At 42.9% G+C, this 72,089-nt stretch overlaps 2 protein-coding genes across 5 annotated transcripts in view; one reads left to right on the plus strand and one right to left on the minus strand.

Moving 5' to 3' along the window:
- The window catches only part of LOC147633920 (vacuolar protein sorting-associated protein 51 homolog), a 121,917-nt gene extending 98,517 nt beyond the window's left edge, over positions 1 to 23,400 (plus strand). For 3 of the 4 annotated variants that reach the window (XM_086804986.1, XM_086804988.1, XM_086804990.1), the window contains 5 exons: positions 21,601 to 21,672; positions 21,757 to 21,807; positions 21,898 to 22,131; positions 22,213 to 22,389; positions 22,466 to 23,400. In XM_086804986.1, the coding sequence (XP_086661112.1) occupies positions 21,601 to 21,672; positions 21,757 to 21,807; positions 21,898 to 22,131; positions 22,213 to 22,389; positions 22,466 to 22,582 (651 nt within the window). In that variant the 3' untranslated portion in view covers positions 22,583 to 23,400. The remainder of the gene's footprint in view (positions 1 to 21,600; positions 21,673 to 21,756; positions 21,808 to 21,897; positions 22,132 to 22,212; positions 22,390 to 22,465) is intronic. The other variant, XM_086804987.1, reaches the window with a different exon arrangement.
- Positions 23,401 to 52,824: 29,424 nt separating this feature from the next.
- LOC147633922 (uncharacterized) lies at positions 52,825 to 54,032 on the minus strand. The gene is made up of 5 exons (XM_086805605.1): positions 53,952 to 54,032; positions 53,814 to 53,864; positions 53,362 to 53,627; positions 53,151 to 53,272; positions 52,825 to 53,029 (listed from the first exon to the last, which is right to left on the minus strand). The coding sequence occupies exons 1-5, from the start codon at positions 54,030 to 54,032 to the stop codon at positions 52,875 to 52,877; spliced, it is 675 nt and encodes a 224-aa protein (XP_086661731.1). The 3' UTR covers positions 52,825 to 52,874.
- Positions 54,033 to 72,089: the final 18,057 nt, after the last annotated feature.

Genomic DNA, 72,089 nt, shown 5'->3' on the forward strand with positions numbered 1-72,089 from the left:
TCCTGGTCCTCAGTCGCTGCAGGGGTCTCCTCCTGAAGGGGAGCAAAGCTGTTCCTCACGGGAACCCAGTGAGGCTGAGACTGTGGCTGCTGCTGCAGCGGTCTCTGGGCATGCTGCTGTGGCTGTCTCCCTCGGCGGCGCCCCTGTCCAGGCTGCCACTCCGAGGTCTCTGTGGCCTGAGCAGGTGTCCCGGAGGCAGCCTGCCGAGCCGAATCTGTGGGCGGGCCATCAGTAGCCTGCTGCTGTGGTGGTGAGGGTCGGGGTCTCCTGCGAGGGCAGGCCTTGGCCAGATGACCGACCTGCCTGCAAATGAAGCACTGGTTCGGGAGCCCCGAGAACTCCACTCTCTGATCTATCCACCCCCCCCCTATCCTAGGTAGCTGAATGACCTTAGGAAGGGAGGAGATGTCAGATACCAACACTCTGACCGAAGGTAGCCCAGCTGCTCTGGCCACCACTGAAGCTGCTGAGGGGCCCGTCTCAAGAACCGAGCCCACCAATGCTCCGAGCCTGGAGAGGAGCGGAAGATACTCCCGGCGGAGACCAGGGAAACAAACTGTAATATGGAAGAGGCGCTCTCCCTGCTCCGCCGCAGCTGGGTCAAATCCATGCTGCCAAGGCCTGAAGAAAGCCCGAGCACCCCTGATGTCTAGAGGACTCATGGCAAGAACCTTGGCAACGCTCTGGGCGGCCTCGAACTCGATCTGATAATGTCCCCGGCCCAAGAGCTGTACATCCAGGATCTTGCCCACATCTGCTAGAACGCGGGCCTGAAGAAGATCCCTGATCTCCCCTCTGCTGGGGCGAGTGCCGACTATACGGCAGATGGTGGAATGAGCCTGGAGGCGTTCCACCTCTGCGGTGAGGCTCGCTTCCTCTTCCGGCGAAAGAGAAAGCCTGATGGGGATGTCCTCGGGGGCGGGCGAGGGGGCTGCGGATGAGTCCCTCTGAGGCGAGGCGGGAGGAGTCTCCATCAGAGTCTGAAGCTCAGGCGAATGCGAGGCGAAAACGGGAAACCTGCAAGAAACGGGGCTGCACACGAAGAGGCGGAAGACCGGAAGAAGAGGAAAAAAAAACAAAAACCCCCCTGGGGGTGAAGAAAGGCACGAAAGAGCAGGGAGGGGGCGAAAAAACCCCAAGGAGAAGCCCTGGGGGGGGCGGCAGCAACGAGAAGGGGGGGGGGGGGGGGGGGGGGGGGGGCACTGCTGAGAGGAGGCGGGCGCGAGCAGGCGGAGAGGGGGGGGACGAATCAGGCGAAAAAGGGGAGGGAGGGCGAATAGGCGAAGAGGGAGGGGGGGGGGGTGAGTCGGCGCGAAGAGGCTAGGAGGGGGGGGGGATGAGATGGCGAGAAGGGGGGAGGCGCAGCAGCAGCGAGGAGGGGGGGGCGCAAGCAGGCAAGACCGCGAGTAGAAGGGGGGGGGGGCGCAACGGCGAGTAGAAGGGGGGGGAGCAAGAAACGAAGGCGGCGGCGATGGGCGAGCAGCGCAGGGGGGCGAAGGCGGGAGCTTCAGCGAGCTTGGAGTCCTTCTACCGACTCCAGCCATATACTGTTGTACTCACTGTCACTTTTGTACTCCCCCATATTCATGTATTCATGTATCCATGTACTCATGTACCCCATTTTGACCAGTAGCATTAGCTTCCCACTCTCCCTAGTTGCTGCTTCCGGATGCCCCCCCTACTGATGTATTGTGGGGCTAGATACTTAGTTCTTTCTTTTCTTTTCCAGACAGTGTATCAGATGTCACATGGTTGTAACTTTGGTCTCATAGGTCACTTTGGCCTTTTGAAGACGTTAATATAACATTTCATTTCATTTCATTTCTCCCTCGCCTCCGCAGTCTCAATGGTACCGTGTGAGCTCCTCAGCCTCTGGACTCCATCTCAGCGATGGTGAGGGCCCGCTGTGTCAAAGAAATCATGGGTGATTCTGTCCCCTCCCTGAGTCCAAAAGGAGGCCCTGACATGGTATCGATACTCCATCGTCCTCTCCTCAATCGATCCAATCTTTGTGCGGGTTGCCTCCAACTGAGACTCCACCCATGGACTGTTTGGGGTCTGCTCCTGTAGGCGCTGGAGGGACTCGGGAGGCTGGGCCCCTGTGGAGACTCCTCTCTGCTCTCCGAACTTGGTGAGTCGGTCCTGAGCTACGCTCTGTAAAAGGGTGCTAATCTCCTGAAGTCCATAGTCGAGCGTGGCCTCTCCCGGTCTAAAAATGAGGGACTCCCAAACCTTTTTTGACTCTTCTAGTGATCTCAGGGTCGTGGTCCAAGCTGTCAAGGATTCAAACACTCTACTGATGTCTTGGTGTCCAAGCATCCTCCAGGAGAAGTACTACTGGTGAATGATTTGACAATGTGGTGCCTGCGAGAATACCAACCAAACCACCTCTGCTACCAGCCCACTCATCCACATAAAATCTGTCAATGCACGAGAGGTCTGGTCCCTGCATCCTCTGGTCTGATTTGGAGAAGCAAAGGCTTCTTGGCGTTTGGCCAAACTTTGGTAAGTGCCAAGGATCCTGTCCTCTCAGGGAGAGAACCAGCTCCTCCCAGGTCGTGTACTCACTCCCAGTGATTGTATCCAAGCCTCCTCCCTGCTTGTCCTGTGGGTCCTCCAACATGTTAAAATCTCCACTTGTGCACCGAGAATCAGCCTGGGGAAGAGCCTATCTCACCTAGGCCCATAACTCAGTCCACCCCGCTACCCTATTGGGTGCATAAATGTTGAGGAAACCCACGCAATCCTCCCCAACCCTGACTATAATCCACTGCGTCCTCCCCTGAACAATGATGCGTGAATCCAGCACTGATGGAAGCATCTTCTCACCAACTGAAATGCACACCCCTCCCTCAAGGCCAAAAGCTGAGGACCATAAGGTATGGCTGTGTCCACACTAATTTTTCCTGCATTTTCAGGTACGCCCTGTCGAAAGTTGATGTTCCTATAGGAACAAAAGATCAATTGGGCCTCCTACACAGGCTTTTTGAAGCTCATGAAGTACTCATCTGCGGTGGTAGTTGCCCCCCCCCTATCCTGTGAACTTTCCAAGAGACGATCTGCATAACTAAGGATGGGGGGGTGTAGGACGTCCTCAGGACACCCTCTCCACGTAGGGTCTTCAGGGTCGGTTTGGAGGGGGAATTATCATAGTCTGCGGGCCAAGTGATCCCCGATCCTGAATGGGAGCTGAATTAGGGTTTCATGTGGGAGACATACACAGAGAGAAGAAGAGAGAGAGAGAGAGAGAGTTGTGGAGATAAGTCAACTCACCAAGTGAGACTGTGTGACTCCCCTATCACACATGTATATTGCACTAGTACACATAGTGCACTTAGTACATTAAAAGTACTAAGTGTACTATGTACTATAACTTATGGGCTTGTACACACTATAAGGGTGGGCATAATGCCTTTACCCCAACAACCTCCCACTTAAAGGCAAGGTGCCCTTAAATGAAGGAAAAGAAAAAATCAGCATGTACATGATAATATACAAGGCCATATCAAGGCTGAAACTGGCCTCATCCAATGCCCTTCAAGTGTCTGCAATGAGCAAACCGCTCTGGAGGCAAACTCTTTGTCAACAGATCAGCCGGGTTGTCATCCGTATGAATCTTAACAAGCTGAATTTGCTTGTTCTCTATCACCTCTCTGATGAAGTGATACTTCACATCCACATGCTTCGTCTTTGCATGAAAGACAGGGTTCTTTGCCAAGTGGATGGCACTCTGACTGTCGCAATGCAACAATGGAATATCCCCTGTATAACCCAAATCAACCACTAACTGAGATAGCCATAATGCCTCCTTGCAAGCCTCTGTGGCTGCAATATACTCGGCCTCTGTAGCAGATAAGGCAGTGCACTTCTGCATCCTGGATATCCATGACACAGCACCTCCTGTGAATGTAAACACATAACCGGTAGTAGACTTCCGATTATTTGGATGACCGGCATAATCCGAATCCGTATAACCATGCACTAATGCATCCTGTTTGCCAAAGCAAATGCACATATCCTGTGTGCCCTTCAGGTATCTCATGACACCTTTCACTGCTTCCCAATGCTTCTTGCCAGGGTTGGCCATGTATCTAGAAACCACTTCCACTGCAAATGCAATGTCCGGCCTAGTAGCAACCATGGCATACATGAGACTGCCACAAGCTGAAGCATACGGAATCTTGGCCATATCAGCCCTGTCTCTATCTGACTGTGGGCTGTCCATAGCACTGAGTTTCACATATGGAGGCAAAGGAGTACTAGTCTTCTTCCCCCCGTCCATATTGAACCTCTGCAAAACTTTGCCAATGTATTCCTTCTGAGACAAATACAACACATGCTGATTTCTGTCCCGAAGTATCCGCATACCCAAAATGTGATTTGCATCACCCAAATCCTTCATATCAAAGGTCTGATGCAGCCTCTTCTTCAAGGCATCCATCTCTTTACGAGATTTCCCGGCAATCAACATATCATCAACATACAAGATGAGGATCAATAGACTGCCATCCAAAGCTTTCTTGGTGTATAAGCAGTGATCTATGTCACTTCTCCTGAAATTTTGGGATTTCATGAATGTATCAAATTTATGATACCATTCCCTTGGTGCCTGTTTGAGCCCATAAAGACTCTTTTTCAGCTTGCATACAAGCTTCTCCTTTCCATTCACTGCATAACCCTCTGGCTGTTGCATATATATCTCCTCATGGAGATCACCGTGAAGAGAAGCAGTCTTCACATCCATTTGAATCAAATCCAGATCATCATGAGCAACCAAAGCCAACACAGCTCTAAGTGTGGTCATTTTGACCACTGGAGAGAAGATCTCATCAAAGTCCACACCATATTCCTGCTTGAAGCCCTTAGCCACTAACCTGGCTTTGTATCTTGGCTTTGCATCTGGTGCAACTTTGAGCCTGTAAACCCATTTGCATGGCAAAACCTTCTTGCCTGCAGGCAAATGCACCAACTTCCATGTTCCATTTTTGTGCAGAGAATCCATCTCTGACTTCATGGCACGCTCCCAAAGAGCCTTTTCTGCCCTCTGTAAAGCCTCCTTATAACATGAGGGCTCCCCACAGTCAGTGAGCATCAAGTAGTCAACCCCTGGAACAAACCTGTCAGGGGCTTTGGAGGGTCTTGTGGACCTCCATACCCAATGACCATCATTTGCAGGTTGCTGTCCAGCCTGCATATCACCTATTGGTGGCTCCTGTTCCATGCCATAAGGCTGAAAAATCATGCCCGGTATCTCCTCTAACTGTGGGATATCCATAGGGATATCTTCTGCCATCTCTGGCTGTCCATTTGGACCATTTTCAGCACCATTTAAGGGCTGGTTTTGCTGCTGTAATGGCTGATTTACAGCCCTTGGTTGTTGTCCATGATGTCCATCATCATCAAAGATGACTCTGCTAGGCTCCTGTTGCCTTGCAGGCTCCTTATACATGCATGTTTCATCAAAAATGACATCATTACTGCGTATAATCTTTCTATTCACGGGATCCCAAAGTCTATACCCCATTTCACCTTTGTCACCATATCCTAGGAATATGCATTTGTGAGACTTAGGATCAAGTTTGGTGCGCATTTCCCTGCGTATGTGCACGTACGCAACGCAACCAAACACTCTCAAGTGCTTGTATGACGGAGGCTTCCCTGTCCATACTTCCTCTGGCACTTTCCCACCAAGCCTCGTGTTAGGTGACCTGTTTATAAGATGAACGGCTGTCATAACAGCTTCAGTCCAAAAACCATGAGGTAACGCAGCATGTGACAACATAGAACGGACCTTCTCCTGAATGGTCCTGTTCATCCTCTGTGCTGTTCCGTTTTGTGGAGGATCATAAGGAGTAGAAAGCTCCCTCTTGATGCCTTTAGCATCACAAAAGTCCTGAAACTGTTTGGACATATACTCTCCACCATTGTCGGAACGCAAAGCCTTCAGTGTTTTGCCAGTTTGGTTCTCAACAAGAGCAACAAACTTCTCAAACACTGAGAATGTATCACTCTTTAAACGAAGAGGATAAACCCACACCTTGCGTGTGGCATCATCTATAAAAGACACAAAGTATTTTGCCCCTCCCAAAGAAAGCTGAGGCATCTCACATACACCTGTATGCACAAGCTCTAACTGAGCATCTTTCTATCCAAGAGCTTTCTTGTGGGGGCACTGGAGTTGCATGCCATATATACAATGCTCACAAAACTGAAAACGTGAAAACTTTAGAGAAGGCAAGTAACCCAAACGAGACAATTGCTCCATTCCTTTGACACCCATGTGTCCCAACCGGCTATGCCACATAGAGATTTCCGGCAGCTCGGTTGCATTTACATTAGCATGGTGACAAACACCTGCATGCATGAAGTAAAGAGTGTCTACCTTAGAGCCTCTGGCAACAACCAGTGAGCCCTTCCTAATTGTCACAAATCCCTATATTCTAGGGACATGCGGATGCGTGTCAGGCCTAGAAACATGCGGATGCATGCATGTATTATACCTGGGCATGTGTATGGATCATATGAGTGGATGCATATGAGTCCAAGGACATGGCAGGACATTTGTGGACTTTCGGGCGGTGCCCGTGTGGATTCCGGCCATGCACACATGGTGTGTTATGATGGCAGGCGGAATATTTTCAAGTACAAGAATGATGATAGGTGGTTCTCCAAGTTTACATGTGCACAATGCATAAATGATGCATGCCATAACTTTATTTTACTTTGTGTGACATTGTCTTGCTGCCTGGACAATGCTTGTTATTTTGGCTTGTGAAGTCCGAGGGACCGGGGACGCCCGGGCACCTTGTGGACACGTGTGTGCACTCCTGTTTGGGCCTAAAACTGTGGGCTTATGGGTTTTGCAGGTGGTAAGTGCGTCCACACTCAATTTACAGCTTATTTCATTTATTACTAAAGTTTATTGGTTTGCAGGTACACACTCATTAATAAGTGGCCGGACAACTTATAATGCGTTCGCATTTGGTTGGACCAAAATTAATGAAGTCCGGACAGCTTATGGCCATTTCCCATTTGGTTGGACCTAAACTTATACAAACAGGACAAATGGAACACTATGGGCTGGACACCTTATGGGGACACTTGTTAGCCATTATGTGTACCCACCAAGCCCCTTAGGTGGCACTGGAGAAAAGGCGCCTCCTTCAAGAGGCCTTTTGGGCTGTTTTATTCATAACTCAACACATTGGAGAGCTGGTTGGAGCTTTGGGAGTTGCTACAGGGCTGGTTGCTTGCTTCCCGGACTCACACAAGCTTGGATAACGATCCCCACACTCTTCTAAAGGGCTGGTTGGTAAATTTCAGACTTGTAATTTCTGGTTATTGCGAGTTTTGGGCTGGTTACAGGTGTCCAAAGTCAACTTGGACAGTACAGGACAGCTCTAGGGACCTCCCTAGGGCTGTAGGACCCTTTACAGGTGGAATTCTCGCGATAGAAAGTTGCTGTTTTGGACTGGTTATTGCACAAAACAGGCCGGACAGCAATGGAATATGTGAGCATGGATGTGTCTCAAGGTTTCCTGGTATAACAGGTGCTTAGGGCAAGCATTGGGGACACTTGCTCGCGGAGAACACAGGTTTCTGGATCAGTTTCTCGCGTGGAAACAGGGCCTAAAGATCCATTTACATCTTGTGCAGGGCGGAGTACCTGTGAGGATTGTGATACTCTTGTGCAGGGCGGATGTACCTGTGAAGAGGCTTATGCAGGGCGGATGTACCTGTGTGTAGGGCGGATGTACCTACAGATTCTCTTGTTTGAGATGTATTCATACATGATGTATTTGGAAGAATCAGGTGCAGGCTGGTGATGAATCCCCAGGCACCCATAATCTTGTACTTTGCAGACTCTTTTGGTAATATAACCTAAAGGGGGGGGTCAGCCTATCATCGGCCCCTTTATGTGGTGTACTGTCATTTTCAGCTTTGTGGTTGTAATGCTCAATTGTTAAGTGCTCAGAATGTTGTTCACATTTATACGATTCCAATACACGCGTCCGCCTCCCGTTACATTGGTATCAGAGCTCAGTTTTTTCCCCTCATTGGAAAACGGTCTGAGGCTTGGAATCATAAGTGGTGACCTGATTTGAGTGTCATGGACAGCCACATTTCTGACAGTGTGGAGAACACACAGGACCGTGAATTTCATGGTACAAGGGATGCAAGAGATGCTGCAGGCAATGATGTCTATGGAGATGCAGGTACTCATGACACTATGCATTCTGATTTGGAATCTTTGAGGCGTCAAGTGCGACGCTATAGGGCTGAAACCGAAGAGCTTAGGTCATTGAAAAATGACCCGGATGTACAAAGGGTGTTGGCTGCGAAGGCAAAGGCTTCGGTCCATGAAGTCACTTTTGAAGCAATTGCAAAGGAAATGGATGTTGAGAAACCCCGAGAGCTTGCACTTGCATACCTAATGGTTAAGGGTGATGTATACACTAAAGCAGATGGTAGTTTGGCTTTCAAGAAGCCACCCCTCATGGCTGCCCGTGGTGATGCACAGGATGCACAACAAGCAGAAAGAGCACAGCAAGTGCCAAATGCTGAAAGGACAAGAGTCCCTGGTGCTAGGCTTGATGCAGGTCAAGAGAAGAGTAAGGATGAGGGATCCTCTACTCATTCCCGCTTTGCTCCAAGTAGACATATCCGTTCTCGTGTTGAGCTTTCCACTCATTTGGAGAGTGTGGCTCAAGAGAGAACGAAGAGGGATCGTGAATCTTCATCGCGGCATCATCATCATGCAGATGAACAGGATGTACATAGGGATGCATATAGAAGGAAGAGGCCTCGAGAGTTCAAGTCCGGTGACAAGGATGTAAAGTTTGAAAACTTTCAGGGACGGATGGACTCTACCAAAGCACTTGCTTTCATTAGACAGTTTGAGATAGCTTTTTGCAATGAAGACTTTTCGGAAAAGTCTATGCTCAGGCATGTGGGAATGCATCTCAAGGATACGGCAAGTGATTGGTGGCTTGCAAAAATACTTGATGGAAGTGCTGCCCCAACTTGGTCTTCTTTCAAAATTCAGTTTTATGATCAATTCTTACCACCAAACTTTGCAAAGGATGTACGCAAGGAGTGGGATTGGCTGTCCCAAGATGAGGGAGAGTCCGTTGCTTCATACATAGCAAAGTTTTGGAAAGTCCTTCTCAAGGTTACTCCCTTCATGAAGATTGGAGAGGACGAGAAGAAGAGAAAGTTCGAATCGGGGCTCCATCACATCATCCAACAAAGCTTGGGAGTGTACCCAAATAAGACCATACAAGAGCTTATACACTCAGCCATGATTGCGAGAACTTGCACATAAAAGCACCCACAAATAAGCCATTTGCAGGTCAAAACAAGAGCAAATTCAGGGCTGGTTATGACCAGAAAAAGGGTGGACAGCCACCTAAGAATGCTCCCAAAGATGGCCGAGATGCAAAGGATGACTCCGAAAAGAAGCCGGGGGGTAAACGCCACAATTTTCGCTCTCAAAACAGCAATTGGAAGAGTACAGGAAGGCTGGAAAATGCTTTAAGTGTGGCAGTAAAGATCATATATATCCTAAATGCCCACAGAATCCTAAGAATGCTGAGCCTAATGTGGAAAAGCCTCTTGTGAATGTTGTACCCGATGTGCAGGGTAATACATGGCATGAGCCCAAGAGTAGAGTCATATGCAAGGCTTGGGGCAAATTGAAGGATCAGCCCGCTTTGTTTCTTTTTGATGATGCTTCCACAGATAACTTTATATCCGTACAGATGGCTGCCGCCATAGGTCTCAATGTGGAAGACATGGGAATGCAAATGAATGCAGATGCCGCCTTTGAGGGCAAACAGGTTGATGTAACTCTGGTCATTGGTAAACTCCGTGTACAAATACAGGACTATCTCGACTATGAGAGCTTTCTAGTGGCTCCTCTTACAGGTTGTGATGTTTTATTGGGGATGCCCTGGCATCACCGTTTAGAGCCTGTTAAGGCTTACAAAGAGAAGAAAATCAGCTTTGTACATAGAGGCCGTGAGCACTCTATAGATGCTGGTACTACTGGAAGTACCATACCTCTTGTAAGCCATGTACAAATTAATAAGGCAATAAAGAAATCAGCTTGTTCTTACTTGGTTTTTGTACGTGATACCATTGAACATTCTAGTGTTGATGTTAGTACATTAGATCAAGACAAGCTTAACTTTTTGAATGAGTTCAAAGATTGTTTTGCAAATGCTTTGCCAGCAAGGTTGCCACCAGAGAGGCCGGAAGATCATTGTATAGATCTAATTCCCGGTAGCTCTCCACCTAATAGGCCACCATACAGGGTGAGTGCTAGTCAACAAGAAGAGATTATGGCACAGGTGAATGAACTTTTGGAAAAGGGTTTGATTCGGCCTAGTTCCTCGCCATATTGCTCGCCGGTACTTCTTGTTCAAAAGAAGGATGGTACTTACAGGATGTGTGTTGATTACCGTGCCCTCAATAAGATAACCATCAAGAATCGGTTTCCGATTCCCCGCATTGATGACATCTTGGACAAGCTTGAAGGTTCGGCATGTTTCAGCTGAATAGACCTCAAGAGTGGGTATCATCAAGTGAGAGTGGCACCTCAAGATATACACAAGACTGCATTCAGGACAGCTTTTGGTCTTTATGAGTTTTTGGTGGTGCCTTTTGGTCTTACAAATGCACCCGCTACCTTCAACAGGATGATGGACAGGGTGTTCAGAAAGCATAGAAAGTTCACAGGTATATTCTTTGATGACATTATTGTATTCTCAAAGAATGAAGCCCAACATCGTGAGCACTTGGCTATTGTGTTTAAAGAGCTTAAGGAAAATCAGCTCTACATAAATGCAAAAAAGAGTGAATTCTTTCTCCCAGAAATTCACTATCTTGGTCACATTGTATCAAAGGATGGTGTGCGCATGGATCCTGCAAAGATACAAGCCATGCAAGAATGGCCAGAGCTGAAATCAGTCCATGAAGTGAGGAGCTTCCTTGGTTTATGTGCTTACTACAGGAGGTTCGTCAAGCATTTTGCTTTCATTGCCACTCCGTTACATGACTTAACCAAGAAGAAAGCAATCTTTAAATGGACACAAGAAGAGAGAGATGCCTTTCAAAAGTTGAAGAGTGCAATCATCTCGGGACCGGTACTCATTATTCCGGATTTGCACAAACCTTTTGTTGTGGAATGTGATGCAAGTGGGGACTGCATAGGGGCTGTTTTGAACCAAGAAGGACATGCCATTGCCTATGAGAGCAGACGCTTGCAACATGCAGAGCTTCACTTACAGGTTTATGAGAAGGAGTTGTTGGCTGTAATTCATGCCCTTACTATTTGGAAACACTATCTTTTAGGGGCTGATTTTATGGTCAAAACTGATCATCAAAGTTTGAGATACTTTTTGACTCAAAGTAAGCTCTCAGAGAAGCATATGAGAAGGGTAAATTTCCTCTCAATGTTTCATTTTCAGATTTTACATACTCCAGGGAAAAAGAATGTGGTGGCGGATGCCTTATCTAGACGACCACAGGTTCATGCTATTACAGTTGCATACCATGAGGACTTATCGGATATGCGTGATACTTATCATTTGGATGAGGATTTTGCACATGTATGGGCTGATTTGCAGGAGGGTATTGTTGTCCCATCTTATGTCATAAGAGATGGATATCTCATGATGCAAAATCGTATGTGTGTGGTAAAGAACCTTCGCCATAAGGTTATGGATGAGTGTCATGCTCCTCCATATGCAGGTCATAGAGGCATTTTGGCCACAGCACAAGCTTTGGAGAAGTATTTCTTTTGGCCACATATTCGCAAGGATATTGAAGCATATGTACGTGAATGTATGGTGTGTCAAAAGGTCAAGTTTGACAGATATAAAACACCTGGATTGCTTCAGCCTTTGCCTATACCAAATGAACCATGGGAAAGCATTGCTATGGATTCCATTATGGATTTGCCAAGGACGCCACAGGGAAATGATGCTATTTGGACCATCATTGACAGGTTTAGCAAGCAGGCACATTTCATTCCCGTGCGCAAGACAATAAAGCCAGATCATATGGCTAGGATGTTTTTGGCACAGATATTCAAACACCATGGCATGCCTAAATCTATTGTGGGGGATAGAGATCCTAGAACCACAAGCTTATTTTGGCGCGCATTGTTTGACAATATGGGTACAAAGCTGAACTTCTCATCAGCTTACCATCCACAGACAGATGGGCAAAGTGAAATAGCAAATTCAGCCGTCCTCGACTTGCTGAAATCTTATGTATCCGACCGCAAATCGGATTGGGAGAAGTATTTACCACTTGTGGAGTTTGCCTACAACAATACGTTACATACTTCTACGGGCAAGGCGCCCTTTGAGATTATCTATGGCAAGGTGGTACTACCACCCATCCTTCGTACAAAGGATGAAATTTTTGCAGCAGATGAGTATGTCAGAGACTTGGATACTGCATTTGCACAGGTACGGACAGCCATAGAGAGGTCTCAAACCAAGAATAAAAAGGCAGCTGATAAGCATAGAAGGGATGTACAATTCAAACAAGGTGATTGGGTCTTGCTGAAATTTGAAAAGGCACGCCTTCGGAAGAGGCCAGGAAAAGAGGGAAAGTACCCTAAACTTTCCAACAGGTACTATGGACCTTTTCAGATCTTCAAGAAGATCAACGATGTTGCATTTCGGCTTGTACTCCCAGATCATTGGAACATGCATAATGCTTTTCATGTGAGCCTATTGAGGCCTTATGTGGGACCGACACCGTTTGAGCCGGTTTTGGAAGACCCACCCGAGGTGGATGAGCTGGAAGAGATTCTTCAACCTGAACAGATTGTTTTTCACAAGGAACGAAAGCTTGCGGGAGGCAAACTTGTTCGTAGGTACCTTGTGAAGTTCAAGAATTATTCAGCTTTGGATGCGAAATGGATGGATGAGGCCTACTTCGAGGATTACCCAGATCTTTTGAAGGCCTATCTGGAGGCTTTTCAGTTGCGGTCAACTGATTAGAAGCCGGGGGGATGTCACAAATCCCTATATTCTAGGGACATGCGGATGCATGTCAGGCCTAGAAACATGCGGATGCATGTATGTATTATACCTGGGCATGTGTATGGATCATATGAGTGGATGCATATGAGTCCAAGGACATGGCAGGACATTTGTGGACTTTCGGGCGGTGCCCGTGTGGATTCCGGCCATGCACACATGGTGTGTTATGATGGCAGGCGGAATATTTTCAAGTACAAGAATGATGATAGGTGGTTCTCCAAGTTTACATGTGCACAATGCATAAATGATGCATGCCATAACTTTATTTTACTTTGTGTGACATTGTCTTGCTGCCTGGACAATGCTTGTTATTTTGGCTTGTGAAGTCCGAGGGACCGGGGACGCCCGGGCACCTTGTGGACACGTGTGTGCACTCCTGTTTGGGCCTAAAACTGTGGGCTTATGGGTTTTGCAGGTGGTAAGTGCGTCCACACTCAATTTACAGCTTATTTCATTTATTACTAAAGTTTATTGGTTTGCAGGTACACACTCATTAATAAGTGGCCGGACAACTTATAATGCGTTCGCATTTGGTTGGACCAAAATTAATGAAGTCCGGACAACTTATGGCCATTTCCCATTTGGTTGGACCTAAACTTATACAAACAGGACAAATGGAACACTATGGACTGGACACCTTATGGGGACACTTGTCAGCCATTATGTGTACCCACCAAGCCCCTTAGGTGGCACTGGAGAAAGGCGCCTCCTTCAAGAGGCCTTTTGGGCTGTTTTATTCATAACTCAACACATTGGAGAGCTGGTTGGAGCTTTGGGAGTTGCTACAGGGCTGGTTGCTTGCTTCCTGGACTCACACAAGCTTGGATAACGATCCCCACACTCTTCTAAAGGGCTGGTTGGTAAATTTCAGACCTGTAATTTCTGGTTATTGCGAGTTTTGGGCTGGTTACAGGTGTCCAAAGTCAACTTGGACAGTACAGGACAGCTCTAGGGACCTCCCTAGGGCTGTAGGACCCTTTACAGGTGGAATTCTCGCGATAGAAAGTTGCTGTTTTGGACTGGTTATTGCACAAAACAGGCCGGACAGCAATGGAATATGTGAGCATGGATGTGTCTCAAGGTTTCCTGGTATAACAGGTGCTTAGGGCAAGCATTGGGGACACTTGCTCGCGGAGAACACAGGTTTCTGGATCAGTTTCTCGTGTGGAAACAGGGCCTAAAGATCCATTTACATCTTGTGCAGGGCGGAGTACCTGTGAGGATTGTGATACTCTTGTGCAGGGCGGATGTACCTGTGAAGAGGCTTATGCAGGGCGGATGTACCTGTGTGTAGGGCGGATGTACCTACAGATTCTCTTGTTTGAGATGTATTCATACATGATGTATTTGGAAGAATCAGGTGCAGGCTGGTGGTGAATCCCCAGGCACCCATAATCTTGTACTTTGCAGACTCTTTTGGTAATATAACCTAAAGGGGGGGGGTCAGCCTATCATCGGCCCCTTTATGTGGTGTACTGTCCTGTGACATGAAAGGAGGTACCTAAATCAATGATCCATGAGTGCATACCATGACCATCTCCTGTAAGAAGTGAACGGGCATCAAGTGAAGACGTGAATAGGACCTCATCCTCACTGTTACCTGCATGTGACACATTGATTTCTTCAATCTTGACTCCAGTTTTGCCCTTTGGCTTTACATCTTTGGCTTCATCTTTGTCTTTGTCTTTGTCTTTTCCCTTTTCCTTTTGATCATTTTTCCATTTGTAGCATTGCTTTTTAATGTGTCCCTTCTTGCCACAATAATGGCATTCCAAGTCCTTTTTTGGAGCGGGACTTGCTCCTTCCCCGTTCTTGGCTTTTACCCCTTTGCTGGGATCTCCCATGTGCATTCATTGCATTGGACTTTCCAACAGAGTTGTTTTTCCTGTTCATCTCTTCTTGAAGAAGAGCACCCTCAACATCTGCATATGACAGCATAGCATTCGAATTGCTAGTGGCTGTCCTGAATGTGTCCCAACTCTCTGGCAAAGTGCATAAGAGAAAGGTGGCTTTGAACTCATCGTCCATTGCCAACTTTTGATTTATAACTTGGCTGACAATACCATTAAACTCATTTAGATGGGCTGTCATAGATGCCCCTTCCTTCATTTGAAGACCTATGAGTTTCTTCAACCAATACACTTTGCTTGAGGCACTTTGCTGGGCATACAAGTCCCGCAATCTCTGCCACATTCCCCAAGCTGACTTCTCTTCACGAATGCTGAAAAGTAAAGAGTCTGACACAGACAACATGATAGTAGATCTTGCCAGCTCATCCATATCTTTCCACTCTTCAGCAGTAAGAGAAGCGGGCATTACACCCCTTTCTTTGATAGGCTTGTGCTGCTTCTTCTGGAGCAACACATTATAGCACTGGGTTTGCCAAATATTATAGTTATGTGAGCCTTCAAGCTTCTTGATGTGAAGCAATGAAGAGCTCTCACCTGTGGTTGCCATAGCAATATGCAACCTGTCAATGCCTGACTCCCTGCAAAATGTGCAAACACTGCACCAAAAGCACACAAAGTGCTCACAGTTGTTCTCCCAAGCTTTATCTCCCACTGCGGAAGCACAAATGCAACTCTACTCCCACTTTATGTGATGAAATCACCAAAATCTGGTTGCTGCAGATTTAGGACAGCACCTTAAATGTGCTCTGTTGCCCTTCCAAAGTACTGTACAGCAGTACTAAGTGCTCACCAATGATGTACCAAACCTGTACCGGCAAGTACAGCAGCTGAAATTGAGCCTTTTGGTCACTCAAATCAATGTGCAGCCATGCCAAAACTTGTACAAAGCTGTACCAAATCTGTACCAGCAGGTACAGTAGCAATAAATGCTCTCTCGACTTTTACAGTCCCGAACACTGCATACAACAGTCCCGAACAGAAATTGGGCAAAAGCCCGTTGACTGCAAGTTGATTTCTGAGGATTCAAGGCATAAAAGTCTTGCCTGCTGCTTTGCCAAGCTCAACAAGCATAAAATCTTGAAAAGCCCCTTGATTTAAGATCAATTGCTGATCATACATGGTACATTAGCGCACATGAAGGCATCCAGAGTGTTCACAGTGCTTCCCCCTGGCCACATATACATCCAGTACATAAAAGCCCCTTGATTTACAGGCACATTGAGTGCTTGACAGGCATCAACACATTGCCCAAAGCATCAAATGCGAGTGCCTGCATGCAAATCAACCCAATCGGTACAAAAGCCCCTTGATTTGCACTGCAATTTGCTGCAATTTTGCCCGAATGTGCGATTTCTCACATCATACAGCATGTATGAATGCTTAATTGCACAATTACATCAAAAGCCCCAAATTTTGACATCCAATTTCCTGCAAATTGATCCTGATTGTGACCAATGTCACCCAATTTTGCCAATTTTGCTCAAAAATTGAGCAATTCGGCACCTGTACCTGCTCAATTGATTGAATTGATAAGAAATTCCCAAAATTGAAGGCAAATACCTCTTAATTTTTTGATTTTCTACAATTTGCAGGCTGAATTTTGTTGTTGCAGGAGGGGGGGGGGGCACGTCTGATGCTGATGCTGTTGTTGCTGCAAAAGGGTGGTGCACGTGTGTTGATGCTGATGCGCCTGCTCGTTGCTGTGCGTGTACGGATGGCTGGCTGCTGCTGCTATGAAGCGCTGGCTGCGCCTGGTTGGCTGGGCAGCCCTCTGCGCTGCCTGGTTGGGCAGCGTGGCTGCTGCTGGGCAGCCCACGTCTTCTGACTGCCTACGCCCAGCTGCAGTTGATGGTCGACGGCAATAACTTTTGCGCTTGGCGACCGATTCAACGCAGGGAGCGTTGGATACGTGGAACGGCGGGACTGCTTTGCTGAAGGTGACCAAGATGCAGGCGCAAGCGACGGGAGGTAGGCGCACGGAAAACATTCGACTTTTCCAGCTGCGCGCGAAAACTCCTCAAGGCGGTCCTCAAGCTCCTCAACGCTGTCCCGGCTCGCTCACAGACTCTCCGTAGCCTGTCGGCTCTTCACGACTGCCCCAGCCCTAGACCACTCTTGAGTTCTGCTACTCCCGCTGCTGACCAACGTCCACGGCGGTTTGCTTTTCCTTTCGTTGGTCCCTTGCCTCTTGGCCAACCACTGGTGAGTCTTACGCAGCGCATAAGCGCCATGGTGCAGTGCTGCTGGTTACCATCAAAGGCTCGCTTGTGGCATCTACGCAAGTTGGTCGTGAGCCTGACGATCCCAGCAAATAGGAGTGAAAGCTACAGGCAATGCGGGCTGCTGGAGAAGCAGTAGCTTCAGCGACTATGAAAAGGCTCTGATACCAGTTGAATGGGAGCTGAATTAGGGTTTCATGTGGGAGACATACACAGAGAGAAGAAGAGAGAGAGAGAGAGAGAGAGAGAGAGAGAGTTGTGGGGATAAGTCAACTCACCAAGTGAGAGTGTGTGACTCCCCTATCACACATGTATATTGCACTAGTACACATAGTGCACTTAGTACATTAAAAGTACTAAGTGTACTATGTACTATAACTTATGGGCTTGTACACACTATAAGGGTGGGCATAATGCCTTTACCCCAACAGATCGTGTCCTCCATAGGGCTCCACTCTGCTTTGGCTCTGCGGTACGCCTACACTGTGCTCCATCTATCGTAATAAAGGAAGCGGAGGAAGGGCCTCAAGGGGACAATGACTGCCACGTGGAGGAACACACAATATCATCTCCAAGCTTGGGACGTCAATGCCTCCATCTTGACATCGGAGGCAGGAGCTTCCTAACTCCATGTGGGCCAGGGCCCAAAAGTGGGTGACGATGTCGACTAGACGGCTATCCCCCAGGTGCTGAGCTAGGACGATGGCCTGGGAGTAAATGACAAAGGAGGCAGACTCGCAACCCCACTCCATGCTGGTGGCGATGCTGAGAGGGAAAGAGAGGACCACCGCTCCATTGCTTCGTGTATGGTGGAAGACCACACAAAGGCGGAGTGATGCCATGATCTCCGAGAACTCGCAGGCCTCAACAGGAAGGCATGTGAGGAGGCCATAGTCAACATGCGCCCCCATGATTTGGGGGGGCTATCGGCTCCGGAACCTTGGAGGACAAGCCAAGCTTTGTAGGAATCTCCTGGCCCCTGGGCAGCACGGGGTCCACCATGTTGTCCATCTCCTCGTCGGGAACTAAATGCTCATAATAGTTGCCAGTGGGCACCGTTACCTTAGGGGGGGCACCTGCATGGTGATCAGGCCCGCGATGCTCTTGGGGAGGCAGGCGGCGGACCGCCTGCCCATCGGGTAGGGCCCTCCTCCTGTTGTGAGCCTGGGTTGCAGGGGTCGGCTGGATAAGAACCTGTCCTGGCCTCTGGTCCTGATTCCCTTGCTCTTACCTGTCGTGCCTATTGAGGCCTCGGGTGGAGGTTGGGTGGTCACCCTGGTCGGGGAGACAATGCAGACTCTGATGGATGGGATGCCCGCTGTCGTGGCCACCACAGATGCGGCTGTTTGCAGGACCTCCAAAACCTGCCCTATCGATTGTCCAATCGATCGAATCAATGGGTAATACTCCTTCCGGAGGCTGGGGAAGCTGACCGTCAAGGGGAAGCGAGATACACTTGCAAAGCAAAGGGTCGGATGCAGGGTCGAAACCATGGTACGATCGGAATGCCTGAGTGCTGTGAATCGCGGCGGGGCTCTGCTGCATCACATGATCAGCCGCTGCGGGCGAATCAAACTCACATGAGATTAGTAGCCAAGCCCAAGAAAATGGATACCGGTGATTTTTCCGGGCTTGTCGATGAGGGCTGCTTGGAGCGAATTCTGGATTTCTCCACGCACAGGGTGGCTCCCTATGATCTTGCAGACCAATAAAGAAGCCACTGTGAGGGAAGATACTGTTGAAGCTAAGAGCTAGAGGTTCGCCTACGAAAATAGGCAAGGGACAGCGGCCTCGGCCGGGGATGACGGAGCGGCTGCCATGGAGTCCTCCTGGAAGGTGAAGACTAGAAGTGCCTACTCTTGCTGATGAAGAACAACCCGAGAGCAAAATCTTGCGAGGATGACAAAAGGAGAGGAGCAGCAGGAGGTGACGGCGAAACGATGGGAAAAAGGGCTAGGAGAGGCGTTGGCGGCTGAGGGAGGGTGGAAAGGTGGCGAAACTGGAGCGCCTGAATGAGCAAGAGGTGGGAGGGGAAGGAGGTGGTGGGATGCGTGCGGTGCAGCTAGAAGGGGTGGAGGTCAGTGCAAAGGAGATGGTGGAAGTGAAGATGGAGGGAGGAGGTGGGGATAGGTGTATAGGAGGAGGAAGGCGGGGGGCTGAGCACAGTAGGGAGGCGACAGCGAGAAGCAAAGGCTATGGAGGAGGAAGGGCGAAAGAGGGGAGGGGGGGGGTGGCGATGGCGATGGCGATGGCAAGGGAGAAGGGTGAAGTGCGGCACAGTCAGGGGCGAAGGAGCACGAGGCAGGTCGGGGGGGTGGGGAGAGAGATCCGGATCTCTATCTTCTTTTTGTTTCCGGGAACTGATCTTCTTTTTATTATACAACTTCTTTGATCTTCCAGTGATGAATCATCCTCTCATGCACCCAGTCATGTGTTCAGTTAATAAACTAGCCATCAAGCTTAGTCATGTCTCCTAATTTTTGCAGTCAAGAAGTTACTCTGGAAAAATCAAGTTCATCATGAGCCAATACGTGCAGGCTGAACTTCATGTTTCCTTGTCATGTATTCAGTCAGCCATTCGTGTGCGGGCTGAACCACATGTTTTTTTGCGCATATGTTTTCTTGTCATGACATGATGAGTCAAGCGTGTGCAGATTGATTCTCATGCATCCTTGTCTTGTGTGAGAAAGACATCATCCAACCAAGATGTCACATGAGGTGGTACTTAGTCATCAACTAAGGCCAGCTTCTTTGATATTGAAACTTTGGTATTTCATTCTTGGGACACTTGTGCTGCTATGTCATGGTTTGTGTATTCTTGTCTAGCTTCAGCTCAAGTGAGTGACTTACCTTGAGGTAAAGAAATACCCAGCATGTCTAAAATGCCCTTGAGGGAATGATTTGTGAAGGCTCTAGGAGAGCTCAGTTTCCTTTAATGTCTTCTAATATTCGTGTCATTCATGTCTTGTCTTGTCATGTAATTATATCATTAAGTTGTTAGCGTTGGGACAATTGAGCAACCAATGATCTTTCTTTGCAGACAATCACACCATGAGGTTAGCTATCACCTCATGTGCGCTCTCGGTCACCATAAGCGTGGCATAATTATGTCAGAGTGTGTGAGAATATTATGGGAGAGTTTCGGAGATCATGGTTATCTACTTCTAGTCATGCTATGAACTTATGATGTAATCTTGTCATTGGATAGAGCGCGTCAAGTACTTCATTATGATACTGAACATGCTATGCGTCGAGCAAGCATGTGAGGTCATAATGTGGAGTCAACATGCCATGCTGACAAGCCATGCCAATGTTCCACATCAACAGTTATATGCCGTCATGTTGCAAGCAGTCATTCCAACAAATGCCTCTAGGATAGGGACACAAGTCAAATAACCCTCTGACGAGTCAAAAGGATGAGCATCTCTAGTTCAGGGTCAAAAAGTACATTGACCTAACACTTAGTAGTGCAAATGTCTCTTTTTTGTCTCATTTGTCTTATGCACTACTTAAATTGGCACACCACTAACATTTTTTGGTGGAATTACAGGTGCTTTTGCTATCTTGCCGACTGTAACCGTGCATTTTCCTTTCCACCTTTGGCCCATGTTTTACTTCAAAACAGGAAGCATTGTGTGGGCTGTTGAAAGGAGATAGTTTCATATGTGACTGATGTTTGTGCAATCTAGAAAAATATGACCTTCTGAGTTGCCCATTGTTCACATGTGACATGCCAAAGGAGATTCCCATTATGTTACATGGCTTTCACTTTTGGGCAAATTTTGTTCACTCTTAGGAGAAGTTGACATCACTTAAACAAGTGACTTGGAGGTTGGAGTGTCCATTCCAAATGATGTAGTCATAATCACTCATATGCCAGGTTTGCGTTGTCCTAGCACAAGTGGGTGCTTTCTCATCACTCTAATTTTTGGCATCGATTGGGACAGGGGTTTGTACTTCCATATTTGGAAACATGCACACAAATGCACATGCACAGGCATATTCTCAAGCTCGTGCTCGATCAGTCTGACGGTATTTCTCTTTGTTTTGTCTTGTCCCTGTTGAGTCTCTCATGCACATCCATGCACATGCACTTACTCTGCTGCACATATGTATACAACGCACCACACACTAAGCACACACTCCACATCCACACACCCACACATGTAGACATGCAAGTACATGCATGCATACATGTGTGCACACACTCATTACAAGATGCAAAGGTGGACATTCATTTTAAAAGTAGGTTGTGTCTAGGCATACGGATGTTTGAGATGTTAGATCGTTTCCTGTTTTAATGCCAACCTCGTACTGATAAGTGGCTGTTGTTTTGTATGCCTGTGCAAATGTGAAGTTCACGGGGTTTTAGATAGTTCATCATATGATAATGTACCTTTTTCTTTGCAGTACATATCCATGCGGTCCAAGAAGCTTTCCATGTTGATCAAGAAAAGTGTGACAACCCCTAATTGGCTCAAGGTGAAGTAACAATGCTTGAATCTTTTGGTTTCTTCATGTCTGGTATGGAGAATGTTTCTTAAGCTGGATGCTTTCTTCTCACAGTACAAGGAGCCACGGGAGGTACGCATGTTTGTAGACTTGCTTCTACAGGAGGTAAGTTGGATAATATGGAAGTATTCAAGCTTGCATTTTGTGGAGTTTTAAACCCACTCAAGTTCTGAGTTCCAAGTAATGTGTTTCTAGGTTGACACCATGAGCACAGAGGTGAAGCAAGTGCTCGAACCTGGGACTGTGCGAACACATCGGCGATCTGATAGCACAGGAAGTGCCAGTTCTTCAAGAAGCAATCCATTACGCGAAGACAGGAACAGTAGGACAAGCATCTCTCAAAGGGCCAGGAGTCGTTTGCTGGAAAGAGATGTTGCCAAGCTATTTAAGCAGAAAGTTGAGATTTTCACGAAGTTAGAGTATACACAGGTTTGATGTCGCTGCTAAGCAACCCCCTTGGTGGTCGAAAGGAAAAGAGGAGACTTCTAAAAGCTTTTGATGGCTGTGCAGATATCGGTCATCTCTGCTGTGATCAAGATGTGCCTAAAGAGCTTCCAAGAGTATGTCCGGCTTGAGACTTTTAGCAGAAGTGGGTTTCAGCAGATACAGGTGGATACTCAGTATTTGCGGGATCCTTTGCGTGAGGTGGTGGATGATGAAGCCATTGTCCACTTCCTGCTGGATGAGGTGAGAAGACAGTAAATACTTGCTCTGCATCATAGTCCAGAAACTTTTATTGCTGAAACTTCCTCTTGTTTTGCAGGTGTGTTCTGCTGCAGCAGAGCGCTGTCTTGATGCTATCCCTCTTGAACCAGCTATACTAGATAAGCTTATACAAGCAAAGAAAGCCAAAAGAGCAGAGAGTACTGGGAAATCCTAGTTTTGGTTCTGTCCTCTTTTCAGAACACTGGAGCCCTCAGAAAGATCACCTTGTACCCAATGTGGAGCATTCTACTGCTGCTAGATCATTGTGGAAGATTTTATTCCCATTGTATGGTTGCAGTGGCAGCTGCTAAAAACATTCTCCACGTTCACCAGATGGATGTTTGCTTGCCTTGTCCATGGCCTGCATTATTTGATATATATGAAAAACATGAACATGCCTACAGTTTTACCTTCCTCAAGCTTCTAGAGACATGGTGTAATGATATTTACCTAGTGCTTATCAGTTCAAACATACAAGCGTGCAGATAAAAGATCATGATGTTTTTGAGGTGGACCCAATTCGAAATTTGAAGGCCAAGTTACATTTAATGAGATCAGCTCAGTGAGTGGAAGGTGCTGTAAGACGAACTTGCTTCTATGCTTGCTTACGTTGTATGGATAAATTTCAAGAAGCGTGCACCGATTGCAGAAGGTTTTCCTATCCTATATAATAGAGTGATGCAACTTAAGCAGCTGATCCTTTTCCCCAATACCTGAAAAGGATAATGGACCATGGCCTTCATTCAGATTCCCACACTTTTGCTAACCGCAGCTTGCTTAAACTTCTCTTCAAATAACTGAGCCATAGGGATTAGCCGCTCAAGAAAGCAGTGGCATGTTGACCCTCTGCCTGATATTGTGAACCACGGGTCTTGGTGCTTATGGTTGTATGGTGGATGTCTTTCAGATATCTTCATTGGGATCCTGGTAAGTGGGAGTGGATTGATGCAATCAATTTTATGAAGAGTAAGCCTTTTTTCAGCTACACTGTCCGTAATACTAGGCTCCCCCCTACTTGGGCAGATTCAGAGGACGAGTACTCTTATGCTGCACTAGGAAAGCTATAACATCACCCCACTGATTCAAAAGAGATTTTGGCAGACTTTGGCACTCACTTGTTTTGGTTATTCTTACATGGTGTCATATTGAGGAGAGAGATTATTTATGTTACTAGGGGCTCTATTGCTTGGCTCACTCAGTCTGGTCCACAAATATTTTTTGAGGGCAGGGTTTAGGACACTGCCATAATGATGTATGCAGCGGTGTGACCCAACGCTGCATGCTACAAGAAATTCCTTATACCCATTATAGACCACCTCTACAGAGGATTGATGCTACTTCGCGAATATCACAACTTGGTAGATTTGGAAAGCCAGATGCACAGAGGCTATTGAGGGCACTCAGATATACGACATTCTGTGCATTTGTACTATGTGGGGAGATATTATGCACACTTTTATGGCCACATGGGCTCATATAAAGGGACCTTCTAGATCTGTGCATGTGAAGTGCACTGTTTTCATAAGGGAGTGGTGTCAAGGGATCTTTTTCTCAACAATCTCCATGAGACTCTCTTGGCACCTTTGTGCCCCACATTGGTTGAGATCAACCTACATTTTGGGATGAGGTTTTGTTTTACTTCGGCTTCATTTTGTAAGGTTTATTCATACTGCCCTCCCCCCCCCCCCCAAAAAAAAAGAAAGAAAAGAAAAGAAAAGAAATCTTTTCAAATGCACTTAAAGCCTGGTTTTCTATAAATAAGATGATCAGGTCCATATCATTGAATTCTTAGGTTGATGATAAAGAAGCCATCATAATAGTGAAGGTAAAGACATCCGTTTCAAGTAAATGGCCATTGATTTAGTATCTAAGTAAATGGCCAAAGTGAATTTCTAGCAATAACAAAATGTACTAAAAAAAACATTGATGATAAGAAAGTTGCATGTTAAAAAATTCAATTGATATGTAAAAATGGAATTTTAATATATGAAACTCAAGTTTCCATTGAATTTTCTTCCAAACCTACTTAAAGCTCTCTTGGACCTTCTTGTACACAAATAATAAATTGATGTTTAAAAATACATTTGCAATTTGTGAAACTCAAGTTTTCAAATTCTCTTCAAAAACTACTTTAAGCTCTCCGTGGTCTTCTTGCACACAATTGTTGGTATTTTAATCCAATTTGGTTAAACATAATTGTTTTCAATCAAACTTTTCCTAACGTAAATTGTTTGTTGTATGCACATCTCCATTTGCCACAATATCACCATGCTTCATAAATTGCCCACAATCCAATGTAAATAACATTAAGTTTGCTTTGATATTTGCACCCACCTAGAAAAGAAACGCAATATAGAAAAACAACGATTAAAATAAAGAGATAGACACACAACTAATTGGACTATCGAGTTTCTACAACCAATGTATTCTTTTAATACAAGCTCGACAAATCCTTGAATAGAGCCTATGTTGTAATACCCTGTAAGAAAATGCAACTTTAACACTAACACAAATAACAAGATCTTCACAAATCCTTATCCACAATGGTTAATATTACTCTAATCGTGTGGGTACACCTTTTTTTGCCATATCTTTTTGTATTTGCGCTAATAGAATTTGGGATACCACTAAGCTTACAACTTGTATAATATTGGTTGATCCATAATTATTGAGCTTGTGACATGTGCAATGCCATTAGCTATACATAGCTTGAGAAATCATCTCATTCTAGTTTTGGGCTCTTGGACAACATTACTTTGGGAAGCCATGCATTGTAAATATGAGGCATGTATATAACCTAGTTTTGGCTAATGATGAGAATACACATAATCCCATTTTCATAATTGAGTCCAGTCTTGTGCTTTTGTGGTGAGAGTTGCATGCTTACTCACTTTTTCTTTGTTGCTTGCTAGTGGATTATGGGGGTGAGTGTATTGAGTGTTGTTGCTTGCCAGTGGATTATGGGGGTGAGTGTATTGAGTGTTGTTGCTTGCAAGTAGATTGTGTGGGGGAGTGTATTGTGTATTGTTGCTCGCTCTCCTCTTCTTCCCATCCATCTCTATCTCCATTTCCATTCTTGTACTCACGATTGGCATAGAGGTTAGGATATAGCTTTCCATAGCTCTCTTTGACACCAATAGTGGAGGCTAGGTTAAGGACCCTTGCTTCTCCACAAGAGAGGGTGACACCAATGGAGGCAAGGTTGATGACCCTTGCTTCTCCATAAGAAAGGGTTGTTCTCTTGTGAACGGGTGAGGGGTAGAAACTGGCCATGACCCTTGCATTTCCTCACTTCTTCTCCCTCATGCAAGGCACAAGTGTGGCTAACATCTTTGGTGCCACTGTTGGCAAGGTGACCTACAGTTAACCACTTCATAGGTTAACATGGTTTCACCCACATGACCTACCATAAAGACACTTTGCTATCTTACTTGCTCGAACGGGTACTTACCTTTTTTAAGACGACACTGGAATATAAAAAGTGGCCTTATCCTATGTTTAATGTCAAATAGAGAAAGTCTACGAACTCCATGTACATAGTTGCTTAAGACTAGTAATAGAGATTGGATCATTTTTAAGTTTGGCCGGCCTAGTGGGAAAACTAGTCATTTGTGTTGACATGTATGTTATATGGGGAGTGGTATGTGAATACTAAGACCTATTGGAGCACTTTTTACTCTTTTTAGGAGAGGTTTTTTCCCTCGAGCTCTTGTACATGTGAACAGGCCCTTATTTCACTTATGGGGTTCACATATTATTGTACTTTTTTACATAATCTACAACATCGCTTTGTGTGCCTCTCCTTGTATGCATTCTCTAAAGTTTCCATAGGCATCCTGAGAGAGTGACATTTTGAATTGATTTTGTTCGATTTTGGGTTTTTTACACAATAACAGCATCATTTGGTGTGCAGACAGTGCCACCTGATAGCATCTTTGAGTTCATCTTCAAAAACAGCTTCAACAACATCGTCAACATTATCATTAGTTTCTACATTTCTGCTAAGTATCATTTCCACAGTCTACACTTGACACTCCACAATTTTTCATACACTTTGTAGGTTTACATCGTCATTCAGTGATCTACTGGTAGCCATTTCTGCATTCCTGTTAAGTATCATTTCCACACTCCACTCCGTAAATTTTCATACACTTTGTAGGTTTCCATTGGCATTAGTGATTTATTGATAGCCATTTCGGTACCTGTAGAGGTAGTTAGGATATTTGCATTCTATGTCAGAGATTCGATATTTGCATGCTGTGTTAGATAAGTTATTTGCACAGGCAGAATGGCAATGACGTATTTTGGATGTTTTTGCGAGGATAAGCTTGATAGGACCAACTACCCATTGTGGTCCTATATGATACATCATCTAGGTATTTGGGGAATCATTACAAGAGAAGAAGAATCCCAATGTCTGCAGTGTAGTAGCTTACTCTTTCTACTTCTAGAGGAGGTGTTACAGCTGCTTCAGTTATACAAGCACTTGCACCTCCTACTACATTTAGAGATGATGGGATTCTAGAGATGTACAAGCACATGCCCTCATTGCGCTCTCAATGAAGAGGAGTATCATACCGCACATCCGTTCATGTGTCACTACTGAGTTGCGTGGGATGCCCTTGCATTACTATATTAGGTGCACAATGAGGCTCGTGTGTGATGGCCTACTTGAAAAAGCAACTCGACCTTTTGCATATGGATAAGACCTTTGAGAATAGCTTGCAAACATTAATGAGATCATTCCAGAGTGTTCTCCTGTCACTACCATCCTCAATGCATTGCCTAGCACCTATCAGGTCTTTGCTACTACACTTCGGTTGCTCATCAAAGGCAATGCATGCCTTTTCTTTTGATGAGCTAGTGTCTTTGCTTCTACAAGAGGAGAAATCTTGGACAAACGGGTTGGGAATGACGGTTGGTGATCGTGATTTTTTCGCTCAAGGCAAAGGCAAAGACAAGGCATCCTAGGTTACAAGGCCAACTGCCTCTTCTAGCATGGTGCATATGATTCACATACAGTGTCTAGTACATCCATTGTGATAGAAGCGAAGCTTTTGCATTCTCGGCTTGGTCACCTAAACTTTTCTAGACTGCTATACCTATGAAGGCATGCTATGGTCTCCGCATTGCCAGCACTTGATGCACCTAAACATGTATGTGAGGGTTGCATTTTAGGCAAAATGCATCGGGCACCATTTCCCAAGGATGGTGTACTGAGGGTTGCCCTGAAATTGCAGCTCATACATAGTGAAGTATGTGGTACGATGAGGACACCATCCATTGGAGGTTATCTCTACTTCGTTACGTTCATTGATGACCTTTCCAGATTTAGTTAGGTCTGTACTATGAAGTGGAAATCAGAGTTATTTATGTGCTTTAAGAACTTTCAGCTCATGGAGCTGAAAATGTATTTGGATGTAACCAACCCTCACTAGGAGGTTTTTTTCCCCGTGTGTATGTACACCCTCTTATCTACTCATTTTGGGGTGTGTACTTATCTTTCATATCTGGCACACATTTGTTCATTCTATTCTGGTGAGTTTGTGTGCTCTTAAGCTTCTCTATCTTGTGTGTGTACATTGTTGAAACCCTAACCCTAATTCTAATAATTGGTATCAGAGCGAGCTTCCTTGACACTTGATCTAGTAGTCTATCTCCCTCCTCACGACCCTATTTTTCTGTCTCCGATTGAGAATACCCTCTTAGGAGAAGAAGGCGTATACTCTAGTGTGTTGTATACAAAGTATACATAAATTTTCGGGGTCTGCGACGCGATTTGGGCACCGCAAGGTTTTTGCAGATGTTCTGGAGAGGCGTCATTTTGGATTGGTTCTACTCGATTTTGGGTGTTTGGGATGTGTGTAGCGGCAAAGATTTGGTATGCAGCAGCATCTACAGTGTCTTCAACAACATCGACCATCGTACTTTTATCCCACTAACACTCTATTCTCTACTATGTGTTATTTTTCATACACTTTGCATGTGATTTTGTTAGTTGGCAGTCATCCAGGGTTGCATCCAGTGAATACTGAGTACTTGCAATGTGTTGAAAGATTTTGCATTTGGTAGAAAGTCATGGTTGGCAGTAGTGATGTATTCAATATGTTGTCTGTCGAGGACAAACTTGATGGGCCTAACTACCCATTGTGGTCCTATATAATGAGGCATATACTGGTTGCTAAAGGCCTTTGGAATGTGGTCAGTGGTAGTGAAACTCATCCTGTTTCACAACTACCAGTGCAACCAGGTGCTGCAGGTACATCTGAAGTAGAATCTGATATACAGATGTGGCTCCTCCACATGCATCACCAGTACCTCCCACTGCTGCTCAAACGAGATGGGATGGAAGAGATGCACAGGCACATGCATTGCTTACACTTTCTGTGAAGCGAAGCATTATTCCTCATATTCGGTCATGTAAGACTTTAAAACAGGCATGGGATGCACTTGCTGCATTATAGCAGGTGCACAATGAAGCATGTGTTGTATATCTACGCAAACAGTTAGAGTCTAAGCACATGGATGAGGGAGACTCAATGGATAGATTCTTGACTAAGATCAAAGATTTTAAGGAGCAGCTTGCTAGTGTGGATGAGATACATTCTAATAGTACATTGGTGCCCACAGTTCTCAATGCATTGTCGGATTCTTATCAGAGTTTTGCCTCTACCATTAGACTCATGATGAAGGAAAATCCAAATGTCCTTACATTTGATGAGTTGGTTTCAATACTCTTACAGTCCAGGCAAAACAGATCTAATATGCGAGTTAGTGACCAAGCTTTTGTTACCAATCAGAAAGGCAAAGGTAAAGCTTCTTTGCATGGTGGCTATAAGCCAAAATCAAAATCCTCAGGTAAGGATGCAAAGAAAGAAGGTGATAAGCCTAAAAAGAAGGGTAAGTGTCACTATTGCAAGAAACTAGAGCACTACATACATGAGTGCAAGAAAAGGCTAGAGAAGGAGAAAAAGAAAGATTCGAGCATGGCTCTGGCTGATGCATCTGCACAAAGTGCAGAGAAGAAGGAATCTGTAAGTTTTGCTTAAGATGATTGGGCATGGACTGTACATTGTAGTTATGACCCTTCTGTTCATGATGTATGCATGTCACTGTGGCAGAATCGGCCGATGCTTGGTACTTTGACAGTGGTGCTAGTAAGCACATTACTTCACAAAAAGGTTTGTTCTCATCTCTGGAATCTATCCCCAAGTGCAAGAACCATCACATGTGCAAATGGTTCCTCACATCTTGTCAAAGGAGTTGGTAGAGTAGTGCTCACTGCTACAAATTGGGATGCATTTACTCTTTCAAAATTTTTATATGTGCCAGGCATTAAGAAGAACTTGCTGTCAGTTTCAGCCTTAGCCTTCTTAGGCTTGACGGTGAAATTTGTGGATGATAGATGTACAGTTCAAGATAGAAATGATGGTTATTCTATCATTGCCTCAGGTACCTTGTTTCATGGCCTATATAAGATGGATGTATTTAAGAAGTTGCAGCATGATGCTTGCTCAGTCTCTATGACTAGTGCTATGAGTGATGCAGAATTATGGCATGCACGATTTGGCCATCTGAATTATGGCAGTTTGTTACACCTTCAAAGGCATGATATGGTGTCTAAGTTGCCAACTCTTGAGACCCCTAGTAGACATGTATGTGGGGTGTATTCTTGGTAAAATGCATCGGCCGGGCATCATTTCCAAAGGATGGATTTTTGAGAGCTATTAAGAAATTATAGCTTATACATAGTGATGTATGTGGTCCTATAAGGACACCATCTATTGGGGGATATCTCCACTTCGTCACTTTTATTGATGATTACTCCAGATATAGCTGGGTGTATCCATTAAAGCAGAAGTCAGAGGTTTTTATGTGCTTTAAGCACTTCGTATCCATGGCTAAAAATGAAAGTGAATGTAAAGTTGGCATTCTTCGTTCAGATCGAGGGGTTCAGATCGAGGGGGGGGAGTATATGTCCAAGGAATTTCATGCATATATGGCTGAAAAAGGTATAAGGCATCAATGTACAGTGCCATACACACCTCAACAAAATGGTGTGGCTGAGAGGAAGAATAGGTCTCTCATGGAGATGGCCTTGCAGGTTGCCAACTAAAAGTCAATATGCTAAAATAGGTTTTAAAAAAGAACTACTTTTCATTATTACTAGTGACAAGCCATTGTTACTACCTTGGATCATAAACGTGACAAGCCATTGTTACCCAATCCATGATGCGTCTAGTGTGGTCGAATTGGATCCAAGCTCTTCTTAGATCACCATTCCCTGAACGCCTCATTCTATTGATGAACCTGAGGCTAGTCCTTTAGTAGACATCTTGAAAACAAAACAACGTCAGTTTCATTGCCTTGACTTGGAAATCGGCTTCCATGGAAGAAGTCATAATTGTAATCTCTCTTCAAACATAGCAACTGATCATAGCCAAATGATCGGACATGTGGTCCTTGGTGTGTGTGAGCTACTGACTTTCGAAACCTACAAGAAATGAAATTTTAATCACTATGTATATATGGCCTTAACAAATGCTTTTCTAATTTAACTCACCACTTGTTCTCAACTAGTGGGCCGAGCTCTTCTACCACATTATTGAATTCTTTATCTCCAAGCTCATGACCTTGATCTCCTTCTTTTACTAATGAAGTTAGAACCAACTCCTTTTGGCAACACACATCTGCACCTTCCTTAGACCAGCACCTGCATCAACTTTAATTACTCTTTGAACCATTGCTTTAGTCTTATCAAGCAATTCCTTTGATGTTTCGGTGTGGACACCATGTGAATGAATTTCGGTGTGTATTAGAAGCCGTGTTAGTGTGTCGTCATCACTAGGCATGACATAATACACATAACATGCACAAGATGCCTTGCGATTTTTTGCAATAGTGACAATTGAGATTTCCATTATTAATGGCTAGGACACCAACTGCACAAGTTTTCTTTATGCACCCTTTGAAACTAATGTCATTAGGGAAGCTATTGTTCAAATACCAAGGGCATGTGGTGTGTAAACAATGCATTTGACCAATGGAATGGCTTATCCTACACACCCTTAAGTTGACATTCGACATAGCTACCTTTGTCCACATATGACCATCGTACTTATGATCCATGCCATTCATTCCTAGTCCAAAACCCCTGGTGGCAGGAACCTCAAATATAACATCCCCATCATAGAATCTAGGAAGCTCATTCATCTGAAACATGTGTGGTATACGTCTCACCAGCTTTGTCAAAGTGTTCTCCTTCCTTATGTTCACCAAGAACTTTACAGTGTTTTTCGATTTCAAGGGTGAAAGTACTTCATGGTTGGGTAATTGGGTGTATAGAGGCACTGCATCTAATACATATGTCTTTTGTAGAGCAAACTAACATCATAATTGGTTGAACTTTCAATATTCACATAATTAGAGGTACCAATTGATATATTAGATTTTAAGCTTACACATACCTCACATGTAAGATATATCAAGTCATCAAGGAGGTAGAGGTCCTTACCTTCTATATCTTGTAGTGGAACAAGGGCAACACGTGTCTCTTTATCTACTATGATTGTGATCACCTATAAAGAAAAGAACTGTGATGGTAAACATTTTTGAATAAGAAATTCCTTTTTCACAAAGCCTTTGCCATTGCTCAAAGGCACCCTCATCTCACCTATTTCATTGTTGGGAAAAATAAGCTTGACCCCCATAATAGAGATTGAGATAGAGATGTGTGTGAGAGAGAGAAATAGAGAGAGATGTGTGCGTGTACGAGAGAGAGAGAGAGAGAGAGAGAGAGAGAGAGAGAGAGAGAGAGAGAGAGAGAGAGAGAGAGAGAGAGAGAGAGAGAGAATCACTTGTTAGGAGATCCTAAATATATGATTACCAAATATCTTTTACTTTACCGTTTGCATTAGGGTTAGTAATAACCATTTTAACTTTAGTGTTTAAAAAGGTAAAAATTACAAAATTTTAATTTTTACTAAAAAATAGTATTTTCCCTCATTTTTTTTATTTGGAATGGCCTTGTGATTAATCGGTTAATTATCATGTTATCCCTCCTTTCTATCAAACTCTCTCTCTCTCTCTCTCTTATTTATAGGTTCTAAAGGTTAGGGCTCCAAAGCTTTAAGACAATGGCACGTCTCTTTTTCAAACTGGGTCATGTGGCTGACGTGGTAGAGACCTTGGGTGACATGCAGTGAAATGCCACATCATATTGCTTGGTAATATGACATGGCAACCATGTCATACAAGCCAGCCGGCGTCATCCAAGCCACCACGTCATCATCTGCATCGTCGTTTGCGTGAAGGCCTTGAGGTAATGTAATAGAATATATACTTCTTCTTGTTTATTGTATCTCCTTCACGTATATCAAGGTCTAGTCTAGAAGATTTGGATATATGTATGAATCTGTTAGGTTGGTCGGATCTTTGATATTGATATTAGGACTTATTTAGTGTTTTGCACCAAAGATTTGAACATATAAAAAAAATTGGGTTTGGTAAAATCTTCTTGATCTTAGGGATTTAATTGGTCCCTATTGATATTGAAGTGAAGGTAAAAGATTTGGGCTAATGCAAGCTAAAGCGATTAACAAAGACCCTATACATGGGGCCTTATGCAGAGGCCTATGCATGGTCAATTCACGCTAATGCATAATGCAAATACCCTATACAATAGGGATATGCATAGGCCTTCCCACAAATTTTACATGAACTAGGTTGTATAGGTTTTTCTAATGCAGGCTATGATAGTAGAAGATGTTATATAAGCACCTAGATTATGATTGGCTCTCAAGAACTCATTAAATCATACAAGCTCGTAATCTCACATACAAGCTCATAAGTTAACAAGATCCTAATCATATGATGGTTAGGTTAGGGTTTGAGTAGGGTTAGATTTAACCATGGTTAGTTTGTTTGTGTATAAAAGGCTATCTTCATACCTTTTTCTTTGTATTGACCACCTTCAAGAGCAAGAAGGTGGCGTTCTCTCTCTATCTTTTTTGTTTTTGAATCTAAAGTCTTGCATGCATCGCTCCCCCCCACAAAGTCTTGCATGCATACACACACAAAGAAAAACACAAATGCATATAATCACGCTCTCTCTCTATTGTTTTACACATATTGTAAAGGAGACTCTCTCTCTCTCTCTCTCTCTCTCTCTCTCTCTCTCTCTCTCTCTCTCTCTCTCTCTCTCTCCCAAACACTCAGGTATACACACACATACTAAAACATACTCACGTACACATAAACTCACATCTTGCATGCATCTCTCCCCCCCCCCACAAATACAAATTCTCTCTCTCTCTCTCTCTCTCTCTCTCTCTCTCTCTCTCTCTCTCTCTCTCTCTCTCCATACACTTAGGTACACACACACACATACTAAAACACACTCACGTACACACACACACTCTTAATACACACACAAGTTACCTCTCTCTCTCTCTCTCTCTCTCTCTCTCTCTCTCTCTCTCTCTCTCTCTCTCTCTCTCTCTCTTCTCTCTCTCTCTCTCTCTCTCCCTCTTTTAAACTCATTTGCAATGTTGTATGTTGTAGAATGGCTTCATCGCGACCCGATCTCGAAAAGCTCATCACAAAATCGGATGTCATTAACATTTCTCAACTGACATTGTCCAAGAGCACTGAAAATGCAGGGCCAAATGAGATTGTGTCAAATGTGGTCCAAGAAACTATTGTAGCAGGCTCCTCTACCCCGCAGATCTCTCGAAAAAGGGTTGTCAGGCAATTGGTGGAAGAGGAGGATGAAAACTTGCCCTCCCTACCTGAATTTTGGGAAGCTGGGCCTGCAAACTAAGATGTTGTAGGACTGGTTCTGGACGACCATCTTTTGGAATTTGAAGAGAGATTCAATAGGCACGGTTATGTCCCATTGATGGGAGAGTTCATTGTTTCTGAGACTTTTCTCGGGAAAGCCCCCCTAAGAACATAATCCTAAGGACCCAAGATGGAAAAAAGGGTTTTGGTGGCAATAATCGAATATGTTTGATGAAAAGCTCAAAGAAACACAGAAGTGATCTCACCTTGCTTGCGAAGAGGAAGAATTTAGTTGTTTGGGATGAAAACCATAGACTTATGTCATGGCTTCCATGCATGCAAATAATTTTTTTCTAATTCACACATCTCAAAGAATTGTTTTCTAATTTGCTTGAAAGCTCCAATATATTTTTCTTCATCTTCTTGGATACATAGAATGGTTACATTCAAAGGATATGTATCCTTAAGTCCAATGTCGCGTCATTTCCTTCACAAAGGAAGAAGAGACACATATATTAATGAACCTTGCAATCCTCAACATGTAGATAAATATTTTGTAAGTTAAAGAATAGGTTCAATGTGTAGTATGTAAGTATTATCTCTAAAACTGTTAATTGTTATTTTTTCATCAAGGTGACTTGTGTGCATGTTCCACACACACAAGGCCATGATATTTTTCTTATGCAATGTTTTGGTCTTGCAAATCCAAATACTCAGCTACAGAAGCTAACAGAGAGGATGAACGAAAGTGGGTGACCACAATAGTTGCTCGCAATAATAAAAAAGTAGGCAAACCAAGTTGGTTCAGTGTCCCAATGGCACTGTTGTCCCAATTTGTTTTTCAGGTAATATTTGTGTGTACCTCTAATAATGGTGTCAAAGACGTTACTTCTTCAGCTCCAATTGGGTTAAAATTTTCAATCTTGATTTGTAATTACAGGATGACTTCAAGAAGATGATTCAAATGAAAATAAGCGGATTTCCTAAGAAAGGGGAACACACAGAAGATGAGGAGGAAGTGTACTAGAATTACTTGGAAGGAAATAGAGCAATTGGGTTAAAATTTTCAATCTTGATTTGTAATTACAGGATGACTTCAAGAAGATGATTCAAACAAAAACAAGAGGATTGCCTAAGAAAGGGGAACACACAGAAGATGAGGAGGAAGTGTACCAGAATTACTTGGAAGGAAACAGAGCTCATTTTCATGAAAAAAGGGTACACATGCGCAACATTGCAAATCCTACAAATGGAAAGGAATTCTTTAATGTTGTATTTAAGTACCAGGATTGGCATGACAAGCAACAACAATTCATAATAGAGAAGCTGTAACTCATATTCCGCTCCAGCTTACCTCCAAATGAGTAAGTCAAATAATGTCTGAGAGTGTAATGTATGGCTACTCTATTTGTGTAGAAAGAGCAAGTTGGTTCAAATAATGTCTGAGGGTGTAATGTATGGCTACTCTATTTGTGTAGAAAGGGAAAGTTGGTCCAAATAATTTCTAAAGGAGAGAATTCCATGAAAATTGCATGTGTACAATGCAAAGAACTTGCCTTTCGTGCGTTTTGCAACAAGCACGTGTACTGGCATCACTTAATAACCACATCACTTGATATGAAGTGCAAAATGGAAAAAGAGAAGCCAATCTTACGAGGTTCATGCGGAAGGAGAATCAAAGGGAATAATGTCCTTGAAAGATTATTTGAAAGATTTTTATTTACATAAAAAGAGCAAGTTGGTTCAAATTATGTCCGAGAGTTTAATGTATGGTTGCTGTATTTGTGTAGAAAGGGCAAGCTAGTCCAAATAATTGTAAAAGGAGATAATTCCATGAAGATTGAACATGTACAATGCAAAGAACTTGCATTTCGTGCGTTCTTCAACAAGCACATGTACTGACATCACTTAATAACCACATCACTTGATATGAAGTGCAAAATGAAAGCCAATCTTGCAAGGTTCATGCGGAAGGAGCATTTCGTGTTCATCCGGGCCTCAGTTCATGTCGAAGCATAATTACTTTGTCTTATATCCATCATACCTTCAAAGGGAATAATTTCCTTGAAAGATTATTTGAGAGTTTGCAAAGCAAAACACTTCCACGTCGCATTTGTGTCTTGGCAAAAAGCAATGCGGTCTTCAGTCACACATCGGCTTAACCACACCTCATGTGTACAGTAAGACGCACCATATATAGGTATGCAAAGAATATAATATTTCATTCCACGAGCTTGTGCACCAGATATAGGCATGCTAATAAGACTACTTCTGAATTGTCATATTTATTACCAGGTGGTGGATTTTGATGAAGGGCATAGTTTCCTTTCCCGAGCTTCGTCATCCCGCAAATGAGTGGGTGTTGAGTGAACTAGATGGAAGAATTTACCAGAAAAGAGGTTTTGAGTTTGTGCCCATGGTGTTTAGATTATGCCAATGGGACATACCCCCCTAACAAAGAGGCCTTGTGGAAAGGTATAGTCCCATGCCTTGCTCCATGTGATATATTGCATGCCTTTCTCCATGTTATCCATTTGTTTGACATAATTTTGTGAAGCAAATGTACATCAACCTAAGCAATCTAGAGGTGAGGGATTAAAGAAGCCTACATGCTGTGACAAGGAAGATGAAACAAGGGTAGATAGTGGGGAAGCATTTCCTACAAATGTTGCAAAAGAACCAAGTGGGAAAGACAAAGGTGCAACAAATCTTGGCACAAAAAATTAAGGTGGCAAGTCAACTGTGGAGAGACTAGCCCCCAACAAGGAAGAAAGTCAACAAAAAAAGAAAGGTTGTAAGCAGAGATGAGGAGGATGATGATGAGGTAGAGGAGGACAATGACATGAAAGATGAGGAGGTGACGGAGGACGAAGATGCTGACACAGTTAGTTCAGACAATCCCCCTACTAGTAATGGTTAGCTGACATTCTTTTATAGCCGTTATAATCATTTCCTTTAAAGCATGTGTTTAATTGTGTAACCATGTTTTGTTTTTATATACAAGTGTTTCAAAATATATCACCAAAGCACATGGCTATTTTGGGAACCATCATTGATATAGCAGACAATATAATTTGGAGAAACATCTCACAGTAAGTGCATGAAAACCCCAACTTGTATTTTGAACATAACTACTCCTAGTTCCAACAAGGTTCTAATATTAACTTGGATCCTAGGCATTACACTAGGTTGGCTAAGTTTGTTGGGGGCTTGAATAGGTCCAGAAATATAGGAAGCCATCTCTCATCTTTGGGAGGATGTTTAATAGTGTGGGAAAATTTTCGAACAGGGTTGCCTATAGATAAGGACACTCCGCTAGTCCCTCACTTGAACATTTGGCCTTGGTAATAACCACTAGCATCGATCATTTTGGTGACATAGTGGAGGCAGCAAGAGCACACGATCTAGCTCTACAATGTACTTTATATCTTGAGTTGCAAGAGAGTTGCCATCACTTTGACAAGATAGATTTTGAAGAGGTATGAATCACCACTTTCTTTTCTTGTAGTATTGGGAAATTAAAAGAAAACTCTAAATCACTTTTCAACCAAATGAGATGTATGGAATGAGTGTGTAGGTAATAATGTTGACAACCCCAATCGTTTCCAGGGCATGATGCATATATACCACGTGGTGCTAATTCTACAACTCGGCAACTTTCTTACTATCCACCACCCAGAGCTACCAGTACAGTACAACCCAGTAACTTGCTTATTATCCACCACCACCTGAAGTAGAAATGACACTAGCAATGATGCCATACCCTTATGGTATACCACACCCTAACATGACCAACCCATATCAGTATTCGAATTAGGGGGGACCTCCATGACCGAATGCAAAGCAGCATGATCATGCAACTTCAAGTAGTGCTGGTACCCCACATGGAATATGAGTCATGGAGATTTCCATGGATTTTGTATGGGTTTTTTATTTTTTTTAAATTGATGTTTTCCAAGGAATTTGAATTCAATGTCTCATGTATAGAAGTGACTTTTATCAATATCTCTTTAAAGTGTGCAATGTGTTGGTGTGTACATGTGTCAATAACCAAAGAGAGAGAGAGAGAGAGAGAGAGAGAGAGAGAGAGAGAGAGAGAGAGAGAAATTTTAGAGGTACCTATGTATTAAGATTTCAACCAAGAAAACTTATTGATGTTTTCCATGGATTTTGTATTCAATGTCTCATGTGAGAGAGAGAGAGAGAGAGAGAGAGAGAGAGAGAGAGAAATGTTAGAGGTACCTATGTGTTATGATTTCAACCAAGAGAGTGTGAAAGAGAGAATGTTAGAGGTACCTATGTGTTATGATTTCAACCACTCACACGAGTTTCGCAGAATTGCTTGCTCGTAATTGCTTGCAAAAAAAGCACCCATGCCATTGGTATAAAGTGGGTTTATAAGCTTAAGTGTAAAGATAATGGTACAAGGAAAGGCTTGTTGCATAGGGGTATGATAAAGAGAAGGGCATATATTATGATGAGAAATGTACAACCATGTCTTGTATGCCTATGATCAAGTATATTATTGTATCAGAGCACACCATGGTTGGAATGCACATTGGATATTAAGACTACCTTCTTAAATGGTAACTTGCATGAGGAGGTTTATGTATCTTAACCTCATGGTTTTGTTGAGAAGGGGCAAGAATCTAGAGTATGCAGATTAAGAAAAGCCTTATATGGATTTAAGCAGGCTCCTAGAGTATGGTATGAGAAGATAAACATACTTGGTTGCAAATGGTTTTTGACATGATAGATTTGAGCTTATTACATTATTATTTGGGCATATAGTTTATGCAATGTGATATTGCAGTCAAAGTACTTACATGTTACACCAGTAGAGACACGTGCTAGGATTAGTCTCTAGGATGTAGGTGAGTTTTTTGATGCATCACTTTATCAACAAGATCTTGCGTGCCTCATCTATCTATGTAATACATGAGGCCATACATTCAGTTTAGGATCTCCCAGTAGTTCAGATAATTTATGCAGTCTTGAAGCTAAGTATTGGGGTAGTCTATAAAGTGATTATTCATATAGTTATGGGGCACTCATTCCCTTGCCCTATTCTATGCTAAGGGGGGTGATATTTAGCTACATGCTTTCAGTGAGATTGGTAGGCTATAAAGTGAGTATTCATATACTTATAGGGAACTCAGCCCCTTGGCCTAATCTAAGGGAAGTAAGGATTAGCATGCTATAAAGTGAGTATTCATATACTTACATGGCACTCACTCCCTTGGCCTATTCTATGCTAAGGGGGGTGATATTCAGCCACATGCTTTTAGTGAGTCTGGTTGGTCTAGATGTTATGACACGAGAGTGTCCACACTAGTGGATTTTACTTTCACCGTAGTGATTCATGTATATCATGGCTCAATAAACAATGGCCACTTTAAGATATGAAGATGAGTGTACATGGAAGTTTTTACATCGATTGTGGAGCATGTATGGCTCGAATGCCTTTTGGCAAACCTTCGTGTTAGCAAAGGTCTCCCATCTCCATCTTTACTAATAGTAGCAGCAGCTAGAGTGCATTTGCTGTTGTTACTGAAGGAACAAAGTGTTTTATGCTCGCATAAAGCACATTGAGGTGCACTATCATTACGTAGAGAGAGGCTCATTATAGGAGAGATTCGCGTAGCTTATGTCTCTATACACAATAATGTGGTAGATATGTTCACGAAGGCTCTCTCATAACAGAAGTTTGAAGCTTTTCAAACGCTTTGGGATTTCCACTTGGGGATTTATCAACCACATGATCCCTATACATGTTCACATCATCACAACATGGGGGATTTATAGCCATTTATATGGTAGTGATGTATGAATGTAGGCTAATAATGGGCCGGGGCACTTTTTTCCTCTTTAGGAGGTTTTTTTCCTTGGGCATATGTATACACTCTTATGAGTGTGTGTAAGTGATTTTATCATATCACTTCACTTGTACTTTACTTATTCTCATCAATCTACTTTGAGTGTTGTGATTCCATTTATCTCTCCTTGCTTGTTGCATCCATGCATATGTTGTTACTTTGATCTCCACTCCAACACAGTCATGACCATTAAACGTGGTTTAGACGATAGCTCTAAAGGTTCCTCCCTCTCATGGGAGACAAAGAGGGATCTTCCATTTCAGCCACAACTCTTCCCAAAGAGAAGAAACCCATTGACTATGAAAATCTTCCAAAGAAACTCAAAGAGTATTGTAACCCTATGTTGGAGAAAAAGTAAATGAAACAAGCCTAAGAGCATGTAAGGAAGGTGCACGCTGAACTAGAAGGATACTTGAGCAAGTGGTAGAGTAGGAAGCATAGACCTGGCTTGAGCAAATCCTATACCCTATTGTAGAGTCAATCATAGAACCAAAAAGGAAACCTTAGAGCATGCAAAAGGCCATAGTCAAACCCATGACCATTCTTAAGAAGTTACAAAAGGAGCCAATTCCAAAGCCTTTACCTTTGGAACCAATCCAACTAGATTACATATTATTAAATGCAATGAAGGAGGACTCAGTGGGAGGAGCATGTAAAAGGCCATATTCAAACCCATGACTATTCTTAAGAAGTTACAAAAAGAGACAATTTCAGAGCCTTTGCCTTTGGAACTAATCCAACTAGATTCCATACTGTTAGATGCAATGAAGGAGGAATCAGTGGGAGGAAAAAGTTTGGCTAGTTGGCCTTTCATGGGTCGCCATAATCACCACAATATTCTCTTTGATATGATAGGTGGTGACTTCATTTTGACCCCATCAGGAGGGATTTCCTCCTAGGGAAGGATCAATGCACATTTCGTATACATTAGGAGGTCCAAGCCAACCTCCAAGTGAGCATGAATATTGCACAAGGGACATAACAAGCCAACCTCCAAGTGAGTATAAGTTAAGTGAGTATGAATATTGCACAAGGGACATAACAAGCCAACCTTCAAGTGAGTATAAGTTAAGTGAGTATGAATATTGCACAAGGGACATAACAAGCCTCAAAATCTTCTTATCCTTAGAATTTTAAGTCATGATAAGTTATCTTTTACACGGAAATTCTCAACTTTGGAGAGACTTATCCCGCTACTATACGAGTGAGAACTTAAGAGCCCACACAACTGAACCTGAAGTTGAGAAGGATGAGCGTGATGCCCATTGAGCATACTCCCTCCATGACCAAAACAAGGACATCCAAAAGTTCCCATGGATAAGCTGGGACACCTACTTTGAGAGGTGACAAAATGAATGCCGGATTACCTGTCGTGTACAAGGGCCTTGCATTCTCCACAATCTTGGATGGTGGTGATGGTATTAACATAATCACTATGGATTACTAGGTGGCTTGGGGTAGCCCACCACTCATAGGCATAAGCCTCATCGTAGTGAAGCTTGCCTACAGGAACATAACTAAGTTTGCATCTTGCAAGATGCAAAATTTAAGATCTTCGGGCTAAGCTTCCACCACACATTCGTGGTGATGGATTTTCAAAGATGAGAGCCATACATGACAAATGAGGTAAGGCTTGTTCATGATTAGGAAACTAATCACATTTATATACGTAAGGGTAACCAATCCTTGAAAGTAACTTGAAAATAGAGAAGACTCATGCCATGGGACGAATCGATCTTAGGCATTTGATCTGAATATCTTTTTCCTTATTGACCAAGGCTTTTAATCTCTAAAAGTAAGCAAACATCTCACTTTTTATCTTCATGAAGTAAACCCACACTTTTCTAGTGTAATTATCAATGAATGTAACATAGTACTTGCAAAATATAATTGTTACAGTCTTGGTCAGTCCCTACATATCAGAATGTATAACATCAAATGGCCTTGAACTGACGTGCTTTTTATATGAGACAGCATGTTTGGACTGCTTACTAAGTTGGCATGGTTAACATAATTTGTGCATACCATCAACCTTAAAATTTGGCAAACCTATATAATATTTGGATAAGAAGAGAGAGGGCTAGGAAACTGTGTATATCAAACCCCTAGAGGCTCAAAACCTACCAGCTTTAATCCTAAGTCACTATAACATGGACGGTGATAATGTAGTGTTACATCTACAATGCTTCCATTATTGCAAAGGACCTCACCATGTAGCTAACTGTCTAGTTAAGAAGGCTTATTGTGCCACCATCATTGCGATCGATAAGATGAATGTGGATTTCCCCCTTATTAGACCCAACCCAAGACCCCAAAACATTGGCAAGTCTCAACTTGTTGAGCATAAGAGAAGACAATCCCTCTTAACACAGTCACCCCCTTTACCAATTGAGGAAATCTCGAAATAAGTGAAATCCACCCCAAAGACTTGAAAGTGTAAAGCTAAAAAGGCAGGGAAAAGGTAAAAGACTGTGTGATAGTTCATGATGGTTCATGTAAGGATATTGCTTCTACAGCTCATTATCATCCTCAGAGGTAGATATGATTCTACAACCAACCTTTCAGTTAGAAGAATCTATCATAGACCCTAACAGCTTGCTAAAAAAGTTGGCAAAATACCCAAACCATATAGAGACGAGAAGAGCAAGCTAGAAGCTACTCAAGAATTGGTTTAAAGCCTACCAAGAATAGATAGAGCGAGAGGTTCCAACAATAGTAGTAGTTAGTGGGTAGCAGTGAAAAGGGTGAATGGAATCTACTGGGAGAGAATAAAGGGTAGCATGAGAAGATCGAGGATGTGTGGAGATATTCTGGGAAAAGTGAAGAGGTGGAGAGAATCAAGGATGAGGTGTTCCCCCAGATGTAGGGGAGGTGGCACAAATCAAGGAGCAGATCATGGACAAAATTGTATAAATTGAGCTCCTACACTGGACAACTCACCACCTCACTCCTCTTCCTCTCTCTAGAGTTTCCAAGCTTGCTAAGGTGATTTTCAAGCTTCCTAGAGTGTTTCCGGATGCTAATCACTCTCCTACACACTCCCAATGACTGAAATTCAGCAAAACAACTCTCTTTATTGCTGTAATTTCTAGTCTTTTTGTTGAAAACCCTAATTTCAGCCCTCCTTTCTCAAGTTGAACCATAGGGGAAGCTTTACCAAGGTTCCCTTCATCCTCTTGAAGACTTTCATAGCAAAGAAAGGTGACAAATCAAAGATCTCAACACTCCAAGGACTTCCATCACAAAGACTTCCGCTGTCATCGACTATACTTGCTATTGGTAAGCTTTTAATCTTAAATATGGGAGCAAGTAGCAGGAGGGAGGAACCGGACTACAAGATCACATACCATGTGTAGTGTTCTCTTATCCTACGTGCTCTCTTGCAGATTGTTGCTACCATGTGTTGGTGGAACAATAGAGAGCAGGTGGTAGGGAACATGGGCACTTGAGAGGGTAGTGTGGATTGCAAGTCTACATCGACAACCACTTGTTTGCAATACTGTATTCATATGCATTGGTATGGAAATCTGGTCAAAAATGCCCATGACACTATGTACTTGATTCTCCCAAGATCAATATACTTTATTTGAGGGAGGGGTCAGCCGTTCCGGCTCATTGTGTGTCTCTTATCAATTCAGCAATTTACTTCTTGTATTTGAACAAGTGTCCAACAAATCCTAGTGTATTTAAGTGTATTGACCATTCTGCAACACCCATAGGGAGGATCCGTTTCACATCTTTTGGGCATGCCAACAGCTCAAGCTCTATGGAGAGGAACAAGGAAGTGAGGACAGTAGGGGCACACATCATCAATTTACATGGAAACACACTTTGCTCAGGGACGCCACTTTTCTTAATCTGGCATTAGCAAGCATCTGGCCTTGGGTCAGACACACAGTCTTGCAACAGATTTGGCTGGCCTGAAATCAACTCGTCTTTCAATGTTACCCTCATATGCAGCGCCCTGAATGGAAGGAAGAAGCGTTTATAGAGCAGAACTAAAAGTACTCACTGGCCCTTTTAGTTCTTAGCAACTGGACTCTGCTAAGAGGCTCCTAATCAATCCCTACCCTGTAGTTCACAAGCGACAACTAACCTCTTTTTGTAATTAAATGATATTCATAATAAAGTTATCCTTTCTTAAAAAAAGCATCTATTTTTCTAAGTTGAATTCCTTTTGCTTGGTAGGGTGTACTCTACCAATTTGAAAGGGGATAATCTTTTCCTGGTAGGGTGTAATCCAATTTGAAGAGGAATAATAGCATCTATTTTTAAAAGTTTCATTCATTTTCCTTGGTAGGGTGTAATCCAATTTGAAGAGGGATAAACTAGTTACAAATTAATTTGGAAATGACATCGTGCCATGACATTGAAAGGAGAATATTATGGAAAAAATACCTCCACACTTGGCTTTTGGTTTGGAAAAAGAATATACCTTCATAATACCGCTCCTAGGCCTTACAAGGCCTAGGTCTAACTAGATTCGCGGGAGGAGGGTCTTTTTTTTGTTTAGCAATTTACAAAATATGTTTTTCCCTTCAACAATCGTAACCTTCTGCTTATTTCCTTCTCCAAAATAAGTAGCTATGTTTTAATGTGACCACCTGACATAATACACAATTTTGATTATTTTATGGCATTTAATAAGGGCAAAGATCCTTCTGTAGAATAAATAGATATGTTTTAACATGACCATAATGCACAATCTTAGTTGTTTTATGGCATATACAGAGCATAAAGATAGTTCTGCACCTTTTTTATGGTATAGATAGTCAATCAATAACAACATGAACAAAGCACTTGTAATATTATCACGAGACAATCTATCAAGAATAACATGAACAAAGCACTTGCAATATTCAAGGAAAATATAAATATTCAAACAAATGTGTACCTTTTGATAAATAAATGGGAGAAGAAACCAACGACCATGATTGATATAGGTTGACCACCACCAAAAAAAAAGCGCAAAACCCCCCACTATATTCTTGCAAATAGCATGACTCGTACATTTTCCTATCTCAAAAGTACTGGATAAATTATAGCCCAAGGGATGTTTCAAATGAAACTTAGAGAACACCATAGCACTATCAGAAACATTGAGATAAACTTTATTTTTCGAAAAGAGAGAGGGAGAGAGCCTGGACTAGGCATTTGTCAAAGTTGCCAAAACAAGCAGTAGAGCAGCCCTCGAAGAGCGAGGTTTAAAAGAGAGAGGAAGACTGTGCATGTTATTGGTACGGTACAGTGAGACTGGAGGGTGAGTTTCCTGGCCTGAGGCCTAGGAAAAAGAGAGCTTTTGTCGATTGTGCATAACATATGGACATAGGACCTAAAACATCTTACACAGACTCTGTTATGCAAGAGGCTGTCCTGGAGGCAATTAAGCTTGCAGCAAATATTGTTAAGGAAATGGGCAAGAACAATGGTAAAGCTGTTGAGTCTGCAAAGGTGTTCAAGACTGCCAAAGAAATATCCATGCCTAAAGCTGTGGTGGAACTGCATGGACCTCTCTCTTGTGGTGCTTATCTGTACTTCATGGAGAAACCCCCTTCAAATGAGGAATTCTACAGATGGTTCACAGAGATGTATGCTAACAACTTAGGCTGGTCGGATATCATTGGGCAAGTAAAGGATTTTATCAGGTTATGGTGGAAAATGATGCACAGAGGGAGATGTTGGTTCAATCTGTGGCTGGCTATAAAGGGAATGTTGTATACATCCTCCCTTGGCATCCTTCTTTTAACCCTGATGAAGTTCTCATGTACCAATGTCCCATTTGGGTCTCCTTCCCTAATTTACCCTATTTCATGTGGGAACAAGTTAAGGATTTGGCTCATATGCTGGGGAGAGTGCTCTACGTGCCCAAAGTTCATATACATGAAGGTAGAGGAGAAAGAAAAGCATGTATCCTTTGGGATAGGATGATACCTACTCTAGAGTTTATGGAGGTTGGTTTGTAAGGTCAAAATGTTTACGTCAATGTGGATTTCAGCCCTTTCCCTGATGCGTGCTTTAAACGCAAGAAATTGGGGCATTATGCCAGGGATTGCCCTAATGACACAAGGGGAGAGAAGATGCAATGGGAAGTAGTAGAGAATTGGATGAGGTTATACCTCAAGTCATCAATGATTCTCCCGAGGTAGAGGGCCCTCAGAAAGAGCACGGTAGTTGAGGAGCATAAGGAAAACAGTGGGCACATTAAAGAAGAAGCAATGCCAAAGGGCAGCACAAGTTCTGAAGCAAGAGGAGAGATTTGGAAGGAGGTACAGTCAAAAGGAAAACATCAGCAAAGAAAGGAAACATGTGCAAGCGTACTTAGAGAGAATGCAAACAGAGGTAATTTTAAACCCAATCTCAAAAAGGAAGCAAGAAGGAAAGCAAACTTTGTTATTTTGCAAGAGAAGGGAGAGGGAGATGTGTTTGATATTGATGATCATTCTAATGACTGAGTTCTCTAGAAGTTTGAGAATAGCCTCTTGGAATATCAGGGGGTTATGCAACATTGAGAGACATCAGCTTGTCAGGCACTAGGCCAAAAAGGAAAGGTTAGACATTGACATTGTTCAAGAGGTAAAGCTGGGACATGAGAGGTTTAACCGTCATGGATACAAGGTTCTGTGCAATTCTCCAATCAGAGGTTCAGGTATAGCAGTTAAAGTATGCATAAAGCAAAGTTGCTTGAGGATTTGTAATGTATATGCTCCTAATAGAGAGCAAGCGAGATGTATGCTATGGGGTAAGTTAGCTAGCATGGATTGGGAAGAACCAACTGTCTTCATTGGTGATTGGAACTGAGTTGGAACTGCATAGAAAAAAGTGAGGATGCCTCTACTCTCACAGGAATCATGAGTTCCTCTGAAGCTGGTGCATGGAAGACATGGATGCATAAATGGAAGGTATTGGATTGCATGTCAGGTGCAAGTAAGAGACTTTATACTTGGACAAATAAGCATAGGGATAGCTCCTTTCAAGCAAGGAGGCTGGATAGAATTTACTTATCAGAAGAGGGCACCTGGACTAATGCGGATAGTCTTTCTCAAATAATATTTCAATACACTGTGTCAGATCATTTTCCTATAATGTTGGGGGTTAGAGTAAGACAAATGTTGAAATTAGAGCAATGTGATGAGCTATGGTGGATCAAATACTAGAATCAACATCATTAACATTTAAGTGATTAGATAATAATTAAGACGTAATTAGTGAGTAATTAGCAAATAGCTTAATGTAGGCATGGATAATCAAAAACCAGAAAATTCTCATTAGGCCAATGCCTCAATTTATAGAGTTTACATCCAAGCATCAAATCCCACTGATTTCTCCTTGATTCACTCCACCTCTCCCAGAATATCTCCACCTCTTTTGCTTGATTCTCTCCACCTCTTCACTTTTCCCAGAATATCTCCCAGAATATCTTCACACTTTCTCATGCTACCCTTTATTCTCTCCCAGTAGATTCTTCTCACCTTTTCACAGGTTCTTTCACATTTACACATTCTCTTTTACAGCCTCTAACCAAGGGCTTGTTCCCTCACACACCCTATTCACTTGTATATTTCAACACCTCCCCTCAAGTGAATACTCCTAGAACATCGAGACCCTATACCAAGTTTCCCTCCTTACTTGATAGTCCGCGGACTAGTGTCTAGCACACCTCTCCTCAATTTATCTTAGCACACCTGGACCCTATACCAAGTTTCTCTCTTACTTGATAGCCTGCGGACCAGTGCCTCAAGTCCCTAAACTCATAGTCCTTGACACTCTCTCTCTCTATGTGTACAAGGCTTACTATAGTTGCCCGCGACCTTGACTAAAGTGCTCACACATACATCTACCACGTGGCCTACATCATCGATGGCTCAGAGGTGGTTTTACTTTGTTGGGGCAGGTTACATTGGGTTGTGGGGTTTCTCTCTCTCTCTTTCTCAGAGATTTTCACATGGCTCCTCACTCTTTGGAGCCTCACATCTTCTCTTTTCTTCAGTCTTCTTGTCGTGGCAGCATCTCTCCACGCATTTGTCTCTTCTTTCAGTCTTCTTGTGGTAGCTTCTCTTCTCATGTCCATGTCTTCCTTCAATGCTTCCTCTAGATCTTCTTCTCGGTGTGGATCCTCTTCTTGGAAAGAGATATTCTTCTTCTTTCATGGCTGGGGCCATGAACTTGTCCGTCAGGTCTTTTTACTCCATGTGAGCAACATATTTAAATGTTTTGTTGATAGTTCTTTTGGGCTTTTGATGTTTATCTTGTGTCATTATGCAATGCAAACCCAAATGCAACTCTTGTGTCTTACCTCTTGCCTTATTCTGGACAAGGGCAGTGTCTGATCCCATATTTACACTGATGTAATGTGCCCAATACATAATGCGTATAGCATTCATTCTTATGCACATTCCTAAATGCAACTCTGGCTGTAAATAATCTTGAATTTGAGTGTGATTTGTAGGCATTAACCAAGGGTTAAATGCAAAATGATGATTATCACAATTTTATCAGCATAATTTTACCAGAAATTACATTAAATCAAGGGTAACCAATTTGTACGGAATGGTTGGAGTATCAAACCAACTCCGAATTGCAATCTAAAGTTATAGGGATCTATATCAAATACCTAATGGTTAATTTGGACCCTCAATTGTACCAAAATATAGTGATTAGCACTGATTAATCATTGATTAGCAAATTAATCCTTTGTTTTGTGTGCAAAAAACAGAGTATGCGGGGAGTCCAAATCTGGTACCTTAGACTTCAAATGAGCTCAAATGCTTTCAAAGCCATCAATAGCAATGAGTCTAGTAGAGGATTAAGCCAAGAAACACAAGATTTGACCAAATATTGAAAGCTTAATCTCTGTTTTACCAAAGTCACCTGCTGTAGATTTGATGAAGAGCTTGGATCTCACTGTAGACTTGATCAAATTAAATTATGTCTTCACCAGCTTGTAGAGCATGCTTGAAAACCCTTGGAGCTATGAGGAATTAGACCAATTTGATTTGGAGCAGCTGCAATGTCAAATTTTCTCAGAAAGAAACGCGCTGAAGAAAAACGTGATTTCTCCCAGCTCCGTCGGCGGTTTGCGCTTCTGTTTCGACTGGCTGGAGTAGCAATGGGTTAGCTAACTTGGGCTAGAAGGGTTTGGGCAATGGTTGAGTGTGCAAAAAGCTAGAGCTCCTCCACCAGCTGGGGATATAGAGGCTAGTTGAAAATAACTAAAATTTTTGATTAATTTCTAATTATCTTCTAATCCTAAGATCTAATTAATTAGATAATGGATTCATAAACCTAATGGATTCTAGGCATGGCTCTGATACCATGTTGAAATTAGAGCAATGTGATGAGCTATGGTGGATCAAATACTAGAATCAATATCACTAACAAAGTGATTAGATAATTAAGATGTAATTAGCTTAATGTAAGCATGGATAATCAACAACCAACAAATTAAGACGTAATTAGCTTAATGTAATTAGTGAGTAATTAGAAAATAGCTTAATGTAGGCATGGATAATAAAAAACCAGCAAATTCTCATTAGGCCAATGCCTCAATTTATAGAGTTTACATCTCCAAGCATCAAATCCCATTGATTTCTCCTTGATTCACTCCACCTCTCCCAGAATATCTCCACCTCTTTTGCTTGATTCTCTCCACCTCTTCACTTTTCCCAGAATATCTCCACACTTCCTAAATCTTCTCATGCTACCCTTTATTCTCTCCCAGTAGATTCTTCTTACCTTTTCACGGGTTCTTTCACATTTACACATTCTCTTTTACAGCCTCTAACCAAGGGCTTGTTCCCATACACACCCTACTCACTTGTATATTTCAACAACAAAGGAGGAGGGTTAACAAGTTTAATATTAGTCATTTAAAAGATAGAGTATGGTGTGCAATTTTAAGAAGAATCTGGACAGAAGCTAAGCAGAGGGATTCTAATCCATTAAAAGTATGGGCTGCATGCACCCAAGCATTGGTCGAAGAGGCTAAGAGGTATGGGAAGAGGAAAGCAGCTAAGAGAAGGAAGGATGAGAAAACGGCTACTATATTCATGGAGATCATGATTGGTATGTGTAGTGGACATAAAGAGGATGAAATTGCACAGTGGTTGCTTACCAGAACTTAAGAATTTTCGAAAGAAGCAGAAGAGAATGAGTAAAGCTAAATCTGCTAGGGTCCAATATAGGCTGAATGAGTAAAGCTAAATCTGCTAGGGTCCAATCTAGGCTCTACTTGTTAAAGGTTGGAGACAGCCCCAACTTTACTTTCTTCAAGGCTGTTAGGGTAAAGAAGGATTGTGACCTTATCAGATGCATAAAGAGGCTTGATGGGAGTATGGCTACAGATGATCATGACATTGAGAAGGTTCTCATTGACCATTTGTCTAGAATCGTGGGGAAGTCTCCATAATAGGATGGACAGTATGCTGAGAAGGTTGGGCAATTTCTGAATATGATGGAATCATCTATCTCTAATTTCCAAAGGATGCAGCTTGGCAGGCCCTTCACTATGGAAGAAATTGAAAGTGTAGTCATGAAGATGAAGAAAGAAAAGGCCCCTGGCCCAGATGGTCTCCCAATTGAGGTGTATAAAAAGCTGTGGAATGTATGTGGAGAGGACTTGTGCAATCTCTTAAACGAGATTAGGAAAACAAGGAACATGCCAGCAGATTTGAACCCAAGTGTTATAGAGCTGGTTCCCAAGAACTCCCATAGAATTGAACCAAAGGATTACAGACCATTAACAATGTTGAACTCGGCTTACAAAGTCATGGCAAAGGCATTAGCTAACAGAATTAAATTTATTGTCTCTAAAGTAGTCCACCCATTACAATATGGCTTCGTGAATGGTAGATGTATTCATGAGGCTATATTGAATGTACTTCTAGCTGTGGAGTGGACTGCTGCTCAAGAAGAGGACTATTTGATGATAAACATGGACCTTGATAAGGCTTATGACAGAATAAGGTGGGATTATGTTTTGGCTATGCTCCACAAAGCTGGGTTCGGTGATGCCTTCTGTAAAATGATTGAAACTCTATTCATGAATGCATATGCTAGAAGGTCTAAATTAGACAGGGCTGTCCAATTGCCCCTCTCTTGTTTGCACTTGCTATTGATCCTTTGCTCCGATATATTGACAACTTGACTCAAAGGAGAGTTGTCAGAAGCCTTAAAATGCCAGATGGTTCTGACTTTTACTCATAAATGTTTGCTGATGATGATACAAACTTTGTTAGAGGCAGATGAAGAAAATGTAAAAACTTTGAGGAAAGCTTATGACAAATTTGCAGAGGTATCTGGGTCAATCATAAGTGACCATAAAACTGAGTGTTTAATGCTCAAATTAAAGGAATCCCCCACATTCTTGAGGGAGATGGGGCTAAAAGATGTAGGTCTAGGCAACATTATAAGATACCTTGGGTGCCCAATAGGATTAGAAATTACAGCCAAGCAGGCACTTGAATGGATGATGGAAAGGCTTCTGCATAAAATGGCCAAGAGGATTCATCTAGCTGGCTAGAAGACTTTTGTGCTAAAGCACAGTATTGCAGCAATGCCAGTTTACATTGCTGTTGTTTTCCCCTTTGCTAAGAGAAGTTGGTCTAAGATGGAGAAACACATGAAGCAATTCTTGTAGACCTTTGCTCAAAGAGAATCATGGAACATAGTTTCATGGGATCAGATTTGTTCCCCTAAGCAGCAAGGAGGATGGGGCATACCTAGTGTTTCAAATAAGGCACAAGAATTGACAACAAAGTGGATTGCAAAGTTGGAGGGGGACCAGCCTTGGGCAAAATTAATAAGGTAGTGCATACAGGAAGCTACTGTGAACAAGAAGGTTTGGAATAATGCTAATTGGACAGACAAGCTAATGTCTAGGGGAAACGTTAACATCAATGGCTTTATGATGGCTAACAGGCTGCTGCAATCATGGAGAGAAGTTCTGAGCAAAGCTATGTGGCAAGGGAAGTGTAGAGGGGATGGTTCTCTTTCTTAGAGTATCTGGATCCTAGGAGACCCCCGGATCACGTGGGCCCCGGATCACGTGGGCCCCATAGCGTTGAATAGAAGAATGGCTCACAGGTTATCTGAAAAGGGATACAAGACTTGGGCAAATATATGGAATCACAAAAAAAATTGAATTGGATCACCAATCAAGAAATTCAACACGATGTGAGACTTAATGCAAAAGAAAAGCAATTTTTGGTCAGTACCCTGGTAAGGTTAGGGACAGCTGGCCTATAGCCCCTACAGCTCAAAGAGAAGCCAGACTTAGGGACTGGACTATAGCACATATAAGGCTTGACATGTGTAAACACAAAGTGAGCTTAAGCAACCCAAAGTGGGTGCAGAAAATTAAGGTAAAATGGAACAAAAGAGGTATGAGATTAGACCTCAAGACCTGCAAAAAACTAACTACGCAAGTGGGTGGAGAAAATTAAGGTAAAATGCAACAGAAGACGTATGAGATTAGACCTGAAGACCTACAAAAAAAACTAACGACACAAGTATGGAAAGTTACCCCATCTGCCAGATTGAATATGATATTGTGGAGGACCTTGCATCAAAAATTTCTCGCAAAGGATCTATTTGGAAAAATCTTTGGTGTAAATGATTATTGCCAAAAATGTAGAACCAAGGTGGAAAGCTGTTATCATGTACTATGGTCCGAATGCCAGAGTGCACAAGACGCATGGAAAGCTCTGGAGAATTTGTTAAAGTCTGCCAACATACAAGATAAGATAACTTGGAGACAAGGGCTGTTGCTGCCACAGTCTAGAAGTGGTAATATACACACGAGGGTTAGGTAGCTCAAGTTGCATAATTCCTACAGTTTTCAGCAACAAATGCCAACCAATTATTATCCATCAACCGACAGCTTACTTTTGTGAGAACACCCCCGACAGCATCTACAGCAGCATATGCCAATTTGCCCCCTGTGATTTCTTTCACCCTCTCAACTACGTCTGCACGAGTGGAAACGCTAATTATCAGCATGTTTAGGGTTTTCTAAGCTAAACAATCGATACGAACTTAGGCGAATTATTGCTCAAATTGTGTGCTTATATGCAGCTAATCAAATCAGACCTTCGGTTTCCGAGTTGATGACTTCGTCTGCTCCCAGAGCCTTGAGCTCGTCTTTCCACGCATCCCGCCGTACGACGTTGATGGTCTTGATACCCCGGTACTTGGCGAGCTGGATGAGCTGTCTGAGTTTGTCAATACGGATCAAGAAGCATTAATTAGTACGTGTATTGATGAGAGAGAGAGAGAGAGAGAGAGAGAGAGAGAGAAAGACCTTCCAAGGACGGAGGCTGCAGCTGTCTGCAGAAGATACTCTCCTTTGGGAACGGCGTGGTCATCCAGCATGCCATACACAGTCCATGGGTTGGCCCAGAATTGGGCAGCCGCTTCGTCGCTCACACTGTCGGGAACCGCTACAACCTGCTCTTCCTCCAATTCAATGTAGTCTTGCCATGAACCTTGCCCGTTTCGTTGATACTCCACCCATAGAAGCGGTATAACCCTCTGGCCGGGACGGAACTTACCCACACCCTCTCCAACCTGCAGTCCATCATCCATCAGATAAAGAATACGCTGTAGGCTTTGCATTGATTAAAAGTCTGTAATAATGATGTTTAATTGGAGCATACACTACCTCCTCGACAATGCCAAAAGCCTCGGTTATCGTGTAGGCTTTGCATTGATTAAAAGTCTGTAATAATGATGTTTAATTGGAGCATACACTACCTCCTCGACAATGCCAAAACCCTCGCTTCCGATAACGGGGGGATGGGGAAACTTTTTTTTTTTTCAAAAAAAGGCTGTTGTATTATGAAAAAGGGAGGGGCGGATTTACAAAGACAAAACCACTTTCGCATGGCTGACGCGTGGACACGCTTGAGGGACAATCAAAAACGGATCTGATGATGCATGGCCAATTGGCAAGCACGGCGCACGTGAAGGCATGTGCGCCGCGTGTGAGGGGAGTGGGATCTTTGCATGGCGAGACCGTGCTTGCACGTTCATCGGCGGTGATGAGCTTCCTCTCACCATTCCTCCTTCCACTTGATGATCAATCTCCCTTTTGCCTAGCCGCCGGCTCCATCTGTCTCTCTGGTCGCCGGTTGGGGTTAGCATGGGCACTACATCTTGCTGATCGGCTCTTCCTCCTTTGCCTCTTCCATCACGGGCTGATCTGGCTCCGCCCACTCTTCTCCAATCTGGGGGAGGATGCTGGTGCTTTAAACTGATTTGCAGATTCACGCGACAGGCTTCTGGAGGGCAGACCTTCTGGGATGATTCTTTTCTTTTCTTTCTTGCTAGAGAAGAGACTGGCCTGTGAAGGAAGGCGGCAGCTAGCAAGTGCTACCCCTTTGGTAACTGCCGCCGATGCCAAGCTGAAGGAGTTCTGCAGGATCTCCTTCACGTCAACCGTCTGCAGATGCTGGTTATCGGAAGAGGGGCTCGTCCTTTCAATCCATCCTTTTGGTGGCGATTCAGAGAGGGTGGACTCCTCCCTTGGCAGGATACCTTCTTCCTCCGAGCTTGGTAAACTCTTAAGGTGTTCTCTTTTGTGATTCTTCCACGAGGGCTCGAGTCAGGTCTGTTTGCTTGCAGCTTAATCTGGATTGATGTCATGCATCAACTTGTGGTCCTTGATATTAGCTTTTGAGGCCCCTTGTTTTTATCTCAATCGTCATCTGAGTTGATGGGCCTTGTACTGAATGCAGTTCCATGAAGATGGTGTCGGTGCCAGCTACTCCCCGCTGCGGTGATGATTGGCTTGAAGCTCCGCTTCTCTGTTCTGATGTATTCCACCATTCTTGCAGGGGGCAAAGGGGACTTCGCGGGTATCTGCCCTTCCTGATGTGGCGGGACTTGAGGTCGATGCATGGGCTGGTACTGACAAGTTGGTCTTGCAGGTCACTTTCCGGGACTTGTCCTTCCTTGTTTCTGTCGACTTGCAGGAGACTGGTTGTCATTTGTACTGTGCATTGAATGAGTCCTGAATCATTCGTCCGTTGATTCCGATTGTGGGTTTGTAGAGAACCTGCTGATGTCTGTTAACTGTATGAAGATCAACTTTACTGTCTGCAGATTATGTCAATCAGAGTTCTGTCTTTAGTCATGACTAACCTGATTTTTCCTCTGATTGTTTCCAGTTTATGTTTGATGAAGTCTGAGGCTTTCTTGTTACATTTAATTTCTAGCTTTTTCTCTAAGCTGATTAGGTAAGGTAATCTTTGAGACCAGTACCTGCTGCATGTTGTGCTTAAACTGACAGACAGCGGGGGACCTTTGATATCTGAATTGTTGAACGTTGCTGCTATTCTAAGCATCCATGCATGCCACAGATATTCGGTTCTAATGACATTCCATAGCATGTCTGAACATCCTATGGCTTCTCCCAGTAATATCTGTTTCCAGGATAGATCTGTGCCCCATTTAGATGCTGTGTTTTGAAGTTCTTTGAGAGATTGAGAAATGTGATGACACTGTATGAAAATATGTATATCGTCTTCTGGGAGTCCACATCTGGCACATTGATTAGAGGCCACATTGAATTTGGCTGCCTTGCTTTGGGTCCATAGTGCTCTATAAGCAATGAGCCATGCTAGGCATGACTTCTTGGGGTCAGTGTGGGGCTTCCAGAGGTTCCTGAGGCTGTTGTACCATTTTTTGCGGTCCCACTGCAAGTGCCATCTACGGTTGAGGGGTAGGTGGATGGGTGGGGATTTTGTAAACTTAGGGATGGGGAGGAGAGGTTTACTACCTGTCATTGGTAAGCACAGATGTTGAAGGCAGAAGGGAAGTTTGGCTTCCAGGTCTCCTGCAGGTCCCACTTCGAGGTTCTGCTTTGCACGAGGTCCAGCTCCGGGGTCCTGCAGTCGTATTTTGCCACTAAATCAGCTCTTGAAAGCCAGGTTCCTAGCTGTTGATCTCTGAGATCTGCCCATGTTACTATGCCTCTCTTGTGTAGGTTAAGCGCTATTTGGGCTTCCTCAGGTTGAAGGGGGGGGAAAGGGAGACTGGACCACCAGCAGGAATCCCCGGCCAGAGCACCATTAGAAATGCGAAGGTTTGGGGCTGGGTTTAGGAACATTTTGACATTGTTCCAAGCTTTCCATATTGAGGACACTAGTTGACTGCCCTTGGGGGAGATGGAGAACTTGGATATGACTATGGTTGACAGGGGTAGGCTATTCCATTTATTGAATCCCGTGATAACAAATCTGGGGGTATCCTTGAGGAGAAGCTGGGCCCAATCTTCAGAGGGGTTAGCACATGCTCTTATGATCCATTTAGCTGCCATTCTATTGGCAGTGATCCTGATGTCCTGGATACCTAGTCCTCCCTTTGCTTTAGGGGTGGTGCATATGTCCCACTTGACTTTGGGTATGCTCTTGTTCCAGGGATCACCGCCCCAGAGAAAGTTCCTACACAGCTTGGTAAAGTTGCTAAGGTCAGAATCTGGTGGCCGCCAACAGCTGATAAAAAAGATGGTGTAGGGCAGAATGAAGTGGTTGAGAATCATGATCCTCCCTGCCAAGGTGAGCTGTCTTCTTTTCCATCTCAGTAGCTTATTGTCTATCTTTTCCATGACCCACTGCCATCTTTGTTTTAGAGTGACCTTAAAGCCCATAGGTATTCCTAGCAGCCTGAAAATCTCACCGTCATGGAGTAGGTTGCATCCTGCTTCCATAAGCCAATTAGGTGGTGGATCTATGAGTGATTTGATGCCTGTTTTACAATGGTTGATTGAAGAGCCTGAGGCCATGCAATAGACTTGTAAGCTTTCCCAGAGAGCCTTTATACTTTCTTCCTCATTGGCTATCAGGCAGTTGGTATCATCAGCAAACATCTGTGTACACATCTGATCTCCATTAGGGAGCTTTATTCCAGCTAACTCTCCTTTTTTCATTTTGTCCTTGATGAGCCAGTTAAGGCCATCTGAGGCTATGGCATATAAGAGGGGGGCTAAAGGGCAACCTTGTCTGATGCTCTTTTGGAGAGGGAAGGGGGCAGATAGCTCTCCATTGTAAATTATCTTGGCTTTGGCATTACCGAAGAGGGTTTTGACCATATGGGTGAATTGAGGTCCCAAGCTCATATCCCTTAGAGATTGGAGGATGAAATCCCAGTGTATTCTGTCATATGCTTTTTCAAAGTCGATCTTTAAGAAGAGAAAATCCTGATTAGTTTTTTCAGCATATTCAAAGCCTTCCCAAAGTGCTATGATGGCGTCTAGGATGTATCTACCCTTGATGAAACCTTTCTGTTCCTTATTTATCCAGCTATCCATGTGCTCGGACAGACGGTTGGCAAGGGCTTTGGCGATGATCTTGTAGACACTGTTAAGCATTGTAAGAGGTCTCCAGTTTCCAACTTCCTCCTTGGGACCTTTTTTGTGGATGAGCTTGATAAGACCTTGATTAGCTTGGGAGGGCAATGCTCCATATTTGATCGCTTCTTGCCACACTTGGAGGATAGGGTCCACTACAACCTCGCTGAAGGTTTGGTAGAATTCAGCAGCCAATCCGTCTTCCCCTGGGCTTTTATTAGGCTTGAGAGATACTATTACCTTTTTTATTTCCTCGTGAGAGATGTCCCGCTCCAGCACTTTTGCGAGATTAGGAGGAACAGTGGCTTCCCTTACCTCTTTAATGGTCTGCATGGCTTTTAGCTTGCTTTGAGAGGGGGGTCCTGTTTCGAGGAAGATGTCCCTGTAGTAATCAGTTAGGAGCTGCTTGTTCTCATCATGATTGCTGGCCTTGATTCCATTCTTGAAGCAGAGGAGGGGAAGATGTTCTTGTCTTTGTTTCACTTTAAGCATCTTGAACATTTCTTTGCTCGGTCTATCAGCTTTACTTGCCCACCAGTCTCTGGTGAAGAGCTTGGCTTGCTGGAGGGCTATTTCCTCCTCCCTTTTGATTTGAGCTCTGATTTGGTTTAGGTTTTCAGGGTTGGAAGAAGGCTCCTGTATCCGAAGCTGAGATTGCAGTTTCCTGAGCCTACTGGTCCGGTGGGCTGAAACTTCCTTCCTTACTTGCTTTAGGAGGTTTTGAGTGGACTTGATGGCGAGGTTCCAGGCTTTAGCCGGGGGAAGGCTGAGAGAGAAGAAATATTTCCAGATTTGGGCTATCTCTTCCTTGACCAGGGGTAATTTAAAAAGGGTAGGATCAGTGTGGAACCAGCCAGCCTTGTGCCTGGTGTCCTGGTTATCCGTGGTGGTGATAATGGGATAGTGGTCAGAGATGCAGGTCGAAGAGTCAACCTGACACTCACATCTGTTATGTTTTGCAACAATTTTGTTGCTAGCATAAGCTCTGTCCAGCCTGGCTTTCCTTTTGAGCTCCCCTGTTGAGTAGTTCTGCCATGAGAAAATTCCTTCCTGGCCTAGGTCTTGCAGATTGAGTTTGCGTTTGACTTTCTCCCAAGCAAGCTTCTCTCTTCCAAATAGGACCTGCCCCTTGGCTTGGAACCTGTCTTGAAGGGATTCTACCATGTTGAAGTTTCCCAGAATGAGGGTGGGGGCCTACAGGCTGAGGAGGGAGTTCCAGGTTTCAGTCCTTTGTTTTTGAGGTCCGTGGGCATAGATTCCCACGAGAGTAAAGTTGTTGAGGTACATTGCAATCCATTGGTTGTTGTGTCCTATGTGGAAACCCTTCAGCTCGGAACTGAGGTCGAGGTGAATTCCCACGGCCAAGCCTCCACTTCCTTGGGAATGCAGGGTGTGAATCCAGAAGTGGTCGGGAGAGACAGTGTTGAGCCTTCTGGTCAGCTCTTCTCCTGTAGTCTTAATCTCCACTAAAACAATGATGTCCAAGAGGCCTTTGGTTTTAAGCCACTGTCTGACCAGTTGCGCTTTGTTCAGGTCAGTTAGGCCTTTTACATTGAAGCTGGTAATTTTCATTATCTTTTGTTGGGGGGTTTGCTAGTTCCTCCCTTGGTGGCTGATTGGGGGGTGGCTCCAAGTTGAGCTCTCCCTCTCTTAAGCTCTTTACTGATCTCCATGTCATTCGGTAAATCAGTCTGTGTACCGGTTCTGTTCCCCTTTGTTGGGCTGGATACAGTACCCATTTCTGCATCGTCAAGGTTATCCACCTCCTTCTCTAGTCTTAGCTTGTTTAGTGGAGTACTTTCCACGCAGTCCTGTTCCTCTTCAGTAGCCCCTGGTTCTGGAATGGCAGCCAGGACTGAATACCTGTTAGGCTTTATTATAGGCACAGCAGGTTTAGGTTTGACAGTTGGCTTTCGTCTGCTGCCTACTGGCACATCAGGCTCTTTGGGAATGGATGGCGGGTTGGATGAGGAGGGGGGGGACTGGACCAAGGGCTGAGGGGGGGGAGCTTTGTTAGCTAGGTGAGGAAGAATGATTTGAGGATTCTTGATGGGACAATTCCTAATGAGATGACCCTGTTTTCCACAGTGAAAACAGGAGTTTGGAAGATGCTTGTAGAGAATTGGTTGGGAGAGGGAAAACTCCCCGCAACCAATGGAAATCTCTTCCGGAAGGGGGAGAGACAGGTCTAGTTCAACGAGAACTTGGGGGTGCCATGCGGGATTGTAGTCAGTGAAGGCTTTGGTGCCTAGAACTTGACCCAAAGGAGCTAGGATGGCTTTGATCCAAGGAGTAAGGTGAATGGGTAGGTTGGGGAGCTCTACCCACACAGGGTAAACTGAAGATTTTGGGCCATCCGGGTTGAAGTCTTTAGTCCACCTCATAAAGCAAAATGGGAGGTGCCTAAACATCCATTGTCCCGAGCTGATGACTTTCATAGCCATGCTAGCCTCTTTGAACATAAAAATGTAGTATCCTTTGGCCAGTGCTTACGTGAGCGTTACCTCAACTCCTATGGAGGACCAGCTGTCTCGGATCCAGGCTTTCATTGCTTCCTTCGACGGGCGCGGGCCAAAAAGCAGGCCGACCAGACATCTTTCAGAGTATTCTTCAACTTTGTTCCTGACTTGTTCAATAGGAAGATTTACATGGACTGATAAGGGCTGTGGGTTACCTCTTTCAGCTGTGCTGTTAGGTTCTTTCTGTTGGACGCCGTTATTGTTCTGACTGACTTCCTTTGGGGGAATGGGGGCTTCTTTAGGTTGATCCTTGCTTTTTGAAGATAACAACTGCTCTTTAGCTTCCTTAAGTTCTTGCATCAGGCGGGAGTTTTCTTCCATTACTGCTTCTATTAATGAGTCGTCTCCCCAGGGTTTGTCTGGGAGTTGATTCCACTGGTTTGTTCTAGGAGCTTGCAGAGATGAAGAGGGAGAAGCACCGGTAGAGTGACTGCTGAGCATTTGAATGGATTTTGCAGGTGATGGGAGCTGGGGACGAACAAGGGAGGGGCTCCTCCTCTCAGTGCCCATGCACTTGGGAGGGCATCCGCCCGCAGAGAAAGAAAGACGGCGATGCAGCTTGGCGGGAGGCAGAGTTCAGAGCTTGGTGGGAGGACAACCGCAATTTCCAAAACCGGGGATGGGGAAACTTGAGGAGCTGGCCGGTTCTGATCGTAATGAGGTCTATGGGGTTGACAGGACGGACTGTCATGCGTATTACCACGCATCCGGGGCTGGCGATGGGCTTATGGGGCTGGTGGAGGAGCTCAAGGGCTTCGTGAGGCTCCCCAGACTTTACTTGTGCAATTGATCGTGCCATTGGTTTGGTCTAGCTATTACTCTGTGTGTGTGCGCGCCCGGTAGGTTAGCTTTTTCAATTGCAAACAAACCAAATTGCAAACCTCATGCATTACTTCATTCAAATGACACAAACAACATTGCAAACCTCATGCGTGACATTTTCTCTTATTTAAGTTAAGCTGATAAGACAACATAAACACACATACACTACCCACAATTGCAAACATGGGCATCTTTCCCTTACTTTACACCTATCAAGTCCCAAGTCTCCTAATGAAACAAGTTGCAAATTCCCTCCATGAATAATTTTGTTATTACTACTTTTGTGTATATTTTATTGTTTCAAGTTGTCCATTTTTTGGGGCAATAAATGCTCTCTAGAAAATTTGGGAGCTTAATTTTGTTCTTTAAATATAAGAGGATGAATTATATTATAATTATCAAAAGTTAAATTGTGTTTAAATTATAGTTAGCAAAACCCATTATATCCAATTGAAAAGGTAATAATAATAAAAATTTAAGAATATGGAGAATTCTTCAACCAGTCTTAAGTATCTTAAGAATTACATCTTTTTGAGAGTTTCTTTTCATGCTTCTTAAGTAATGGGTCTTCAATTATGTGATCGTACTTTTCAACAAAAGACCTTTACTTTATTTGTTTTAAGGCATCTTGCATTTGCTTTAAGGATACACCCATTTCCCTTAAATTGAATATTCTCAACTTTAAGAGTTTACTTAAGGGATTGTCCATATTTTTCTCTTTCTAGAAATCTTCCCTTTCCTTGAGAGAATCAGACTTAGTCTTTGACATTTTTAAAGATCAATCCTAGTTTTTTGAACTAATCCTTGGTCTTGGCTTAACCTTAGTTGTAATTCTATTATTCAAGGGGTGGGGGGGTGGACTTTTCTATTAAAGATCAACCCTTGTTTTTTGAACTAATCCTTGGTCTTGGCTTAACCTTAGTCATAATTCTATTATTCAAGGGAGATCTTTTCTTTTTCTCTCTTCTAGGTCCTTCCTTCTCTCTCTAGAATTCTACTCGATGGATTCTTTTCTTTCTATATTTCTTTACGCTAAAGTTAATTAGAAATCTAAGCATCCTACTAATCAATGTAAATTATTCTAAGGCCTTCTTATCTATCTAGAACCTCTTTCTCTCTCTAAAATCTTAATCTTAAATTTCTCTCTCTTTCTTCTAGGGTTAGGGATTTTCTAAATTTCTTATTCAAGATTCTCATTTCTCTTTGATCAAAATTCATTTGTACACATTTATGTGTAATATGTGCACATTTGTGTGTATCTAGGGCATTCACACTCGTGCATATTTAAATTTAATGAATTAATTCTTAAATAAAATCAAGATTTATTATTCCCATGTTTATAGACTCATGTGCACCTAATGGCACATCCACATCTATAAATTCCTATGCACATGAAGATGTCAGAGAATACATTTGACTAGATTTTAAATTTAAGGTTTAACTAAATAGCTACTCGAAGCTCTAGCTTTGCTACACTTGAGGTGTGGTGGTGGCGGCTTTGTTGAGCTACTTCGGCATGCTTCCATTGATGTAGCTACCACGAAGAGTCCCCAATTCAAGAAAATGAGTAGAGGTAAGTGAGAGTTTCCTCGCTAATGCATTGCATGTTTCCCATTGCATATTGGGTTTGGGTTTGGGTTGGAGTCTAGGCTCCCAGAGGCATGAGAGAAGAGTCCCATTGAGTGGCCAAAAGTCCCGACATAAATGGTTCTGCAATCTCTTGCGCCAAGCATCCTTGCATTGCTTGCATGCTTGATTTGGGTTATTAACGAGAATTTTAAGAAATGATTCGATTAACAAAAAATCTCCCAAAATCATGTGTTTTGTTGTCTTTTGCATCCATTTCATGTTTCTAATCACTTCTTGTTACTCTTAATCCTTGCAATTTCAAGTTTGTTTGGTCAATTTTTTTAATTTTTATTTAACTTTGCACTCTTTCAAGAAATTTAAAAAATAAATTGCTAAATTGAGCACAAAATCATGGGATTTTGCAATACAACAGAATGAGGGTGTAGCAGTGAAAATAACAGTATTTTTATAACTAGAAGGGTAGACAGATGTCGGGCTATTCTCGTTGGTAAGAATGTTGCTATTTTCGTCGCACGGGTTTGACAATGGTATCTCGTTGCTATTTGCACTGCTCACAGCAACGAAAGTACTGCACAATAAAAAAGAGCAGGGCAGATTGGGGAGTTTGCACAGGACTCTCCAATCTGTCCAACTCTTTTTTTTTTGTTAAAATAGATATAAACATAAGAAACACATAGATTGTGAAGAATGCAATTGAGCCCAAAATTTATTTTATTTCACAAAGTGTCATGCCTTTGGCCATATATACAAAAAATATATCAATGAAGAGGTGGCTAACTAGAATCTTCATCGGATTCTGAGTGATCATCATCATCGCCTTCGTCATCCTCTTCACTTCCTTCCACCGCTTCATTCTCATAATCAGGATCATCCTCTTCCTCTTCCCCTTCATCCTACATACATGCCATCAAGCACAAGGTAAGCAAGGGTAATAAAATACAATTAGATGTAGATAAGAGAAGGGTTTAGGCTCACTTACCTCATCTGCTTAATTCTCCAAAATGGACTCATCCAAGTGTATGCCTTGCATAGGCATCCATGCCCACAATTGTGGACGGGGGGCTCATCATCATCATCGTCTTCGTCATCCTCTTCACTTCCTTCCACTGCTTCATTCTCATTATCAGGATCCTCCTCTTCCTCTTCCCCTTCATCCTACATATATGCCATCAAAACAAGCGCAAGATAAGCAAGGGAAATAAAATACAATTCGATGTAGATAAGAGAAGGGTTTAGGCTCACTTACCTTATCTGCTTGAGTCTCCAAAACGGACTCATCCAAGTGTACACCTCACATATGCATCCACACCCACAATTGTAGAAGGGGGGGCTATGTATCCATAATCGTACTTCTCCTTTGTTGGGTCACACCCAACAACCTCCCTCTACAAAAGACAATTAAGAAAATATACAATTAGTTAAAGAAAATAATATAGTACAAATCAAAATAAAAGAGGAGAAGAAATGATTACTAAAATAGGTACTTACAAAAACGAGAAATGAAGGAAGACTTTCCTCCTGAGCCAAAGTGTGAAGCCCCTCGCTTCTATTGTTGGGAAGCACTCGCTGCCTCTTGTTGTTGAAAAGCACGTGGGTGATTTCTCACAAAGTTGCGTGCGTGCCTCCACTCCTCAGAAGGCATACAAACGCTAGGCTTCTCCAAACTATTCTTTGCTGCTCTCTTGATATTTTCTCTCCTATTAGAGAGCAAAAGCTTGATTCGTCTCTTCAAAAATCCACTCCTTGCAGAAGCAAAGACCCGCATGTGGAATAGGGAACTCCAACTTAAGCACATCAATGGCGTATTGCTTTGAAAGCTCATCTTGTGCTTTCCACCTTTTAAAGGAGTTCATGAACTCTAGGCTTGCAAGTACATGCATGCGGTTCATGACTTGCTTCTCCCTTGTGCATCCATCTCACGAGGGCACCATCGACATCCATGTTGTATGGCAGGGTGCATGGATCGAATGGTGGAATGGGTCTCCTGGGAGTTGGCTCATGATGTGTAGATGAAGATCCTCCCTGTTGGGGAGACACATCGGGAGACCTAGTGTTGCTTTTGCTAAAGAAAAAGTAGCCTGCCCCCCCCCCCCGCTAGCACATCTACTAGCCTCCCCAAACTCCCTACTACATCGTCGTCGTGGGGTGAAGACGGACATGAGGGAGAGAGGGTGGGCCTAGTTGAAGAAGGTTGCACCACTCGGCCCTGCGTCACTCAGCCTTGTGCCTATCAAAGGCATGGTCTGCCCCAACTAGTCAAGTGGGGTAGATTTCCCCCATGGCATTGACTGGCCCAATTGTAAGTCCGCCTTCATACAAGATTAAAAATAAGACATAGAATACGTAAAAGGTTAACTTTGCGTATGCAAAAAGGTTTGATGGGACTATATTTGTGTCTGAGTAAACTGAGACCAAGCTTGTTGCCCATATCGTTGGTTTATAATAGATAGCAGATTTGCCACATCTGAGTCTTATGATGGGTCGATCAACATTTCCTATACATACATGCATAAGAGGAAACAAAACACGATTGATCTAACAAAAGCCATGCTTAAAGCTTAGACAAAAAAGGCAACATGTGATATTAAAACATTGTTGAGACTTCCTACAATACTGCTTAGACAAGTAGGGTGGACAGTGCCCCTTTCGAATGATAGCTTCTAAGGACCATACACACGCTCCCCACTATTAAATCCAAAGACAACTTCTCTTTTACAAGAGAAGGATAGTGAGAAGATCAAGGGCTTCCCCTCCACTATAACCACCTACTCACAGATAACCACTCCTAACTTAACATAAACAGCATTTTAGATAGCCTACAATAATGCCCCATATCTCTATGCATAAGCCTAAACCCTAAACCTGGCACCAAGGGTGTAATAAACATGAGGTTGAATGAATAATAGAGCTTACCTCAACAATATCAAGCCAACCAAGAGAAATCAACAACACAAGCTTAGACAAAAAAGGTAACATGTAATATTAGACCATTGTTGAGACCTCCTACAATACTGCTTAGACAAGTAGGGTGGATAGTGTCCCTTTTGGATGATACCTTCTGATGACTTTCCACACACTCCCCACTATTAAAGCCAAAGACAACTTCTCTTTACAACAAAGAGAATGATAGTGAGAAGATCGAGGGCTCTCCCTACCACCTACTCGTGGATAACCACTCCTAACTTGACATAAACAGCATTCTAGATGGCCTAACATAATGCTCCATATCTCTATGCATAAGCCTAAACCCTAAACCAAGCTCAAGATTGCAATAAACATGAGGTTGAATGAATAATAGAGCTTACCTCGACAATGTCAGGAAGAAGAGGACAACAATACAAGACCTATAAAACATAACATATGAAAAAGTGAAGGTGAATACAAAATGGCTATTGCATAAGAGCTATGCATAATAGGCTATTACATAAGGACTATTGCATAAGGTCTATGCATATAATAGGCTATTGCATAAGGGCTATGCATGTCTATGCATAAGGGCTATGCATAGGGTATGCATAGGCTATACATAAGGGCTTTTGCATAAGAGTATTGCATAAGCCTATGCATAAGCATATACATAAGGGCTATACATAAGCCTATTGCAATAGCCTATACATAAGCCTATGCATAAGGGCTATGCATAAGCCTATTGCAATAGCCTATCCATAAGGGCTATGCGTAAGGGCTTATGCATAATAGGCTATGCATAGGGTATGCATAGGGCATGAATAGGCTATGCATAAGCCTATTGCATAAGGGCTTATGCATAAGCCTATGCATAAGGGCTATGCATAAGCCTATTGATCTAACCCTAATCCCCAACAGCAAAGGGTGCAAAAACTTGAAGAGAAGACGCATAAACAAAGAATGGAAAAAGAGGGCTTACCTCTTCTTTGAGAATCCATATGAGCCGCCCCATGGCCTAAACCCTTTGTGGTTGTTCGCTTGAATAAACCTACAAAAAATTATCATAATAAGTCAAAAAGTTATTTTACTTTAACATATTATGCAATAGGCCTTATGCATAGCCTATTGCATAAGGCCTATGCATAGCCTATTGCATAATGCTTATGCATAAACCTACTGCATAAGCCTATGCATAAACCTATTGCATAAGGCTTATGCATAAACCTATTACATAAGGGCTTATGCATAATCCTTATGCATAAACCTATTACATAAGGGCTTATGCATAGCCTATTGAGCTAACCCTAATCCCCAGCACAACCCAAGGGTGCAAAAACACAAAGAGAAGAAGCATAAACAAAAAATAAAAAAAGAGGGCTTACTGCTTTTAGGTTATGCATAAACCTATTGCAAAAGGGCTTATTCATAGGCTATTGCATAAGGCTTATGCATAAGCCTATTGCATAATGGTCTATGCATAGCCCATTGCATAAGGCCTATGCGTAACCTATTGCATAAGCCTATGCATAAACCTATTACATAAGGTTTATGCATAGCCTATTGCATAAGCCTATGCATAAGACTTATGCATTGCCTATTGACCTAACCCTAATCCCCGGCACCCAAGGGTGCAAAAACACAACGAGAAGAAGCATAACAAAAAACGAAAAAAGAGGGCTTACCTCTTTAATGAGAAGTCGTATAAGAGGATTGGCCTAAACCCTTGTTCACTTGAATAAACCTACAAAAAAGAAACATAATAAATAAAAAGTTAGTTCTCATTAACACATTAGCAAGCAAGGAGAACAAGAGGAAAAAGAGATGAGTACCCTAAACCCTACTCCTAATGCATAAGTGATTGAAATAAATTAGTTTATGTTAAGCCTAAACCTAACTCTATGCATAGAATACTTAATAGATAGCTTTGATGAAGAGCTCTCTATCAAAGCTCTCTATTAGATAGATAGATAGCTTTGATGAAGAGCTCTCTATCAAAGCTCTCTATTAGAGCTCTATGCATAGGGCTAGGGTTAGGGCAAGGGAGAGGAAAGAGAGGGGAAGGGAAAAAGGGGAAGGAAAGAGAGGGGAAGGGGAAGAAAAGCTCACATAGAGCTATGTAGAAGCTTTCCATGAAAGCTTGGAATAAGGGAAAACATTGAAGCTTTCCATGAAAACTTAGGAGAAAGCAAGAAAGAGGCACTTACCTTAGAGAGGAAGAGATGATTGATGGAATAGCCTGAAAGAAGAGGTGTGGTGAGAGGAATCTAGACGGGTTGCAGGTGTAGCTTCTGCATGTGCAGGCTACTAGAAGTAGGTAGATAACTTGACTCCCGTCAGTAGTGGACTTTTCGTACTGAGTAGCAAAATAATGTTGCTATTGCCGTTGTGTAGCAGCAGCAAAGTCCTAGGAAATTTTTTGTCGACAATTCTGAATGGTGTTGTGTGTTTTGTATGAACCCTAAATCAATTTTGGCCAGATTGAAGATATCTGACAATGATCATCAAGGGCCAGAAGTTGATTACGAGGCATGGTTAAGAGATAAAATTCATTATGTGTGTGATCGATGCAAGGGCCAATATATACGACAACGATTGAGCATGTCGAGACGTATGGTCTTCATGAGGCATTGGCATGACCAAGTGCGGATGATAACATGGAGGAGAACCATAGGAGAGTGCTAGGTAACATGCCACACCATTTGGTGACATCAGGTAGAGTGCGGAATGTGGCAAGGCCTCATATGGAAAGCATGTCTAAGACTCATCTTCCCCAACCAATGAATGAGGTGCCTCCACCATTGCCACATGAGGAGGAAGAGAATCTCGAATCTCATCATGGATGACATGGTGAATGACTTCTTTGGACATGAGGTCATAGATGATAGTGAGCAAGCTCAATGTCAAAAGAGGAGGAAACCTTACATTAGAGAGGCAAGCACCCCTTTATATGAGGGATGTTTGTACTCCACACTACAAGCAAACTTGGAGCTATTAAACTACAAACAACTTATGGATGGAGTGATGCAAGTTCTTCGGTAAGACCGCCTCATTCTATTCTCTCAAATAGAAAATGTTTCATATTGCTAATATTTTGACGTATGATTTCTTATGTTATGTTGTAGGCTTCTCAAGAAGATTCTTCCCCTCAAAATCTATTACTGAACTCACGAGATGGGTGTTGTGAAATGCTCTCTATGTTAGGTATGGATTACACAAAAATACACGTCCCAATGTTTACAATGTGGGTAGAGCCGCTATAGGAATGATTTGCAAGGAGATTAAGTTCCCCAAAAGGTTTTGAGACATTTCCATATCATTCCTCACATCCAACACATGTTTAAATGTAAGGAGATTGCAGAACTCATGACATGGCATGCTATTCATCGCCCAACCGCCGATGGCATCATGAGGATCATAGCTGATTCACCAGAATGGCAACATGTGGAGCATTAATGGCCAGAGTTTAAAGATGAGGCTCGTCACTTACGTCTTGGCTTAGGCATGGATGGTGTTAACCCATTTGGCTTCAATTCCACATCATGGTCTACTTGGCCTATTGTATTGGTGAATTACAACCTCCCTCCATGGGTGGAAATAAAGAAAGTTCATATCATGCTTGCTTTCCTTGTACCAAGCAAGTATAAGGTGGCGAACATGAATGTGTACCTTGAGCTTTTGATTAAGGAGCTTTAGACACTATGGCGAGGTATCAAAGTACGACGTTTTGAGGCCAATAAAGAGGCGTGAGGCGGAGGTGAAAGGAGTTTTGCTTTGGACGATGCATGACTATCCTGGGCTCTCGGAGTGCTCAAGTACCTACTTGAACCGGATAACTTTAAGCTTTAACCTTTAAACTTTAAGTTTATATCTCTACCTCTTAATCATCTCAATTTTAAAATAGGTTTGGCAACCTCTGGACATCATGCATGTCCGATTCGTGGACCATCACTTCTTTCGGAAAGACCCTCTATACTTAAGAAGGTGGTGTACACCAAACATCATCGATTTCTCCCTCCTTCACATCCCAATTATGTGCCACATAAGGTCTCACCACTTGTGAGATGAGAGGTAGAGATTGGTTTGAGGCATGGAGAAACACTCCTAATCCACCACCCGATGGGATGTCTAGACACTCAATCTTCTTTCCACTTCCATATTGGTGTGACATGAAGATCAATCATCTCTTAGATCCCATGCATATCTTCAAGAATGTGATAACAAATATTTGGGACCATTTAATTGGTAAAAGAGATAGAAAGGGTGCAAGGGATAACTTACAAAACATTAGACGCTTTCAAAGTGCATGGCCAATTGAAAGTGAGAGTGGCAACATGGTCCTACCAAAGGCACCATGGGTATTAACCAAGAAGGAGCACAATAAGATAAAAAGTGTGACTGCCTCTTTTCGTACGCCAACGGGAGAAATGTATTCATTGAAGGGTGCCTTCACAAAGACCAAAAAGAAAGGAGAGACACAATTATATGGCCTCAAGACACATGATTGGCACAAGATATTACAGGTATATAAATATTCACTTATTCATTTTCTCTTTATGGTACATAATTTGTAGGCCCATATACTAACTTCCATTTTTTTTTTATGCATAGTTTATTCTTCCAATTGCTATAGTTGGTTGTGGAGACAAGAAGGTGAGAGAGGCTATTTACAAGATGGGAAGCTTGGTGAGGTATGAATTTTCTCTTCAATTCACTAGCTAAGTTATATTGCATATTTGGTATTCTCATGCACTCACAAGTTATGTATTGGTAAAAAGTACACATGATTGTTATGAATGCAGGTACATATCCTTAAAGGAGATAGATCCTACATCCATTGAGATGGCTCATCTCAATGCTATTGAGGTAGTGTGTATGATCGAGGACAACTTTCTTAGAACAATTCTCACTAGCCAATTACATCTTGTGGTGCATTTGGTTGATGAAGTGGCATTGTGTGGTGTTGTTTATGTTCAATGGATGTTTTTTCTTGAAAGATTCATGAAAACCTTAAAGGACTTTGTGAGAGAAAGATCAAGGTTAGAAGAAAGCATGGCAGAGGGATGGTTGATGCAAGAGTCTCTTGTGTATATCTCAAAACATCTATCTCAAATAGATCCTTCCATGCCACGATTGTGGAGCAATGAGGAGGAGGATGACTGACTAATCACTAATATGCCTCAGGAAAAAGGAAGGGAACGAAGACTGGATAAAGCATTACGCCACAAGGTGAAAACATTCTACATTCTAAATAGTCCTATCATGGAGAAGTGGATTGGGAGATACAAGGATGCAATCAATAGATGAAAAGATGAGAGAAGGGCTTTCAGAAGAGAAAATAGATGCTTGCCATTCTCGCCAGCTTGGAACCTCTACCAAATGTGATCAATATAGAATGGCTTTGTATGGCAATATCGATGGCATCACAAAATGGAGAGACGATCACAAGAGAAGAGCATGAGTATGCAAGAGGATGTGACCCTCAAGTAAGTACATTCTTCATCTCTGTCTCATGTATATACCTTGTTTAATGCACTATACTAAATGTGATGCTTTTGTTTAATATTAGTATAAACTATATAATGCAATATGGTCAAAGGGAATGAACTTTCGCGTACGGAGTATGTGGATTCTAAAAGAAACACATTTGATTATGAAGTGATGGCAACTTTTAAGCAAGAAAGTCTAGCTAGTAGACATGATACCAATGTCATAGAGTCCGACAATCTTGAGTATTGTGGAACTATTCAAGATATTTTAAAGGTTAGATTTAGAGCATTTAGTCTATTCATCTTTGATGTCAAATGGTTCAAGGTGATATACAGAGGTGCTCAAGCAACCATGAAGAAAAACCAAATGGGTTCTTTCAAATTGATTCCACCAAGTTTTGAAATGATGAGAAAGATACTTTCGTACTACCTCAACACTATCAATAGGTTAGTAACCCAACCAATCCCAAATTAAATCTTGATGTAGTATAATAAAAGTGTTACTCCTTTACTTTGTAATATTAGGTTGTGTTTCACACCGATCGAATTGATCCATAGTGGTGGTATGTTATACAAGTTTCCTCTTGTTCAAAACATATCTTTCAAGATCAAGATGTGGAGATCGAATCTCTGAGAATGAGATGCAAGTACTACCTCAGATCGGCTCATTGGAAGAAGATGATGAAGAAAACATTTTGGAGGGGGCTGATCCAGAGCATAAGGAACATCAATTCAAAGAAGATGATGAGTCACCTATCAATCATGACAATGCTTCATTGGATCGTGATAGTGATATTGATATGGAACCCCATCTTTTCATTGAGCTTCCATTAGATATAGACATTGATGAAGCAACACATATGAATTTATTACAAGATGGGATAGATTTATGATCTTGACACATTGTTTCGCTTCTCAAAAGTTTTTAATTATCTTTTTTTTTCTTGAAACATGGCTCCAAGGATTCCAATTGATGTTTTTTTAAAACTATAAATCATTTTCTATGTGTATGTGACATGTATAACTTAAATTCAGCATCCAACAACTCTTTGGAATTTTATGTAACAAAAATAGCAGCGCAGTCTCGCTGCTGCTATTTTCGCTACACATAGCAGTGCGAAATCACAGTATAGCAGCGAAATTTCGCTACTATAGGCATTGCTTCATCAACAAAAAAGCACTGCTATAAGTGCTACTGAACAACAAAAATTCACCACTATAAGTGCTGCCCAGCAGCGAAATGTCACTACTAGGCATCACTATTTCGCTCCGTGGGACAGCGAGTGGAATCCTCAACATCCCGACCAAATAAACGCTGCTATGTCCTGACGTGTTATAGTGTTGATGAAATAAACCC

The sequence above is a fragment of the Cibotium barometz genome, chromosome 11 (genome assembly GCF_041138505.1).
Source record: "Cibotium barometz isolate CiBa-2024 chromosome 11, ASM4113850v1, whole genome shotgun sequence".
Lineage (NCBI taxonomy): Eukaryota > Viridiplantae > Streptophyta > Polypodiopsida > Cyatheales > Cibotiaceae > Cibotium > Cibotium barometz.

Excerpts from the sequence above, each read along its gene's own strand:
- LOC147633922 (XM_086805605.1), bottom strand. The coding sequence starts at position 54,032 with ATGCCTTCACGTGCGCCGTGCTTGCCAATTGGCCATGCATCATCAGAT. Across the intron at positions 53,628-53,813 it reads GTTTTGGCATTGTCGAGGAG|GTTGGAGAGGGTGTGGGTAA; the intron begins GTAGTGTATGCT and ends GATGGACTGCAG. Across the intron at positions 53,273-53,361 it reads GCAGCCTCCGTCCTTGGAAG|ACAGCTCATCCAGCTCGCCA; the intron begins GTCTTTCTCTCT and ends TGACAAACTCAG.